This window comes from Pseudochaenichthys georgianus, chromosome 3 (assembly GCF_902827115.2).
Source record: "Pseudochaenichthys georgianus chromosome 3, fPseGeo1.2, whole genome shotgun sequence".
Classification (NCBI taxonomy): domain Eukaryota; kingdom Metazoa; phylum Chordata; class Actinopteri; order Perciformes; family Channichthyidae; genus Pseudochaenichthys; species Pseudochaenichthys georgianus.
This window is the reverse complement of record NC_047505.1, coordinates 42,106,882-42,176,763: the sequence shown is the minus strand read 5'-3', so window position 1 is coordinate 42,176,763 and position 69,882 is coordinate 42,106,882. Positions and strand designations below refer to the sequence as shown.

Here is a 69,882-nt window from a genome sequence, read left to right as displayed (position 1 = left end):
AAATGTAGTAGTAATAGAAGTGTAAATGAAAAGACTTGGCTGGGTAAAGTACAAGTACCTGAGAATTTGAGTAATGTACTTAGTTACTCCACCACTACTATTAGGGCAGCCTTTTGCATTGTTATAGAAAGCCCTACTCAATCGTTAATGAGGATGTTATCAAGTTTACCATTAGAAAGAACTAGAGTACTTGAGAATATATGGAGGCCCTTTGATAATTTTGTTACGGATTTTTTATTTAACAGATAAAGTATACAACCAATTTCTTTGGTCTCCGACTTGTGGAACTATTTTGATTAGTTTGTAATCAAAATAGTTATATTCTTTAAACTAATATATTATTACAAATAATATTGCCTTCTAGAGAAGCGAACCGGAACCCATCAGGTCCTGTTTGAGGAATCATTCCTTCACAACTCTGTGGCAAAAATAATAAAAATTGTTTGCAAGTAGTTTACTTGAACATCCAATGACCATTAACGGCTCAACCAGAGCAGCCAGCTGCCGTTTTGTATCACTGCTCGAGAACTTTGTCGAATAAATTGAAAGTACCAGATAAAACTGTGTTTTCATGACGCAAAGACAGAAACATCAATCTTTTCAGCACACTAAAGATTCTGTTGCTCCTTTGAAGATTCAATTTAACACAGTACACAATTAGCAAGGAGATTAATATGAGTCGGTTTTAAGTAGCTTTTATTAAAAATACACTTCATAATTCAGTGACTACGACATTATTAGCAACACATGTTTCTTAAGCAAACTACCTACTGAGTGACAATACAAAAAAAGAGTAAATTAAATACAAAACAATACAAAATAATCTTTCAAGCTGACTGCAAAAATATCAGTTGGCTAATCATTGCTAATGGATGTTTATGTTCAATGTAATTACAGTGAGTGGTTACAATTTCTGTTAGGGTTGAAAACTAAATGAATAATGTGAAGACTCAAAAACCTACTGCAGCCATGAGGTCTAGCAGAGCCAATGTCTGTTACATCCGATTAAGCAGAATCACTAGCACCATGTCATAATTCAAAACATTTGTTTAAATAGGATTGCTCTTTATTGACCTGCCTCGTAAAATACATGGTAGTAAAAAATACAAAAACATAAAAAATGTGTTTTGAAAGTCAAAGAATAACATAGTTGAGCTCGATTGTCTCAGTAGCACCACTTGTTCCCCTGAAACACATTTCTCACTGTAGAAATGTTGAGACAGTAACCACAAGATGTATCAGTTTGAATGAATTAAGAATGCCCTTATACCGTTAGTGGTTAGCAGATCACAGGATTTAGTGCAGTGCTGGATGGAGTATGAGGTCTTATACCGAACAGAGTTTACTTTCTCAAGCCAATTCATCTTGATGTTTCTGAGCACGTACACATGAGGTATAATCACACACGACGTTTGGTGATGGAAAGAGAGTTTTCTAAGCTGATGCCTTACAGATGTCATTAAAGCTGTCACAGGAAAGATAAATACATTTGTTTTTTCTAGTGTCAGCCTGTGTATTTACAGATGGAAACAATTACTTGATTTACATTTCAGAAGAATTTGGTCGAGGTATCATTCTTACGGAGGCTGTCGATCATTTTTGAGCTGACTTGGACTTCTTAGGTGTTTTGGCTGATCCTTTTTTCTTGGGTGTAGTGAAATCTTTGTCGCAAACCTCACACACCCAAAGGCCTGAGGAAACAGACAGAACTTATTAATATCCATACAAGAAACACATTTTTTTTAAAAGCAGACAAACTAAGTGAATCACTTTTAAAAAGTGTGTGGTAAAAGAGAGTTACAAATTAAAAGATGTAGACACTCTGACACAGTTCTCCAACCATGTAGTTGTATTTATATAACACTACATATTTCTAAGACATTATACATTGTGCTAAAAGAAACAAATTATACTTAAATATATAAAAAATCAAACTTTCCAAAAAAACCTAAGCTACTCAATAACTAGTAGCTGCAGTCTGAACATTTAACTACATTTTTGTTTTAACTAAACAAATTAAATGAAATAAATCCACATTCATAACTGTTATAACCTTGTTCTGTCTGAATGCATGTGTGTGTGTGTGTGTGTGTGTGTGTCTGAATGCGTGCGTGCGTGCGTTTCTGCCTGTCTGAATGCATATGTGTGTCTGTCTGTCTGAATGCGTGCAGGCCTGCCTGTCTGAATGCATATGTGTGTGTGTGTGTGTGTGTGTGTGTGTGTGTCTGTCTGTCTGTCTGTCTGTCTGTCTGTCTGTCTGAATGCGTATGTGTGTGTGTGTCTGTCTGTCTGAATGCGTATGTGTGTGTGTCTGTCTGAATGCGTATGTGTGTGTGTGTCTGTCTGTCTGAATGCGTATGTGTGTGTGTCTGCATGTGTGTGTCTGTCTGAATGCGTATGTGTGTGTCTGTCTGTCTGTCTGAATGTGTGTGTGTGTGTGTGTGTGTGTGTCTGAATGCATGCATGCGTGTGTCTGTCTGTGTGCGTGTCTGTCTGAATGCGTGCCTGTCTGTGTGTGTGTGTCTCTGTCTGTCTGTCTGTCTGTCTGTCTGTCTGTCTGTCTGTCTGTGTGTGTGTGTGTGTGTGTGTGCGCTCATCCACTCACCAGTGGGGATGGAGTCCATGCCGACGCAGAACGTGTGGTATCCTCGGTCACATTTGTCGCAGAACATCATCTCGTCCTCATGGTGGGGCTGCTGGCACACGATGCACGTCTTACACTCCATGCACTGCCAGCGGTACGTGTGGATCACACTCACCAGATCCTTGCTCATGTCTAGGCAGGACGGGTGGCCTAAGGTTTACAGACACGTGCACAGAAACAAGCGTGCACACACAGAGGCAAACACACAGAGATATAAACAAGAGGCATGTGCACCGACAAACATAAGAAGGCAAGTGTAACGTGTAAACCATTTGAAGTTAATTTTACAAATTAATTGAAGCTTAACTGTCTAAAAGTAAACACTTCCAGCTTTTTAAACAAGACAATAAAGACACTTTCGACTAAATATTTGTAATCTTTTTTATGCACAATGCAATAAAGTTTTCCTTTCAATGATGATAAGAAATGATGCATTACTCAATGAGGGCTATATAAAAATAACCAAAAAGAAATGTAAAAGTAAGTGAACTGTCTTTTGAAATGAGCAGTGTGAACTTACCGCTGTTATCGCATTGGGAGCAGTGAATGAGAGCCTCTGGCCGGCCCCTCTTGTTGGCCTCTTTACCCTTCTGGCAAATGCCACATATAGCATTGGGAATGACCTTAGGCTGCAAGGGTAGAATAATGCTATAAAAACAATGTTTGTCCTGTAGTCATCGACAATGTAGTATTTACAATGATGTTTAATGCCAAAGAAAAAGACAAAAACAGCATATTTATCTTGACTAACATGAGAAACATGGCTCTCCGTTTGTTTTTGTGGGAAGGAGCATCCCCATGAAAATATCTCAGGGTACAAATGTGCTCTTGTATGCTCTTGGCATCTGAGATCTACAACAAATCCAAGTTTTTGTTTATTTGATAGCAGATTGATTGGTTTAGAGATCCATCAAGCGCCTCTACAGGAAGCCACACCCATAAAAACATGGAAGATGGCATTATATCTGCCACTGCCCTAGCTAAAAGGGTTATTGGCATTGTAACCCGCCAGCAGGCTGCAGCGGTCTCTTTAAATACTGGACCAATTAAAAACATGTTTATCTCTATTGTTCACTTAGAAAGATAATGTGGGAAAACAGCGGGGAAATAAACGACATTAACTTCTTCATTCAAATGTCCCCTGACAGGAAATGAGCTGGGAGTAAACAGCCATGTAAAGGCATACAACGTTTGATCAATAAAGATAAGGATTCATTTTTAAGACAGAAAACACAGCGAAGGATTAATCTAAGACAGACAGCAGCAAGAAAAGAGAGGTAAGAAGAAGGTAGAGCTGGACACGGCGCCTTATCTACATTCTCAGTATGCATAGATATACACTTTTAAAGTCTACTACATACTTTTGACCTTGCTGCATAAGTACATGGTTAGTGAAAACAAAACCTCTTTTGCTATTGCTCTTCACAATTGTAAAATGTTTGGCCACATGCAATGCTTACATTACAAGACAAATGTCACATGGCCTTTATAGTACTAAACATCTCTTCAGTGGAAACAACCACACGTAAAAATAACCCATGATCACTTCACAAGGTTGGTTGCTGTTTTATTCTAAATGTACTGAATTAGGATCAACACAAGAAATGCTGTATTGTATGCACATAAAAGAAAGAAACTCAAAGAACTCACTTTCAGGCATGTTTGCTTTTATATAATAATATACTGTGGAGTCATATAGCTATAAAAACATTACGTATAATTCAGACAGAGGCATTCATACTGAGACACAACACCTTGGGAACCGTCCATCTGACCACAGAGACGTTAGACAATCTATTTCAAACATTGTTGTTACTGTAGATGGTCGCTAGACCACTGAGGGTAACATTTATCAGCTAGCTGCCCGCTACACTGACTTTCTCGCTTTTAAATAAGAAGTATAAGAAATAAGTAAACCTTTGACCTAATTCTGAAAAGGGGGAAATAGATGAAGAATCTACCATTGAAAAGGGCACTGGTGCATTTGAACTTTTCAGGCATATAACTTTGGCAAATTTACCAGAGCTACAAAACCATGAATAATACTTGACTTCTATATACGACATATCTTTAGATATAGAAATGTCTGAAAGCTATCACATCTCTAGGTCTGTACACTGTCACTGGTCTGATCGAATAAACTCTTAATAGCAACATGCCATGCCATGTTTTTGGAACCAAAAGCACACAGAAAAGGATCTGATGAATAAAAGGTCAGTCAAAGTGAATCAAACTTAAACACACTGACGGTTTTAAATAGACACTAGAAAAGGACCATGCCCACACCACAAAGCTGAGCTGACTACACTAGCATTAAGGGTAACATACCAGCATGTTTTAAGTGTTGGAAATGAAAAGAAATGGGCACGCTGACATTATACTATTTTCCCATAAATAAAAGCATTTTTCCAAATAAAAATCAAAGCGGTGCCATGACTGGTTTAAAGAAAGGGAAGCTGGTGTGGGAGAAACCAACGACTTGTAGCTCAGCTCAGCAACAGTGTGAACAAGGTCAGCATGTCCCCATCTCTCCAAGAGGACATGATAAAGGACAGGTAAACCTCATGTCAAACAAATCTCCATACCTATTAACAGCACATCACATGGAGTATAAACAAAGCATATTACCAATAAACACTTAAAACATTGGGGTTAAGTGCAATCTACACTTCAGATATAAATGTTAAAATCTTCTAGTGTTAACGTCAACTACTTTTTTTAAAAGCAACCACAAATTCTATGTGGTTAATATTTGATATATCAGAATAACAAAAAGTATTTTCTCCATCCACTTACTTGTCTAGGAAGTATCTTTTTTGACAAGTGAGGACAGACCAGAGGTATATTGAAGACATTCAAAAGGAACAACTTTTAAAGTTCAAATTTGTCTTTGCTGAAAAACTCAAAAAGTGAAAGTGCATTGAAAAAGAAACAAGTGAACTGTTCCTTTAAAATGTTCTTATTGCTCACAGTCTGGTATGAAGAGAAAAAAAAAGTCACGTGGCAACCATTAAAACAAAAACTAAAGGCAGGACCCCCAGTGTGTATGTGTTTTTGTGAGTGTGTATGTGTTTTTGTGAGTGTGTATGTGTTTTTGTGAGTGTGTATGTGTGGGTCAGGTTTTCCCAGCCTAATAGCTGACCAACCGTAGAAGCCGGAGAACAAAGTGAAGAAAGCTAGGTAGAAGTGGCGGGATGGATGGAGTAAGGGAGTGGTAGTAGTAGAAAGAGGAGAGGGGGTAGAAAAGTGCTGCTGCTGTTGTTGGAGAAGAGTTCAGGTGCTTTTGTCCTCTACCTTGTACCCTGGGGTGGCTTTGTGGGAGGTAGAATGACGCTGGCTGCCATCTTTGCCCGGAGTGGACGTCCTGTCTTTGGCCTTGGACTTGCTGCCCGGTTTACCTCCGGCGTCCTGGCTCTCCACGTCTGATGCGTTGCCTGAAGAACTGTCCTGTAGCAAAATAGACGAGGGTGAAAGAGTGGAAGACAAGTTGGTTTAAATGATTCTGATCAAAAACCAATCATTAGGTTACTTTCATAGTTGAATGATAAACTTTTATCTTCACCCGTGTACCTCACTATATAATAATAGTAATATAAGTTGTTCTAATGGCAAATACGTCTTTGTCTGAAAATCTCTACCACTAATCCAGGATGGGCATATGATTTGTTGTACACACTCATGTCTTACAGATAAGTTCTTTTTCTTTTTGTCCTTGCCATCCTCTGCATCGTCTGAGTCTGGTTCTGAGTCCAGTGCAGGCAGCTCTGGGTCCAGTGGAGGCTCAAACAGAGCTGTGTTCATCGGCAGGTATCGCAGCTCATTGGGAGAGTACCTGTGGTGGAAAACACAATGATGCATCATAGAATAGAATAGAATCGGAGGGATGAAACCCACGCAGGGCAGGAGGTGAACTGGGACCTCTCCAAGTAGCAGTCCACACTCCATTTTTTAGGTCTGGTCGGGGACTCGACCCGGCGACCCTACAGCTCCCAGTCCAAGCCCCTACTGACTGAGCCAACATTAACAACAGCAATAAATAATACAGGCTGACAAACTAACTAGAACATAGTTCCACTTAGGAAGGTAACATGTGGGTTATATTGAATACAAAAGAGGTCAATTATAAAGCATCAAGTGTGTACCTTTTGTAGTATTCTTGGAACTGTCCTGGTATGAGAGCCACGGGATAAGGCCCCGCCTTGGTCATTTCTGGAGCCAGCACCTTGAACCTGCCCTGGGGAACCTGAATGATCTGTGAAAACCCACACAAAAAAACAATGTATGTAAAAAATGACACAAAACTATTTTCTAAAACCCTCTACAAAAAAACTTCAAAAAAGATGATCTAGCATTTGAAATAACAGATGATAATTGGCAATCCATCTTTCAAAGAGTTCACTCTTCCTCAATTTGTGCCAGACATGGCCTTCTCCAATTCAAGGTATTACACCGCCTTCATTTATCAAAGGAAAAGCTAGCAAAGATGTATCCAGGGGTAGATCCCTTATGCAACAGATGTAAGTCAGTAACAGGGTCCCTCATCCAAATCTTCATAATTATTGGACATCTATATTTGATACGTTTTCTAAGATCTTTAAAGTAAAATGTACCCCTTCTCCTCTTACTGCAATGTTTGGAGTCGTCCCGGACGACATTGTCCTTTCCAGACATTATTCAAACACTGTTGCTTTTGCTTCCCTAATTGCGAGGCGACTTATACTTGCGTCTCCCACTCATGTCCATTGGGTGACAGAACTTATGATGTTTCTATACATGGAGAAAATAAAGTGTACTTTGGGTGGCTCCACTTGTAAATTCTATAGGACATGGCAACCATTTTTAACATACATGGAAAGTTTGAAACTGCCTACTCTTCCCTAACTGATTTATATCTCTTTTTTTTTTAAACTGAATTAGAACAGATTTTCTATAGTCAACCATGATGAACATGTATCTCGACCTTGTCATGTTTTTTTTGTGTGCTGTGCTTTGTTTATTATTTTAAAAATGTTTTTGTACTATTAATCTCGTCTTATTCTGTAGGGGGGGGTTAACAAAAAATGGACAACATGCACTTTTTCTTTTTGTCACTGAAACTGTATGTGTTGTTTAAGAAAAAGGGAAATAAAGTTTATTAAAAAAAAAAAGACTTCAAAACATGTATCCGTCTTCTGTGGTTGGACTTACATGTGTCTGGAGGTCAAAGTAGGCTCTCCTCTCTTCCATACGCTCCCTGTTGAAGTTACTGTTGAACTCCGCAGCTTTTTTAGCTGCCTTCTTAATGTATTCAGGAACCTTGCTGGCCTCCACCTTCTGAGGATTCTGTGTCTGCATTTGCTAGAAATAAAACAGACAAAGACTGTAAGAGACATTTACATGAAGGACTTTTTTTAAATGCATTACTTTCTAAATAAATGTCACAGTAATGATGAGCCCTGGGTTACTTATTTTAGTTTATAAACTTACAGAGTACTCTTTAGCTATTCTCTGCCGCTCCCTCTCCTGCAGTATGACTGAATACTCAGCGTGTTTGGTGGGATACTCCTTTATCATCAGATCTATCACCTCGTCACTCCGCAGAGCTGTCAGACCTGGAAACAAACGAAAGTTACACTTTTATCTCTTGGAGAAAATTGTAGAAATGATGAAGAGAAAGAGGAGGTTCCTACCCAGAGTGCACTGTGTCTCAGTGATGACGTTCTGTTCCCGCAGATAAAGCTTCTCTTTATGGGTCAAGTCTCTTCTCTCCATATCTACAGAGCGAAAAATAGAAACAACATAACTGGTCAATTAATAGCTTACTATCCATCAGATCAGAACATGAGTACAGAAGAGTCATTAGAGGCAGACTAAATAAATAAATATGCATAGCTACTACTAGTGAAGGCAGTGTGCTCGTTCTCGATGCCTTTTACTTCTATCGTCATTCCATTATTACATTTATATTACTTTGAAATAAAAAATAGCAAATCAATAAGTTTAAAATATAGAATCAATGTTATTATTTTTTAAAGAAAAGAGTATCACGTATCAGATGTTTGCTTCAGTCTTACCAGGGTACTTCCTCTTGAAGGATGTGACTCCCAGATACTCGCTGACCTGCTCCTGCAGCATGTAATACTCTCCTGCATCATCTGATGGCCACTTGTACTCTGTCAGATTCTCTGCTGGGAAATATGTCGGCCTGAAACAGGAATACAAGGGGCAAGAAAAGTAGAGGATTGAAGCTTTATTGAATGCTTTTTGTGAGTTGATATAATATCATCATGGCAGGCCTCTGAATTGAATCAAATCAATCGTAATAGTATTGTGAAATACACTGAGATTCACGGGATAACGGTTTCCAAAGAATAAATGTATATCTTATTGGTATAAAACTTGTAAATTACAATGCCACAAATGCATTTTACAAATACCAACTAATGTTACACTGCAAAGTATCAGGCAAACCTACCCCAGGTCTTGACTGGAGGTGTCGCAGCTTCGAGAGCTGTCACCCGAACCAATCCTCCTTCTCTTCGGTACCTGGCTGCCATCAATTGACTCCTCTTCAATGACATCCTCCTACAGAGGAAAATGTAAACATATTTTTATTAATAATAAACTGTAATGTAATGTTGGTCAACTCCATTCCTGCATTTACAAACTGTTTTTATCTGTGTCCATCACAGCCATGATCACAGCTGGTAAAGGTGGAGCTCATTTTAATTCCGTTGTATGCTGCAGGGTAGGTTGTGAGATGTAATCCAGGTGTAACTAAAATGTTATAAGTGTTGATTAAATGTCATATTAATCAAAATCTCTAACTAAAAAGGTATAAAGTACACTTAACCTCTGAATTGTAATGGGGTAGAAGTACAACGTAGAACAAAATGTAAACAGTCAAGTAAAGTACAAGTATCTCAAAACTGTACCTAAGTAAAGTATTTGAGTAAATGTACTTAGTTACTTTACACCACTGCGAGCAAAGGCACAGCTAAACGTTTTCGCTGTGAAAGCACTCATAAAAACACAATTTGTCGTTTCTTATGGGGACATAAATCATGTAAACAAATGTCATTAGATACGAAACAGAGAAAACAAACCACCCCTAACATTCAGCACACAGTTGAAAACAAAGGGGTGATGCTAACGACGCCATTAGTTTGTCATTCATGGACGCAGGTAGCCGTTAGTTAGCCAACTAGCCGTTAGCTGAGCAAGCAACCGTGCAGAGCTCCGTGAAGAGAAGTATAGTTGTTACTATATGCGGGAATAAACGTCACCTTCATGGATTGTGCTCCAGGGGTAGCGGGGTTGCTGTCGCAGGGCAGTCTCACGGGGAGCACAGCAGCCATATTCCCCTAAATAAAGCCTGCAGCTAGGCTAGCTCATTAGCCACTTATTCTTCTTCTTCGTTTCCTTGTGAGGGTTTGTGGCGGTGGACAAACTCTAAGGTACATAACCGCCGCCTTCTGGCCTGGAGTGTAGGGGGATAAATCATTATTATTGATTATTATAATAATAATAATAATAATAATAATAATAATAATAATAATAATAATAATGTAAGCATAATAATACAATAATACATAATAATAAATAATAATACATTTTAAACTATACTTTTAACTATTTATATAGCATAAATTAAAACATAGTTACAAAGTGCTTTCACATAAAACAGAACACCTGTTAAATTACACATAGAGCAAGTGAGCTAAACAACAGCATCTAAACATAAAACACACGTAAAACAGATGGAAAATAATCAATGAAAAATGAAATAAAAATCACACAAAGCATTTGTTACTAAAAGTAAAACAAAATGAGTTTTAAAAGTTCTGTCTGCTGCCGTCTGGCAGGCGGTACCGCAGCATCCGGACTAACACCGGGGGGGTATACTGCGAAGCAGGATTTTCGCTTAGCCGGCTAAATTCAGGGAAAACTCCGGCTTTCCGGTCATCCGAAGCTGGTTCTCTTTTTAGCAGGCTAGATCTCCATGGTAATATATGCTAAGCAGCTAACCTGGTCGGGACCAGGGGGGTATACTGCGAAGCAGGATTTTCACTTAGCCGGCTAAATTCAGGGAAAACTCCGGCTTTCCGGTCATCCGAAGCTGGTTCTCTTTTTAGCAGGCTAGATCTCCATGGTAATATATGCTAAGCAGCTAACCTGGTCGGGACCAGGGGCCTATATTACGAACCTGGTTCAACCTAACCTGGATATGTTTGAGTTAGCCGGTTGGCCTAATCCAAAACATACGCGCTCTCGCTAAACTGTTCTACGACGCTGGTTATCAAGTGGATCGCTCAAGCCAGCCGTGTCCTATCTAGTTAGGTGCGCGTTCACATGAAAGGGGTGGGATCTGGAGCATTCGACCAATCACAAACATGGAGAAGCGCACTGACAGCGCAGCGTCATACTTCCTGAATGAAAAGTGAACTTTAATACTAGTCAAAAATGAAGAAGTTAAACTTTAAACATCCATGACTTAAACACTTTATCCAGGATAAAAGCCACATAGCTGCACCTGTAAGGTGAATACAGCTGGCAAAAGAAAAAGTGTTTGAATGCGTACATTAACAGGTTTATGATATCACTGCCCCGTCTAAAACACGATCTGACTTTAATTACATTTGTCTCGAGTGTTTCCTCAACTTATGTGTTGCTTAAAATAATACTTCTGCATACAGTATGTGACACTGTGAGTGTTGCACGGCCAGATACGGCTCAGCTGACTCAGATAAGGAGATATATGATACATTATGAAGTGATATGCCGCGGACTGTACTTAATGTTACTCTGATCCGGTTACTTATGTTGTGGCCGATATTTAAGTAAGCTTTCTTAACGCTAATGTTATAATAGTCAGATTGCTCTGAAGATGGAGGTGATATTCTATTCATGTTCACGTTCACACAGTCGGTGATTTTTGCCGGCCGTCTTTCCTGCGACGGCAGTTTTTCTGTATTTCCTTTCTCCTGTAATATGACTTGATCGCTTTAAACTCCGCACACTGAGCTCTGATTGGTCAGCAGGCGGTGCTTTCACTGAGTTGAGCTCTTAGCCTGCAACCTAACCAGGGGGGTATACTACGAAGCAGGATTTTCGCTTAGCCGGCTAAATTCAGGGGAAACTCCGGCTTTCCGGTCCTACGAAGCTGGTTCTCTTTTTAGCAGGCTAGATCTCCATGGTAATATATGCTAAGCAGCTAACCTGGTCGGGACCAGGGGCCTATACTGCGAACCTGGTTCAACCTAACCTGGTTATGTTTGAGTTAGCCGGTTGGCTTAATCCAAAACATACGCGCTCTCGCTAAACTGTCCTACGACGCTGGTTATCAAGTGGATCGCTCAAGCCAGCCGTGTCCTATCTAGTTAGGTGCGAGTTCACATGAAAGGGGTGGTATCTGGAGCATTCGACCAATCACAAACATGGAGTAGCATACTGACAGCGCAGCGTCATACTTCCTGAATGAAAAGTGAACTTTAATACTAGTCAAAAATGAAGAAGTTAAACTTTAAACATCCATGACTTAAACACTTTATCCAGGATAAAAGCCACATAGCTGCACCTGCAAGGTGAATACAGCTGGTAACAGAACAAGTGTTTGAATGCGTACATTAACAGGTTTATGATATCACTGCCCCGTCTAAAACACGATCTGACTTCAATTACATTTGTCTCGAGTGTTTCGTCAACTTAATGTGTTGCTTAAAATAATACTTCTGCATACAGTATGTGACACTGTGAGTGTTGCACGGCCAGATACGGCTCAGCTGACTCAGATAATAAAATATATGATACATTATGAAGTGATATGCCGCGGACTGTACTTAATGTACTCTGATCCGGTTACTTATGTTGTGGCCGATATTTAAGAGCTTTCTTAACGCTAATGTTATAATAGTCAGATTACTCTGAAGATGGGAGGTGATATTCTATTAATGTTCACGTTCACACAGTCGGTGATTTTTGCCGGCCGTCTTTCCTGCGACGGCAGCTTTTCTGTATTTCCTTTCTCCTGTAATATGACTTGATCGCTTTAAACTCCGCACACTGAGCTCTGATTGGTCAGCAGGCAGTGCTTTCACTGAGTTGAGCTCTTAGCCTGCAACCTAACCTGGTCCCGACCAGGTTAGCTGCTTAGCATATATTACCATGGAGATCTAGCCTGCTAAAAAGAGAACCAGCTTCGTAGGACCGGAAAGCCGGAGTTTTCCCTGAATTTAGCCGGCTAAGCGAAAATCCTGCTTCGCAGTATACCCCCCTGGTTAGGTTGCAGGCTAAGAGCTCAATTCAGTGAAAGCACTGCCTGCTGACCAATCAGAGCTCAGTGTGCGGAGTTTAAAGCGATCAAGTCATATTACAGGAGAAAGGAAATACAGAAAAGCTGCCGTCGCAGGAAAGACGGCCGGGAAAAATCACCGACTGTGTGAACGTGAACATTAATAGAATATCACCTCCCACCTTCAGAGCAATCTGACTATTATAACATTAGCGTTAAGAAAGCTTACTTACATATCGGCCACAACGGAAGTAACCGGATCAGAGTACATTAAGTACAGTCCGCGGCCGGCATATCATTTCATAATGTATCATATATCTCCTTATCTGAGTCAGCTGAGCCGTATCTGGCCGTGCAACACTCACTGTGTCACATACTGTATGCAGAAGTATTATTTTAAGCAACACATAAGTTGACGAAACACTCGAGACAAATGTAATTGAAGTCAGATCGTGTTTTAGACGGGGCAGTGATATCATAAACCTGTTAATGTACGCATTCAAACACTTTTTCTTTTGCCAGCTGTATTCACCTTGCAGGTGCAGCTCTGAGGCTTTGATCCTGGATAAAGTGTTTAAGTCATGGATGTTTAAAGTTTAACTTCTTCATTTTTGACTAGTATTAAAGTTAACTTTTCATTCAGGAAGTATGACGCTCTGCTGTCGTGCGCTTCTCCATGTTTGTGATTGGTCGAATGCTCCAGATACCACCCATTTCATGTGAACTCGCACCTAACTCGATAGGACACGGCTGGCTTGAGCGATCCACTTGATAACCAGCGTCGTAGTACAGTTTAGCGAGAGCGCGTATGTTTTGGATTAGGCCAACCGGCTAACTCAAACATATCCAGGTTAGGTTGAACCAGCTTCGTAGCATAGGCCCCGGGACAGTTTCATCCCACAGTCAATAAGACTATTAAACACCTGAACTTGAAACAACATCATAACATTAATCTGGCTGCTACTTAGGAATTATTTATCTAATATATGATTCCAATCACTTGCACTATTTCACTATTTCACTTTTTTACAATGTTTCCTTTTGTATTTACTATTTACTTGCACTATTTTGTTCTGTGTATCTGTGTTATTGTGTTGCACTGTTGGAGGAGCCTGTGAACTAAGATTTTCATCGTCATCATAACTACACTGTAGCTATTCACGTATGACCAATAAAAGCCTTGAACTTTGAAAAGTTCAAAAAGCTGACAGATTGTGCAGCCCTGATCTCCTCAGGTGGTAATCAAATTATACACGAAATATATGATAAAGATATAATTATTTGGCAATTGAATAATTATTTTAGAATATGTTTATACTTTCGAAAACTGGTTTTGAAATAAGGCTGTTTCAAAAACATCAAAACACTATTGGTTAAACAGCAGCACCCTGCGGCGGTCTGAAGTCATCACAAAGCTCTGCCCGGCTTTTATTTTGAAGAAAAAAAACGCTTACGGGAAGTCGGAGGGGAATCGGCTGGAATCCGCGGAAATCATCCACAGGACTATTTTCCTTTACTTAGCTAGCTACCCATCTGTCAACTACTATCTCTCTTTTCCTTCGTGTTGCGATCAACACGCCACACTGGCGATGTCGGAGTCATACGGTAAGGATGCAGTGTTTACTAGTGGCCACTGTGTTAACATCTCACAGAGAGGGGATGAGGCAGGTGTGCCGAGAGATTTGTTCTCATCGTAAACAGATAGCTGACAGGCTAACCGAGGGCTGCTGGCCTTAAAACGTCCTGTCAGCGCAAATAATACCTCAGCGGTTACACAGTAGCTTTTACTCTGCCTGTGCGGAAAAAATTATCCGTTTTGTAAGGTTGAAAATCTCAATAGAAGTTAGCGGAATGGACAGGAAGCTGACACCAGGAGACAGGGCTGAGGATGAAGATCTGCCTGAGCTGTGTGTCCTGCTCAAAACACATAATACAAGGGGGTATAGGAATACATTTTATAACCATTTCATCACCATCTGATATAAGGATGATCAGGATGTTGAAGCATCCTTATTTATGAGAGCTTTTAAGTGTGTAAAGCATAGCTGATTATAATTGTGCATTTTGAAGCTGAATGCCACTGTGCTGTATTCGGTTTCTGTGTATTCTATGGAATTTAAAAGGGCATTAGTGTGTTTTACTTCAGAGTTAGAAAATCAAATAAGGGCTTTTGCACACTATTTTTTATTATCACCCAGAATTAAATGTGGTTATGAAATAATGGTATTGAGCATAGTATTTTACAACTACAAATAACTGGTCTCTCTACAAACTATATAATAGTGACATTGTTTCTACATTGTCACAAACATCAGTCAGGCTTCAGAAAGCAACACAGCACCATCACTGCCACGATGAAAGTGGTGAATGACATTACGAGTATTTTAGATAATAAGCAGAGTTGTGCAGCTCTGTTTATTGACCTTTCCAAAGCGTTTGACACCGTTGATCGTCGCATCTTAAAGCAGAGGCTAACCAGTATTGGCATATCCAGCAATGCAGTGGGGTGGTTTGTGAACTACCTCTCTGAAAGGTCCCAATGTGTTCATTTTGATGGACTGTCTTCTGAGTGGTTAAACATTTCTAATGGTGTACCACTTTTATTCTCCATATATATTAACAGTGTAGGTGATAATGTGGATGAAGCTACTTTACATTTTTATACTGTGATGTATTGTGCAGGTCCCACCATTAAAGAGGCTGTTGTTAAATTACAGGCTGTTTTTAACATTATTCAGACTCAGTTCTCTGAATTAAAGCTTCTTTTAAATGTGGATAAAACCAAGGTAATGCTCTTTTCAAAAGCAAAAAAGACACCAGAGCCTGTTTTAGATATTGTAACTATGCAAGGAACAAAACTTGAAGTTGTTGCCTGTTACAAATACCTTGGTATCTGGCTTGATGATTGTCTCTCTTTTAAACTTCATGTCAATAACCTGCTAAAAAAGCTGAGGGTTAGGCTAGGGTTCTTTTTCAGAAACAAGTCCTGTTTCTCGCTTGAGGCCAGGAAAAGGCTAGTCACTGTGACCTTTTTACCTGTGCTGGACTATGGGGATCTGGTCTATATGAATGCACCTGCCCATTGCCTGGTCAAGTTAGATGCTGCGTATCACAGCACACTGAGATTTGTGACAAACTGTAAAGCATTAACCCATCATCACTGTACCCTGTATGCAAGGGCTGGTTTGCTTTCACTAACTGTACGGAGGCTCAGTCACTGGTACATTTTTATATACAAAGCCATGCTAGGGAAACTTCCATCTTATATCTGCCCCTGATCTCACGGAGAATTGTAAGTGGCTACTGCCTGAGATCGAATGCTGTGGTTTTATTAAATGTGCCAACTGCTAGGACTGTCTTAGGGAAGACAGCTTTTAGATGCGCAGCTCCTCTGTCTTGGAATAGTCTGCAAATTAAATGGAAACTGAACAATCTGGTGCCACTAAATGTTTTTAAAGCTTGGTTGGATGCTAGTCAATCGGAAGCTATTGGTACCCGTTTATGTGGATCATTTTGTAAATGATGCTGGATGATGTCCTTTTGTTGTTCTGTTGATGCTTTTATGTTTCATGTGGAACTACTTGAACAGGTCTCCCTTGGAAAAGAGATCAATGATCTCAATGGGATTTTATCTGTATAAATAAAGGTTTGAAATGAAATGAAAACATATATTTTACATGTCCTTACTGCAATTGATTAATACATAACTGTGTTTAGCTACTGTCAAATAATATTGGCAAATCTCAAGATCTAGTTATGGAAATCATGATCGCTGTGTCTTAAGGGACGAATGTTGTCTTGGGTTGAATGTTAACACCAATATTTCTGTGTTTTCTCTCTTCAGATTTCCTGTTTAAATTCCTGGTGATTGGGAATGCTGGAACCGGCAAGTCCTGTCTGCTGCACCAGTTCATAGAGAAGAGATGTAAGTCAGGAAGATGCAACAACACACTGTTCATTATCTACTGTTAACAGACAGTTGCTCTGACCTCCAGTTTACAGTACTGTAGTGTTGAGTAATCAACCCATATAAACATGAAATGTAGGTTATGTGTTAGGTACACATAATGGTATTCATTGTCTCTTCCAGGGCACCAGTTATCTAAAAATAAACCTTGTTTTATTGTGTTTTCCAGTTAAGGATGAATCCAACCACACAATTGGAGTCGAGTTTGGCTCTAAGATTATTAGTGTGGTCAACAAAATGGTCAAACTGCAGATTTGGGACACTGCAGGACAAGAAAGGTTCAGGTATGGAAACATCCTAATATTACCTTTTCACGTTCAAAGGCATATTTATTTCTCTCACCCTCTATCTCAACACATTTTGTACCCTGTGCATGTCATTCCTATTCCACTCATACTGATATTTACTTGATCACTGTTGAAAGACAGAGGTCACAGAGATAAATGTTTCAGTTAAAATGTTGAGAGGAACAGGTGTAAACATTGACATTTATTCAACAACGTAAGACAACGGTCTCTTATGTCTTAGTTCCACCTTTGCTTTTAATGTTAAGCTAAAATGTTATGCTTGAAAAGGGGAGTGACATAAAAGAAGATAAAGATTAAAAAAAAGTGTAGGAATCACTGGGTCCCCTGAGGCCCTATCATATACCGTATCATCTGACCACCTGCTGATGTAGACTATGAATTTATTTGTGTGTTTGTTTGTTTATTGTTTTTTGGTTTGTGCGGGTCAGGTCCGTGACCAGGAGTTACTACAGAGGAGCAGCAGGAGCTCTGCTAGTCTATGATATCACCAGGTAAAATCCTTGGACACCTTTTCAGATTGCCTTTGTGTAAAGTACCCTTTTTCTTTTTAAAATGTCTCCCTTCTTTCTCTTTAAACTGCAGTCGAGAGACGTACAACGCCCTGACCACGTGGCTGAGCGATGCCAGGATGCTGGCCAGTCAGAACATCGTCATCATCCTCTGTGGAAACAAGAAGGACCTGGATGCAGACAGAGAGGTCACGTTCCTGGAGGCTTCACGCTTCGCTCAGGAGAACGGTAGGCTCAGAACTCTGTGATCAAAGGGGCATGCTTTGACAGATCCTGTCACAAACTCTAATAATAGCCAGGGAACTAGTATCTCTGAAATTGTTACAGTTTGCTTCTGTTCTGTAAAGATGATGCTGCTCAAAGTGATTGTATTGTGTGTGTGTGTCAGAGCTGATGTTTCTGGAGACCAGCGCTCTAACAGGGGAAAACGTCGAAGAGGCCTTTGTCCAGTGTGCTCGGAAAATCCTTAACAAGATAGAGTCAGGTAGGAACTGAGATCCTCACCTTTAGCCCAAACCCCAGACTCTAAATCCCCTCTTATCCCGACACGATCAACAAGGCGGGCTTAGGTATTATCACTCCAGACCCTGAACTGAAGCAGAGTTATAGCCCTAAACAACTTCACTTAATTACTCAAAAATAAGTATTTAAGAAAAATACCATCTTCTAGAGTTGGTGAAGATCCTTACACGAGGAACACTTTTCTCACATCTCTGTCTCTTCCTGTCTCTCATTTCCAGGGGAGCTGGATCCAGAGAGGATGGGGTCAGGAATCCAGTACGGCGACGCTGCGTTACGACAGCTTCGTTCTCCTCGTCGCGCTCAGCCTCAGGGCACCCAGGAGTGTGGCTGCTAGTGCCCAGTAACACACTCAGAAAAGGCCAGTGTGTCTGGACTGTGTGTGCATGAAATTAGGTATTTTCTTTCAGATTTATGATATTTATCCAGAGTTTATTAGCTGGTTGTGGTGACTTGACATTCAGCTCACTGCTCTCAGCGCTGTGTGTTTCTGCTGCACACAGCCGCTCCTCGCCTTCTGCTTACACCTATGTGATAATGTCTCTTGTGTGTGTGATCAGTGTGTTTCAGACGGGTTTTTGAAGACCAGGAGAAGAACAGCCACAGGGGACCCAGGGTTCAGGTTGTTATGCTGGTGATTCATCTCTGCCCTTTGACCTTTTGTTTTGTTGTCATGGCTGCACCTCCCAGCCACATCCCCCTCAGTGGTAACAAGAGACCGCCCCCCATCCAACATACTGCTCTACTATTGGACCAATCTTTTCCCAACTCTCCAATCAGGACCTGAATTACTGACTATCTTTCAATCTGCCCTCACACCTGCTTACCTCCAAATCTAAATTGAAGTTTTCTCCCTTAACACCAATCCCATCGACATTCAATCTGGAGTACTTAAGGGGAAGTTTACATTTTGGGAAGTTTATTTTTTTTAGCATTAGAGTTTAACAAACAAGATATAACGTGATTGAGGACAGTGTGTAGGATTTAAGGGTATTAATGGCATACAAGGAATATAATATTATTTTTAGGTGAAACAACTTTCCAGTACAAACACTTAAACAGCCCCTATGTCTTAAAACTTTTAAAAAAAATCACTGATGGCCAAATCCAGGGTTATTTCCGTGCTGCTGTTCAGTGTTCATACAGAAGAGTTATTTTTATACCAATTCGTATAACCTTTATCATGCGCCACTGAACCACTTTTATATGAATCAGTAGGGCCCTGCCTCAAAAGATGTTACTATTTCTCATAATACATCCATGTTTTACAGTGGCACAGATCCGACAAACCCAACATTGGCTCTAAGGAGGTGTTTTACTTGAAAGTGGCAACTTAAATTGTGTTGCGAGTATGCACCTGAAGGCCTCTGTAGTCTCTTTTACATACTAGTAAAAATCGGGAGGAGTAGAGGTGAACATTTCTCACCACAATATCGCACTAAATCCTACACACTGCTCCTTTTTAAGGGAAGTTCCTTTCTTTGTGCATTCAAGTTAAACAAACAATAAATACCATGTACATTGCTCTGCTTCAGATTGATATTTGATGAATGGACATGAATTATGGATTTCATCATCTAACTGTTGCCAAGAAAACCATTGTAAACTATTCCTTTAACCATGTATATTATATATATATATATATATATATATATATATATATACACACATGGTATATAGCACTGTGTATTTCTATATATATATATATATATATATACACATACATGGTATATAGCACTGTGTATTTATATATTTATATATATTTAAAATCCTTCCCTACCTAATTTCTCTCCCTCCACCCAGCTGCTCTGATTGCCTTCCTGCTCACACTTTTTAAACACTCCACTAACAGTGTACTGTTTCTGCCTGTACATTTTGCACTCCCTGTGTTCCTCCTACACACTCTCTCTCCTGTACAGTGCCCCGGGCGATGCAGCTGCTGAATGACACTTCATCCCCCTGCCTACCTTACCCACTGTTTACACCCCATCTGTCTCTCTGATACCTCCTCACACCTCTTCCCCGACTGCATCTTGTACACTGTACAGTGTTTCTGTATATAGAGACTGACGCATGTTTTCTCCAACAGAATATCAGATTATTTGATTATGAAGAGATATTATATGTATATTAAAGTAGATATCATATCTAGCATCTGTTTAATGCTCCACTGTCTTATTATCATGTAAAGCTACATACACTGGCAACTAGTAAGCAGTATAGCTGGGCAGTACTGTTTGGAGAATATGTTTATTTGTGAATGAGACAAGCTCATGTGAGTTATGTTAAGTACTAACAGTTTTTTATTATCGTTCAAGCTCACACATAAAGAAAAAAATTCTGATCATACATTTAACTTTTATGGCAGATGTATGTAATTTTTAAACGTCATCTTTTGAATTTACTCTGTCACACTCAGAGGTGTTACACACTCCTTTACCCAAAGGTTTGAAATAATGACTGATCTCTCTCTTTTAAAAATGATGCCTGTTTAAATAAATACCTCTCTTACTGCTGCCAGCTGTTAGGAAATACTAACTGAATGCATTTCAAGTTTTAGCAATGGTATAAAACTGCCTGATGTGTGTTTGATTTGTATTTGTCTCCAAAGATTCTTAATGTTAAGTTCAGCCACATTAAACTCAACAAAAGTCTTAATTTGAAGATCTAGATTTAAAAAGGTGTGTTTTGCATTGGTCTGTTCAAGCATTACAACATTTGTTGGTTTTTTCTTTGTATTTGTTTACATTTTTACCCCTTGACAATTATGCATTTCATTTTTTAAATCAATCACTTCAAACTGGAGAAATATTTAGTTAGAGTTCATCTGATTGTGACTTTGGATTTTCCACGTCACGTTGCCGTCTTGTGTGTATCACATTAGGTCCTTTGTTTATTTATGGACGTCTGTTTTTCTTGTGTCATTATTAATATCATGGATTTTTTATTTATTGTGTATAATAAAAACATATGTTTTTAAAATAAAAAAATACAACAAATGAGGAATCGTCCTTGAAAAGCAGTTTTTGTTGGTTTGAACCAATTTTTTGAGAATATTCCATTACATTATTGATATCTTACTTTAAAGGGAGTATGTTTTCTGAATAATAGTGTAACATGGTAGAGATAACGAGACAACACTGAACACTCGTATGGAAAAGTGATTTATTAAAGCTTTGCACCACGTAATTAAGTCTACCTGTAAAACAAATACAGCATGTACACAGTATTTTAAAAGCCTTAAATCTAGGGATCATTACGTTTTACAGTATTTTGGAACTCTGAAATACTGCCATCAGTAGATTATTAAGTATTAAGAAGATCTTTCTTATAAAGTTACCGTAACTAACTATTGGAGAGAAAATCAGTAACTAACTATCTTGTTCCAGTTCCACTGTTTGTGACAGTCAAAGTTCACCACATGTAAAAAACAACTGGTTTATCATAGTATTGCACAACATCTCACATCTTTTCTCTGAACTACATTGCAGTTAAACCTTAAAAGACTGAACATCTACATCATTACAAAAGTAAATAAAGTAATACTGAACTCAGAGTTTCAACAACAAAACATTAAGATAAATGTGTAAATGGATCGAATTTGAAGCACAAACCCCTTTTTGCAGCAAAATGTCCACATTTGAAACTATATTTGTTCAAAGGAGAAAATACTTTTCTCAAGATTGTATGGCACAGATTTTTGTTGAATGGATCAGATCATTTACACAAAATGACTTTTGTACAAGTAAAAATAACGTTTTGCTCTTGTTAACAAACATACAAACATATTTACATATTCTACTTTTGGTCTTAAAGAATAATCTGTTACAGTAATGATAAAATACATTTGGTCTCAAAAATCGATTGTTATGTTTTCAAATGACCTACATTAGCTGTGTGTGTTTTTTATTACATTGCACCACATAGAAACACACTGATCAGTCCCCCAATGGCTTTAAGTGTCACATCTATTTTCTTGCTGCAACAGCACCATGTAGATTCACTACTGTACACTCACATCAATTCAACAGCAAAAAACTGCACATGTTGTTGTCAACCTATTGTTCGTCAACAACATTGTGATATTTAAAAAGCTCGTGAGAAAATGTGCCACATCACAAAACTTTGAGTACAGTGTGATTTACTCTTTATCTAAACCAAGTCAGGGAGGATCAATCCATGAAGTGTAACAACAAATATTAAATCTACAAGAACAATTTCACACCGCTAGGGGATCTATCTCCTAAAACTGAATGGACATATTTGTGTGAGTGAATACAAATACAAAATGCCTATCCACATCCAAATCTGCATACATTTGAGAACACTTCCAGTTATTAAGCCATCTTGCTGTGCTTAGTAAACTTTTGAAATACAAACAGTGTGACTTTGTGTTTGGTTTTGTCTTTATGTTTGAGGTCTCAGAAAAACGTGGCTGAATCTTAGCATACATGCTGTCACACGCCTGCATTACTCCTGTGTGAGAACACTGTATTTTGATATCCCGGTATAACAATCACATTTTATATAGCCTGTGTTTAAAGGGAGTGCACCAAAGTATGTCAAATGCATGTAAGACTTTCTAATCAAAACATCTGTACATGGTAAATACCATGACTCAAACTAATATTAAAAGTCTCTCATACCCTTTGAATGGTTCTTATCGTATAGATTAAAACGGACTATTATACAAAAAACTTGATTGTACACATCTGGGGTGATAAGCCACACAGTGAAGTTACGTCCAGAATGTGATGCGCTCTACTCTACATCCATGGGCGTTTATACTTCAGGGGTGGTAGGCAATAATGGCTTGATTTATGTATGTCTGTCTAGAACCACCCTGACGTCAGTATTTCTGCTGAGAATATGTGTGTGTGTGTGTGTCTTATCGGGAGCGAGCAGAGAAGCAGCGCATGTACTCTGTGAGCCAGGGGTTGAATTCCGGTTGAACCGACTTCACGGTCTTGTCCACATTGGCAGACTTGGCTCTCCAGCGCTCGGTCCCCTGAGCCTGGACCTGACGCTCCACCTTCCGCCTGGTCTTGGCCCGCAGAGCCGACTCATGGATCTACAAAAAAACATCATAATTGTCAGTTCCTGCAATATTACTTGTTTACTTGTAAAACCCCAGAAGGACAGTCAGAAACATTACCTCTGTAGTCGAAGCTGCAGGGCCAACATTGTGTGTTTTTCTGTTCGCCATGTCTGCATCCTTCTCCCCTGAAGCGTACAGAGCGAAGGGATGTCTGCTCTCCTTACTGTCGTCATTGGGCAGCTTGGTTGGTGCTGGTCTGACCCGATGGGAGCGCCATGGTTGCTTTGAGGATTTGATGGGTTTACTCTGCTGTTGTCGAGCTCCTCCAGTGACCCCTGTTTCAAACAGAAAATAAAAAAACAAGATAAAGCAACAGAAAGATCTCTGATAATACTGAATTCAGATGTTCATACATTCAATTCCTCGGGGGAACATCATCAGCAAGAAAATATGCACTGCAGAGATAACGTTGCTGTGAACACTTATGAATCCATCTCAGGACTTGTGCAAGGCACTGAGGAATGCACACTGACTATGGATAGTGGTTTTCTGTTTTGAGTTACCTCCGTTTTGTTCCCTGTGAGTCTGCTGCTCTCTCTCCTCCTCTGGTGCTCCTGTCTCTCTGACACCTTCAGGCTGTGAGTCTGAGAGGAGACAATAACACCAGTACAGTTGTGTAACATGCACAATCCATTTTATTGTACAGTCATTAAAACATATGCATGTTTTGGTTTCATCGAATTACATAACTACAATGTAATGTACAAAACAAATGTAAAACATTTTAATGAATTCAAACATATATATATAACTATATAGGCAAACTCTCAAGAATTACCTGATAATATGTTTTTTTTCTTTAAAATATGGCACATTTTAAGTTATAGGAATATAGAAAAAAGGTTATCAGAGTGAGTTACACCTCTCAGGGCAGGAAGTGCGTCTGATGTTTACTGCTGAATCTGCAAAATGCATTTGGTTTTGCATAATTTTTTTTTTGCGAGACACCTACACTAATGTATTACATTGCTAAAAAATATGTTATTAATATGAATTTGAATATCTGAGTCTGACCATACCCTGATCATTTAGCAGATGTTTACCTTGTTGTGCTGCAGACTCATCCTCCTCTTGAAGAGGCAGCCTGGGCACAGTCCCCGGGACTCTGCTCTGCTGCCCGGGCTGTCTGTCCACCCTCGCCCCGTCACACTCCTCCAGCTCCGCCGCCTCCGGAGCGTCTCCGACCTGGTTCTTCCCGGGAGGAGCAGGACTTCTTGCCCCGGAGTCTGGTTCACTGTCGGGGCCTCCGCTCCAGAACCAGGGCTTGTGAGTTTGCTCCAGCAGCCTGCGGGTCAGCCTGTACTGCAGCATCTCCTCGTAACACCTGCTGTAGCTCTCCCATTTGGGGTCTTTGAATTTCTTCATGTACTCCGAGCGCATCCTCTTGGTCACCATCTTGAACTCAAATACGACAAAGCTACACAACGAAAGGAAAAATATGAAAAGCTAGCATCGTGAAACACTCATGAAACGTTTATGAGATATATAACACATTAAAAAATGTGTTTGAATCGTAAACAAAGCCCTTGTAAAAAATTGGCTGCGTTGTTTTCATACGCAGTTAGTATCACCGCCAGACATTTAAACCATAATGCGGACACTGTATGCACCAATGGCAGAGCAGCTAGAGGCTTGAACCCGCCTACTTCCTCCTCTACCCGGGGCTAATTTGCCTCTTTTAGAAGCTGGGGTGAATACAAGTACAGGTTTCATTAGATTACCAGCTATATAATGTCTTTCGCATGCTATATTGAAGTTTAACTGTTACAATGGGCTGCATTTCGAATTTTATCGTCAGTAACTTTAACAGTTGAAACGTCTTCAACGCGATGACGTAGGTCGCGACTTGTCTTCTGATTGCCTGCTGCGATCTAAACAATATCCCAATTAAATGTTCATTCATAATCACTGCATGAAAACAACCCCGGCTTTACTGGGATACAAACCATACAAACACTAACACGTTATTTCCCAATTGCTTGAAAACGTTTTATTTTCTTTCCGGAGGTTTTAAAATATGCTTGTATAAAATGATAGTCATCTTTGACTGTAGCCTTTCATATCAACACCGTAACAGTGTACAGATGATTAATGCATTGCTTGTTGTTCTATAATAGCTGCTGAAGAGTCAAGACACATGTATGCTTGTTATTTAAAGACGTCTGTTAATCATATGTGAATACGGAGCAAGGATAATCGCCTGTCAGCGCTCGCACATAATAGCCCAACACGTCAAATCTCATTGACAATTCATCGACTCGCTCATCTATAACAGTGCCTGGCTTGACAGCAGAAATGCAGGGCTGTAATAGTCTAAATGTGTACAGTACATATACTTACACTGAGGTCGGATTTCACGGAAGCAAAGCAGAACAGATGGCGTCCATGGTGCTGCTGTAATAGCCTAATAACAGGCTGTCTCTAAGCTCCGCCCGCTTGAGGACGTTTTTAAAAAGCCAAACACACGCGCAACAGGTGGCCCGGGCCGGGGTGACAGGAATAAGGTCGGTGAGGGAGGTTTTCAGCGATTTTATTGGTGATGATTTCTATCAGATAGAGAAGAGGTTAAAAAGGCAAAATTATGCACTGGTATAGTGTTTTATTTTCTACTCTAGGGTAGGCCTACCTGTTTGTTGATGTTGGTAGGCCTACCTATTGTTTAATTTTTCATTTATTTTTCACTTTTCAGTTTGCATATACACCAAAGCAACATTCATTGAAAGTGCCAACCACTTGGCAGTAACCGAATTCTGATTCTGATAAAGAGCATTATTGAGTAACTTGTTCAATTTACTTTACACAAATGGCTTCAAAAAGTACTAAGTAGCCTAAGTCTTGTTTAGGTATATGGGCAACATTGACCTGTAGTCGAGAGGCTAAGAAATTAAAATGCTGTCAAGGAAGAAGCGTGAAGGGTGTCTTATAATAGGCTGGGCTGGTGTCTGAGACGCGTCCAGCACACTCCATTGTGCTTAAAGTCCACACCCACCCAGATAACCTGATGAACTTCTATGCATATAAGGTAGGGCTGCAGGGTCCAGTTTTGTCTAAAGATGGTCTGGGGGCTAGGCCTATGGTCGTGCAGGGCAGGCAGCTCAACGGGACTCTGAGCCGGGTGTCGGATGTCCCACTGATCCGCCTGGTCTAAAGTGGAGCTGCTGCTGCCCAGGCACATTCCTGGCAAGTCAAACTCCGACTGTCGGAGCTTTCAGGTATCGACTTTCCTCTGTCACCCAGCAGCCCCCTGCCAGCAGTGTCTGATGGGAGACAGAGTCTCCCTCCCTCTCACCCTTCCAATTATTCAGGGGGCTGTGCCACACTGTCGACCTCTATGAACTTCCCCTGGTGGCTGATCAGCGAACTGGATCAGCTGCTGCTTTAAGGTGTAGTGGGTGTCATAAGCGTTATCTTGAGTCAATAAAGCCAGGGTATAATTATTTTTGGTGATTTTGGTTAACTCTCCCAATCCCCCCAATTCTTGCTGATATTTGTTGATATTGAATCTTTAAATGATTTTCAGAAGGCATTAATTCCCCCCAAATGGTACCTTTATGATTTAAATCGTCCAGTATTTATTTTTAAGTTTATCTCAAAGCTTCTGTTTTTCAGCTTCACCCACTATTTTCCAGTATTCCCTTTTTTTTGTTTCCCTCAAAGTTTTTGTTTTTGAGCTTCTCCCACTCTCCCCTCTTATAGAAAAACAAGGCCAGGGTCGAAAATACCAAATAATGGACTTTAATAAATTATTAATATGTATATACACTTACATTCACATGTGTTGGTCAACATGTTGTTATATTTTTTTATTAAAGGTTTCTTTGGGTGGATGCATGGTTCAGGGTTGGATTTCCCAGCCTTTCTCCGTGCAACACATACAACAAACAGCTACAAAATATGCACATTTTAAAATAATAAAACAATGCATATAATTGCCAACATGGCAGACAACAAGTCCATTGACAGCAGAGTGTTGAGGTGCCGCAGAGATTGATCCTCCTTTGCTCCAGATATCTTGAGGTGTAAAGGATGGAGAAGCTGCGAAGGTTGAGGATTTAGAAGCACTTCCTGTGGACAATGCTGGGTCCTGCCTCGTCGTATTCCTGCTTGGAGATCCACATCTGCTGGAAGGTGGACAGGGAAGCCAGGATGGAGCCACCGATCCAGACGGAGTACTTCCTCTCGGGAGGGGCAATGATCTAGAGAAGAGGGAGGGAGAGAAAGTGCATCAGTAAAGTGCCAGTGTTTCATAGATTCCTCTCAATGTATGCGTAAACGTATTAAGTTTAGGGATTCATTATAATATGTTTGTTGTTATAATATTTACCTTGATCTTCATGGTGCTGGGGGCCAGGGCAGTGATTTCCTTCTGCATACGGTCAGCAATACCAGGGTACATGGTGGTACCACCGGAAAGCACATTGTTGGCGTACAGATCCTTACGGATATCAATGTCGCACTTCATGATGCTGTTGTAGGCAGTCTCATGAATACCAGCAGACTCCATACCTAGTCAGATGAGAGCGAGAAGTGTTAGGAGGAGGAGGGGTGGATATAGTTTGGCACAGTATATCCAGTGATGTGCGTAATACGAGTAAAAGAAGGATTATCTAACATACCAATGAAGGAAGGCTGGAAGAGGGTCTCAGGGCAACGGAAACGCTCGTTTCCGATGGTGATGACCTGACCGTCGGGAAGCTCGTAGCTCTTCTCCAGAGAGGAGGAGGAGGCAGCGGTGGCCATCTCGTTCTCGAAGTCCAGAGCCACATAGCAAAGCTTCTCCTTGATGTCGCGCACGATCTCACGCTCAGCTGCAGGGAGACAAGTTGATGAGTTTTTGTCCAGAGTGACAAACAGCTGAGATCACAGCTGAACTACGAGAGTTACCGAAAAGTCTGGAGCTGAAAATGATCAATTCCCCTATCACAGCTACATATGATTTTCTCTGTCTATTAATACTTATTTAGAATTCAAAGTAGTGTGCCAATTTTAGCAGCACATTCGGCAGTAACACAATCGGTGTCCACACAATCTGAACTACACAAGTTTTTAATCTTTGTCTTTGTGCAACACTGTGGGTGAATCTTTGTTTAAATTGCTGATCAAGTTTCTGTCAAGTTAAGTTGTTATGTATAGCAAACTGTTCCAAAACAGTATACAAATTAAACCATGATAATCTAGATTCGACTTCTGTCTCTTTGAGCTTGTATAGGAATGGTTTGCTTCTTTTTATTTCTTCCTTTTTCCTTTCTTGTAGGTGTTTTGTTATTGTCTAAGTTGCTCACCGGTGGTCACGAAAGAGTAGCCGCGCTCAGTCAGGATCTTCATCAGGTAGTCGGTAAGATCGCGACCAGCCAGGTCAAGACGCATGATGGCGTGGGGCAGGGCGTAACCCTCATAGACTGGGACGTTGTGGGTGACACCATCACCAGCATCCAGCACAATACCTAAAGAGAGGCAAGCGAGTGTTTTAGTAAAGTATTGAATACTCGGGTGACAATAATCATCCAACAGTTCAGTGTTGTGTGCGTAAAAGTGTGGTTATAAATAATGTGTAAAGAGGATTTACAAACATACACAGAGGGCGTAAGGCATAAGGACAGTCCCAGAAACGCTGGCCGACTCTCTGTAATAGTTGTGCGCAAAATGGGCACAGTGTGGAATAACTCAGTTAGTTGTATGTGTTGCAATTGTAATATTATTTTATCAGTTACATTATATTTTGTTTTGTATTGTGTATGTTTATGGTGTTGAGTAGCAGCTGTTTGTTGGTGTCAGTCTCACCGGTGGTACGACCGGAAGCGTACAGGGACAGCACAGCCTGGATGGCCACATACATGGCTGGGACGTTGAAGGTCTCAAACATGATCTGGGTCATCTTCTCTCTGTTAGCCTTGGGGTTCAGGGGGGCTTCTGTGAGCAGGGTGGGGTGCTCCTCGGGTGCCACTCTCAGCTCATTGTAGAAGGTGTGATGCCAGATCTTCTCCATATCATCCCAGTTAGTGATGATACCGTGCTCGATGGGGTACTTCAGAGTCAGGATACCTCTCTTGCTCTGTGCCTCGTCACCGACGTAGGAGTCCTTCTGACCCATACCGACCATGACACCCTAAGGGGGAGGAGAGGGCAAGATGATGGAAAGGTTACTTCAAATAATACAAACAGAGACATGACCTTCTTATGGCCAGATTAAAGTATTTACTGTGCGATGCAAAAGGCACGTTGGCCATTGCGTAAATGTGCCAAATAACAGCGTGGGTCACAGAGACATAAGACACAGAGCAATTGTTTGACTGTCAGTTCTTCTGTGACTAATTTAGTCTCAATGTGTCAAAGGCCACATTGCTGGTGGTACAGCTGGTGGTATGAGCCACATTTACATGACTCAAGATACATAATGCCACGCTCTTGGCTTCACAGTTGTTAACTGGACAAAAGGGCTAAATTATAACTCAGAAATATGATAATTTCTGGCAAATAGTTGTTATTAAATCCAGATTATTTGCCGAAATAGTGCCTGAAAGAAAGGCTAACTTGTTTTTATTTATTATATTAGTATTAACCGAATTAATTGTACTTTTTACTACGAATTATTTTTACTTATTCTCCTATTATTGTTTGGGATATCCCCGGCTCTTTACCTGGTGACGGGGGCGGCCAACGATGGAGGGGAATACAGCCCTGGGGGCATCATCTCCGGCGAAGCCAGCCTTCACAAGGCCGGAGCCGTTGTCGCACACAAGGGCGGTTGTTTCTTCGTCGTCACACATGTTGGCTGCTGTAAGAGGAGAGGGGGAAAAACAGTTGAGCTCACTCAATCAAATCCACATGGCGATGTTTACTATGTGACAGTAATAAAACAACAAAACGAACTCCTTGGTTCACCCTTTTGTTTCCTGCAAGCTTAGGCTATATGTAATTATAAAGGCTATATTTTTTTACTGGAGAAATATGTTTTACTGGAAAGTAATTGGAATAGACACTAGCATGAACATGATCAGGCCCATGCTTTGCGCTAAATGTGTCAATGGCACACTGACACCAGGCCATTACGCATGGTGCTTACGACTGCAGAAAGCTAGAAAATCACATTAAAGTGATACAGACTACTGTTTTCCTTCAGTCATGCATCTCAATTTGATAAGTATCTCTACGCATCTAGTATCCTCTGTATCTATTATATTCCCAATTTGCTGTAAGGTAAAACGAATCAAATTTGTGCTGAAATTCAGATTAATTTACAAACATTCTCACTGTTTAATTATCACCTGTCCCAGGTAAAATATATTCAGTTAATTTAATTAATATAAAGGCACATTGTGTCTTGCTGCATCAGCACATTTTTGTGTTACACTTATAAAGATGCTGACGTCAATAATTATTTATCTTTTCAATAAATCTATCAATTTCCAGACCTAACAGCTTCTCCTATCCAGCACTGTCTTTCTATGAAAGTTTTCAGCCTTACAACTATTTAAAATTATTTGTTTCCCTTCTCCTTCAGCATCAAGTCTGTCCTACAGTGGAGTTGCCCATGTTCCTGCAGTAATATCTAGTCCTAAGCGTCCTAACTGCTCCAGTAGATGCTCCAGTATTAAGTCCTACTCTTGAGTCCCAACCTTTGGCTTCAGGAGTCCCAGCAGGGTCTTACCTTAGGTGAGTGTCTGAGGCTCGAGTGAAAGGATAACCCAACCAATACTGTTGCTGAACCAGATACAATCTTTCCTTCTAGCTGTCCAGCTTATATACCCAACCTCCACCATTCACAAACCTTAGGACTGGCCCCCTTCCCGGCCCTCTGCCATATTAGGATACTGACAGGCCGTCGGTGAGGCGTGCGAGGGGGGCGCGCCCCGAAGAGGAAAGGAGGGACCTCCATCCATTAGGATTGAGGAGTGGGTCCCGTATTACGCTGCGCGCCCCCGAGAAGGAGAGAGCGCGCGCCATATATGGAACTGTCGCTTTGACCTCCCATCGAGACTCGCGGTCCCACCTCGAGGGCCGTAAAAGGAGCGCCCGGTTCAGTGGGGGTTTTCTCGGGGAGACGCCAGTTGCTACCAACCAGAGTTATAGATTTGCTGCTAGTAGTCCTCATCCAGCCTTAAAATGGGAAAATGCTGCACTCATCTGAACAGATTTAGACCCCAGAGAGAGCCAGGACCCGGCTCCTGACTGACAGCTCGACCAGGAGCCGAGCCGCAGCATCGGAGTGCCAATTATGAGTTAAATTCCCATTATGGTGATCAATACAATATAACACCTAATTACTTAAAGAAAAAACAAAACCTGAGGATGAACAATTGGTCTATAATGAGAAAAAATATTTGCTGATTCACCATTACAATCATATCATTTGAGTAGTAATATTTTAAGTACATTATTTGTATTTGTAATGTATTGCATTAAATGCTGCAGCCTGATAAACTCTGGTTGCATTGCTTTGAGACAATTATGGAGCCATAAACAAAACACATTTGTTTTATTAAAAAATGGTGAGTGTTGTCTCTATTTTATTGTGACATAACATGTTATGATCAAAAGAGAATAATAATGTTTATGATTGTGCACAGAAGAGTTTGCTCATCAAGAGATTGCAAGCTGGAATTCCTATCTTAAATATCTAACACTTGCACAGCCAAAAGAAGAATTTTAACAATGAATTCAAATGTTGTTATTCTGTTGAGCACATGGTCTGATATCCACATCGGCCTAAATCTTATTCAATAAATATGGAGGTTAGCAGGGAAACAGCCAACAGCTGAAACGTTATCTGCAGGGGCTACTCTGCTCTGTCACTGGAGCAGTTAGATTAATTATAACTCTACATGGAGGAAGGGAGCTAGTTCACGTGCGCATGTGTGAATGTTTGGTGTACATGTGAGGAATGGAGTGTGTGTACAGTACATGCATGCACATATATGATTGTGTGTGTTGTGGCATGACACACAGAAGGATTGGAAGAGGAAGTAGAGCTTTTAATAAACTCAAAGAAAAGTGAGGAATGGTGGGAACATGGGGGAGTGAATTTAAAGAAAAAAAGGCCTGATTTGGTAAATTAAATAGGAACAAACAGGAGAGGCAACTCTAATCATAATAATAATAATGACACATAGGTACAACTGGGGACTCCTTGTCACAAGCAGATAATGTTGCCATGAGGTGAGATAAAATGGAAAATAAAATAAAATCAACATCTTTGGAACTTTATGTTCATTAAAAGAGATATTTTTATAGTCTTTTATTCAACAATGTTTGTCATTTAATGTTCCATGTTCTAAAAAGACAATTAAGCAATTAAAAAAATGTGAATGAAAAACTGCCAGTCCTAATTATTGGTACAAACACTGACATGACTTATTTTTATTCTACAAATGTTAACATGGGACCTTCCAAGAACTGGATTCTCTCTATGGCAGCAACAGAAAGCGCCAGTATGAATTGAGAGTGTTTGATCAGACTTGTAAACACAGATTTAAGGAGATAGAAGATAATGATAGGCAAACATATTAAAGTCTTCATGCATTCTCTACCTATTTTATTGGGGCATATATGGTGGGCAGTCATGTACAATTGCCTTAATTGGCCCCGCAAGTTTACCATGAATATTGTTTCTGTGCATGAAGGGGTGTGTACGTACGTATGTGTGTGTTGTGGGAGGGGGTTAGGGAGTGTAGGGGCTGCCGAGCAAGGTAGAGCTACTTTTATGTACTTGTTGTGAGCCATTTCGGCTCCTGGGGCATGCGAAACGCCTAAAATGTAAAGGGGTTGGCAGTTGTCAGGGAGTGAGAGACAGACGGGCATGGTGGGGAGGTGTGGGGGGGGTTCAGAGGGGCCGAGGGGGAGGAGAGTCCTGGGAGTCTCCAGGAAAGTCTACTAGTGGAAGAGGAGGAGATAGAGTGAGGTGAAAGGGCATGAGCACGCAGCAGGTGGCAGAACAAATGAGTTAAGTTTGTCAGAAGATAATCCTGCCAGCTGAACGAGAGACTTTGGACAAGGAGAGGAATTTTTGGTGGTATTTCCTAGACGTATTTTTTTTAATGTATGACTTATAATGGTAGTATTAAGCCAGTGAAATGGGGGCGAGAAGGGAGAAAAGTTGAGAGGGTGAGATAAACTGATTTTCTTGTAGCATGCTCAGACTCTACCTTGATGCCTACTCAGTTAGACTTTCCTTTCAGTCGACCCTGTCTCCCTCAGGAGAGCACAGAGGGTCAGCGTGACAGACCAAGTGTAAGAATAGCACAAGCCTCTCAATCGCTGGGACCAATACACTTGCTGCACACGAGTGTCCTACCTTTTTAAGTGTGTCAGCGTGCTCAACGACAGAGGCTCCTGTGATGGATGTCGAGAACAGACAGGAGGAGGATGGTTGGAGATTAGTTTTCTATCTCAGGTGTTACAGTGAAGACAGTCTGAGGATACTGGTACTGGAGATATTGTTAATGGACAGGTACAAATTGCTCTTGGGATAGTTTTATCAAGTTTGTTTTCAGTCTGGTGTCCATTCCATTCACACTGTTGTTGTTTGAGACAAACTTGCGGAAATGTGTACTAATTATGTGATTTGATCCCATCCAGTTTCAGGACACATTCCTCTTCCTGTTTAGCCTCATCATGTCAGTGATATGCTGCACAAATCAGTAATTGCTGAGTGAGCACTGCTTTCTAATGCTGCTTTCTCCGGCTCCTGATGAGGTAAACAAGAAAGTTGGAACATCTAAAAAACAGGAATCCATTTGAATTAATTTGTGGTAGAAGGCCTTCTGCTTAATGGTGGACAGGAACAACAAGAGGTGGACATTTCTTTCTTTTTAAAGGAAAACTAAATATACCGTTGTGCCTGTGCAGTGCATTTGCATTTAACAAAGTTGTGCGTCTCAGATTGACAGTGATTTCAGCGGGACTGAAGACTCGGCACCAGTAAACCTCTGCATGATCTTCAACAAACCATGCTGCTGTGGCACAGTTGAGCTTCACCAAATTGACTTATACTTTAGAATACTTTTTCTAGTTGTATGTATTATTTTGGGTATCTTAACTTTGGAGAAATAAGGCTTTGAATGTGAGTTTCTTTAAAGGGACAAGCCAACAACAGTCCCTGTAGTTCCTCAAATAGCTCGGGCAGATACAGAGAAAGCGAGTGGAGCTGGCAGCACATGGAGCTGGAACTGGAGACCCTCGCTGGGCCGAGCAGCACCTGGTGGGCTGCAGTCGGAGCACAACTGCTGCCTCTGCTGGAGCCTGTTGGTCCTGTTGTCACTTTAAGAATGAGGAGACATTAGTTGGGGTTTACAGAGAGAGATCACGCGGTCTAAAAGGGTTGTGGAGAAAATAATCTAACCAATAAGGCTAACATTACGTTATTTTTACCGTATACTGTCACCTTAGGGCTTTGGATGGAACCCATGAACAAATCTATAGATACAAGATATTTGTGAGCAGTATTTTACAGCATGGCTTTGCCTCTGCTGCCTGAACTGTTTGGATCTCACAAACAGCATTGCATTTAATTATTCACATTGGTGGATTTGCTGGAGTTACCCCGATCAATCCTAAGTAAAAGATTGCATAAAAAACCAAAGTACAAAGTAAAAGTACTCATAATGCAGAATTGCCCATTTCATACTTGTAATATATATTAACATCATTCATTAAAATTATTGATGCATTACAAGTGTAAGTCTCCCTAATGTTGCAGCTGCTAAGGGTATTAGTAAGGACTATTTTATAGTCTGCAAGGTAGCTTAATACATCATAAATGATGAGTTTGTAAATCCTTTGTAATACTATCGCAACATACAGACAAAAATACCAGTACCATGCTTTTTGAGAGAAATGTGGTGGATTAAAAAAGGACAATATTTGCATATGGATTAAAGTTTAGTAGAAGTACAAGGTAGAAAATTAAAACCTTAGTCTTGAGTAAATATAGTAGGTTACTTTCCACCACTGCTCTGACGTTACCACATAAGGGCAACACACACTCACATGGAAGATAAATCAATAGATTGCATTGTGTATGGTTTAGCAGGTGGAACAATGTGCAGAGTCTATTTGCATGACGAGCTCAGCGTGCTGTCAACACAACCTGACAACAGCTGCACACACATACCTCACATCGGTACCAGGACGTTTTATTTTGGTATGATGGATTGAATGAACATTGATCTCACCAAGCTGAGCAGCAGCAGTGATCTGAGCCAGGCTGCAGCTCATTGGTGGAGCAGCAGCGCCACCTGCTGGACACAGTTAGCTGTGAGACAAAGGCACAGTGTTGAAGGAACATGTCAGTACGGTTAGTTGAAACAACTTAATGGGATATGGAACAAGTCGTACAATGTAATGTACAACGAAGGAGAAATAGTAGTGTTGAACTATGATCCATATCTATCCATCTATCCATCTATCTATCTATCCATCTATCCATCTATCCATCTATCTATCTATCCATCTATCCATCTATCTATCTATCCATCTATCCATCTATCCATCTATGGAGATGGTTGTTATAGTGTCTCCTGTTTCCATAACAAGTGGCTAACTAAGGGAGTGATGATTTCAGTTGATTATATTACTGCTTTTTTAAAGACAATACAAACTATTATATGGGTATAGCCAATCCCCTAGAACATTTTTTATAGAATATAATATTCAATAAATTAAATATACATGTTAAACGCTTTTAAAATGTGCTTTACAACAGTAGTCGTGTATTCAGAATGAGTCTAAACAGATGGATTACAAACAAACACCCACATAAACAACACAGATCTCTCCATTAATAAAACTATTAATATCTCACTTTATTTACCTTTACATAGAGGTAGAATAATTTACAAACACAATAATAAAAAAAACCTTTCATACATCATTTCGGACATATTATTTATAACTTATTCAAGTTGAAAAAACAACCTTTCAGTCTGAAAGGTTGCGACTGATTTTTAACAAAGCATGATTTCTTTTTTATTTAATTCGAATGTTCAGGGTATGGTGATATAACAAACACATTTCCACAAGAACCACAACACAAGTCTGGACCTGTTTTGTTCACACACAATGATAAAGGCATCATATCAAAATATAATTTAATTTAAAGAAGACTAACATGATGGGAGTAAATCTATTGCAAGTCAAGTAAATAAGAAATACTTTACTTTGAGGCGAAATAATAAGCGTCATGGCCAAAAGAAAAAACATGAAAACTGTCCATAGTTAACAGAGAGCACATGTTGCTGCCATACAGTGTAATAAATATATAAAACTCTACATGTATACATCCAGAGAGCGATTACTATCACACGTTAGTAAGCATGTATAATTGTATCGTTACCAATGATCAATGTATTCATGTATCCATTATTTGAATATTACACATCACTGCCTTCAAATCTTGAAAATGAAGAAACGTTCACAATGATTCAAGTTTCTAACCCCCGTCAAACAAAAGAACGGAAAATCACACAGGTTGCAGTCTTGTCATTTGAGAAGAAAATAAAAACGTTTGAGCCATGGAATAAATGCAGTTAACCCAAACCAGTAAACACTGTCTGTAACTGAAGGAAGTTTTGCAGATTGGATGGTTTCTGAGCAAATGTTTTCCTTTGAATGTGGAATCAGAGATGAGTTTCCTCTTGGATTTTGGAATGATTAACAATAACACACACTTAACAGGAGTTTGTGTTGGCAAATAAGTGTTTTTTCTGATTTTCAGGCTGATGCAAACAATCCGAGGGAAGACTCTGTAGAAAAGCAGCTTGTATTCACTGTGCCTTATCCCTTGAGATAATAATCCGATCCAAAATAACAATTTCATTTAGTTTTCATCACAGAAATGAATTCAATCGTTGGATAACGGGGTTCGTGGTCTTCAAAACACCATTCCACAGTCACTTTAAAAACTGTTGGGAACTTTAAGCACTCGGCCAGACTCCCCCTGAGCGGTGAAGTGGGCTGTTAACATACACATATTTACTGAGGAGAATCATTACTTCTGAGTCAAGCCCTTAAAGCCAGCTAAATATTACAGCTGGCTCCACAGCGCTGTGGCTAACGTGTGCATGGTTAGAGGGCTGTTTACATAACATCTAATGCCGGCCAAGTGCACATCCTGTAAACACCGAGCAGCGGACAGAGTGGAGTCTAATGTTTTTATTACGTTGGTTTCTGTTTTTCCACCATTAATATATTCGACAGAGAAAGCTGACTAGGATTACTGGAGACAATAAAAGATGAAGGGATTAGGGGCTTTAGATAATGAGATAATTGTTAAGAGAGGAGTGATTATGGCACATAGACCACCTCTGATTTGAATGACATGTCTCTTATGTGCTCACCCTTCGTCCCCAAGAACAGCAACACCTCTACCAGAAAAGAGGCGGTTTAACAGACTTCTGTGACCTTCCCAAAGTACCTGTACACATTTGATCTTGACATCTAAAGACGGTTAAGTTTAGCAGTTTCAGGGCTGTCACTGAAAAGGGATTGTTTAGCTTTTTTTAAGAGCGGTTGTTGAGGTACTTATCCAAAGTCAGTGGATGACCCACAGTAGATGGTAGACGACAGGCAACCAGTTTAAAGAGCCAAACAGCGCTCGAGTGATGGGAGACACTGCTTTGGACGGAGGGCAACAGCAAAACACACAGTATCATAGCCACTCAGAAAGGCCCAGCTAAAAAAACAATATTTGTTTAAGTGTGCGTTATATATAGAATACGTCACGGCTTTACTTTTGTCAGACAGCCCCCTGTTATCTATGTTCTCTGATAGGCTACCTAGTGCTTTGAAAAAGACCATGTGGGTTGGACTACTGCTGCCTGGACCAGTAAGTGAGTTCATGTTATTGTGTGAAATACATTTAGCTGCTGCCCCTGTCAGCACTACATACCTTTGCTTCCAAGTCTGTGTCTGATTCTCCAAACTATGAGTGTGCCGCCCACAATCTACTGTAGGTAATAACCTGACAATGGACAAGTACCAACAACACTTTAAGCAATGCGAATTATCCCTTTAAAACAAAGCAAGAAAAATGTTTAATCCAAACATATTGTCAAACAAATCCTAACATATGATTAAATGAGACAAAATCCTTGATTTGGATGTACGCCACTTAGCTGGAATTTAAGCACAATCCTTAATAATCTTTTCATGGTGAATGTGCATACATTTATACATGTCCTTATAGTGTTCACATAGGTGCTTCATTTAGTTCGTTTACACAAAGAAATGACTACAAAAAGGCTCTGCGTGTAAGCTTCAAGTTTTAAAATCCATAATATGTAGACACATAAAAACATTTAGCAGTTATGTAAGGATGATACTGAACTGTTTTTGGTTTGAAAATCATGAAGTGATAACAGACTAGTGTCCCAAAGCAGAGAGAGTGAAAGTCAGATCTGTCACATTAACATTCAGCAACTATATGCATGTCCCAAAACTATGGTGAAAGTGATGAATTTGTGAGGAGAGTCTGTCTTCATTATGTCTCCTCTCCTCTCTCATTTAGACCTCAGTGTAGTATTATATATATTCAAAATAAAGCATCTGTATAAGCTCGCTGATCCATGTTTCAGTTCTTAGGTCTTCGCTGTGAATTACCCTGTCCGATTCCTTTCCTCCTGTGGCGCTTTGTAGTTTCTTCAGCAGTGAAAAGACTCTTGCAGCATTTAAGAAATCCCTTAAATGTTTCTTAGTGGTTTTCCATCTTTGTCTCTAGTGTTCATCTGAAGTCCTTTTCTTCATTTCTTTTCTCCATCTCTATTAATTCCAGGCAATATCCTTTTTTTCCCCTCTACCCCATCGCCTCTGGGGCAAAGCCACTTATTTCCCCAGGCACTGACCTCACCTGAGGATTTTCCCTCTTCCTCGTCTCCTGCTACTCACTGTCCTCTCAGCGGAGGGCACGTTTCTGCTTCACCTGTAGAAACGCCTGCTTCTCCATCAGCTTTCTGAACAGTCCTTGCCTGTTGCCTAGCAGCTCTGTGTGCTGGCCACACTCTGCGATACGCCGCTGGTCCAGAACAGCCACGGCGTTAGCGTTCTGGATGGTGGACAGACGGTGAGCGATGATCACGACCGTCCTCCCTGTTGATTGGGCGAGAGGGCCAGGAACAAAATAAGTCAAGAGAGACACAAAGTGGCTTTAGTGTGCCAGTAGACAGAGGATTCAGGGTATATGCAGGAATCCTGAAGTCCGATGTAATCCCTTTTACGACCGTTTTTAAGACCCTTTACATACATTTTAAGACCCCATCGCCACTTCAAGTTACCTTGGCGACACACTTTACCTCACATTGACTATATACAGTATTGATTGTCCTTCCTCCTTATCTTCCAACCATTTGGACGCAGACTTGCATTTCCCCATAACGATGTTGTTTAACAACCGGCGTAAACGGACCTTCGTACGGTATCAAGCAGTGAGCGTGCGATGTCCTGTTCAGATGACGTCAAACCCAACGGGATGCCATCAATAAACTACACAGGATCACACCACACACCTACGCAATGATTACCTTCAGGCACACTGTAGAATACAACCTCTTTGGACAATTTATATACTTATTGAAAACAAGCTACAAAATGTAATACCTTGGAAAATGCCGTTTAATACTTTTTAATAGCATTCATTTTCGCTAAATTGATTGATCAACTTGTAATACTTTTTAAGACCCCGCGAACACCCTGGGATTGTAACTTTATTCTGAAATGAAAACAATTGAACAGGAGAGAGATCTACCTGTCATCAGACGCTCCAACGCCTCCTGGACCAGGAACTCATTCTCAGCATCCAATGCACTAAAGAAAGATGGTCGTTTAGGGTTGTCTTCAACAAATTAAACTAAGATGTATTTGTAACAAGCAAAAATAAAAAACTGTTTCTAAAGGCAGGAACATTATCATATAAAAGGTAAACTAATGCAAGAGTTATAACGATAGTGAAAGTATTGTTTGTTTATTGTCTTTCTTACCTGGTAGCCTCATCTAACAGCAGGATCTTAGGATTCTGTAAAAAGAGAACACAAATGGGAGAAAGGATTAAGGATGCACACAACAACAGGAAGTGTGTAGATCCTGGTTCAACTTGACATTTTAAAAAGTGAAAGCTCACTTCAAAATTAACCACACACATTTCCCCCTTATTCGTGCTGCTATTCATCAATTTAAATAGTTTTAGATCTAAAAATAGAACCACGGGTCCCTTGTGGATGATAACAGTCAGTGAGCACTGACGGTAACAATCAGGCCGGGTTAAAGGATAACGAATGTTAAGTGCATGTGACTGGTTGTATGACGGGAGTAGTGTCTTTCTTCAGATGTGGTTAAATGTTGTTGTACTCACTTTGAGCAGAGCCCTGGCTATGGCTATCCTCTGCTTCTGACCACCTGAGAAACAAACACAAGTTAACCTTGTACACACACACAAATGCTGTAGATGTATAGGTGCTCTGTGTCGAATGTATGCGAAAAGCCTCGACTAAAACATGTTTTTTCTAAAAATGTTTTGAAGTTGGAGAACAACTTTTATGACAAAAAAAAAAAGAACTTAAAAAGGTAGGGTAGGGTAAGAAGTGAATTACCTACCCCACCTTTAACTTGGGGTTAAAAAAACTTGCTAAATACCTTTTAGACTTTAGAAACATTAAATGGACCAGTCTTTCTAAAATGTAAAACAACTACAAATATTGCAAATTAAATTACAGTTAATATAAAGCAGTATTGAATTGAAATAACCCTTTGAAAAAAAGGAATAAAGAACCCTTACCATAATTGAACATGTACACATTTGCAATTTTATGTACAATGGCAGCCAGGTAAAGCCTCTTTAGGGAAGGTGGTATGTTATCGTTGGTATCATTAACCCAGCTGCCTGCTTTCAACATCTTCAGTTGTGTCGTTGTTGTGATCACACCTCTGTGTTGTTTCTCACCTGACAGCAGCACCCCCTTCTCCCCCACCACAGTGTTGAAGCCGTTGGGGAAATCCTGGATGAAGTTGAAGGCGTTGGCGGCTCTTGCTGCCCCGTAGATTTGCTCTGTGGTCACAGCTTCTGGGTCCACTGCACCGTAAGCTATATTATCTCTTATAGAGTAGGAAAACAGCACGGGCTCCTGGGAGACAAGCAGGGAGACAAACTTCACTCAATATTTGATTGACTTGAAGTTAATAGAAATGCACATTATGCTCAGATTATGCGTGAGCTGTCAGATCTGTTGTATAGGAACTGGCTGGAAGTGATTTTCTGTTGATAGGGGACTCTTAATCACAACAATAACAAAAGAGGAAGCTCGTAAAGTCATGAAGTAGCGTGGGATCATTTACTGGGAGCGGCTTTCACCTCTCTAAAACAATTGGTGAACAAAACAGGTTAAAAAATAAAAATAAAGTTATTAAATTGAAAAGATCTCAGTTTCTCTCACCCTGTTGGACTCCGGGCCGGCTAAAGCCTTCTTTTCTGATATTTTAAGATCTAGATAGTTTGATGACTAAAGTATTTGATTAAGGAATCACATAATTAGCTAAATCCCAGATCTAATAACTGTATTGCAAAAATATGACTTAAAACTGGACAAAAAGTCAACGGCCGCTTCTACCTGACAACCACAACGCTTCCATACACAAAAGGGATACAATACGAGCATTACAAAAATTATATAGCTTTGGAAATTGTTGTAGACATTTAGGATAATGTAAGTTCGCAGCTCTAATAAATATATAACATTTTAGTTTAGTCATTTTTAGACTTTTTAATGAAGAAACGTTAAATTTTATACCTTTAAAGTTTAGCTTATTACCTGGCTGACAGTTCCAATGTGACTCCTGAGCCAATAGGGATTCAGATCTCTGATGTCGTGACCATCGATTGTTATAGTACCTGGAGAAAATGGGTTATTTTATAAAAGTTTAAACAGCCATCTGACAGAGGTTTGTACTTTAAGTTTGTCATCAACAGATTTTTCAAGACGTCTGATTACATATTAGACAGACCAATAATTCTCACCAGAGTTGCAGTCGTACAGCCGGAGCAGCAGGGACACCAGGGTGGATTTCCCCGAGCCGCTGGGTCCCACCACGGCCATGACGGTGCCCGCGGGGACCAGCAGGCTGAGGTCCTGGAAGATAGGGGCCTCAGTGCGGGTCGGGTAGGCAAAGGAGACCTCAGAGAACTCCAACCGCCCTTTCAGCTGGTCTGCAGAGAGCATGAGACCCTCTGAGGAGGAGCACAGACACAAAGAGAGAACCAATATGTATCTTACTCCACTGGTTTAATACAGGCATACAATAAAAGGGGGAAATGAGGAGAAAATAAATAAAATCAAACGGGCAGAAAAGTTGATTATTATTATTTAGTTAACTATTATTATCGTGATTTAAAGAACATCGGAAATAGACATTAGTTAGATTGATCACACTATATTGATTTTAACCTATAAACTTTTAGATTTTTTTTTATTCTATACATTTAATTTTCTTGAAACTGAATTGCAAAACAATCTTTCTAATTAGTTTTTTCTTTTTAAAAGGTAAAGGATGGTTATTGATGTTAAGGTCCTTTTGCTTCTTACTTCTTCTGCACAATGTTTAAACTACAATTCTAACGCTCGTCATTCACCGACGTGTGCAATGTGGGAACAAACTAAACCAAAACCCTCCAGTCTGTCGTGTGTGTGTGTGTGTGTGTGTGTGTGTGTGTGTGTGTGTGTGTGTGTGTGTGTGTGTGTGTGTGCTAACCATTAAGAGGAAACTCTGGTTTTCGGTCCAGCAGCTCCCACAGTCTAGATCCTGCTCCGAATCCTTTCATCAGCTCAGAGTAGAAGGAACTCAGACCTGTAGATGAAGCAGAAGAACAATGAGACACAAGCCCGCCCGCCCACGCACGCGCGCGCACGCGCACGCACGCACGCACGCACGCACGCACGCACGCACGCACACACACACACACACACACACACACACACACACACACACACACACACACACACACACACACACACACACACACACACACACCACACACACACACACACACACACACACACACACACACACACACACACACACACACACACACACACACACACACACACACACACACACACACACACACACACACACACACACACACACACACACACACACACACACACACACACACACACACACACACACACACACACACACACACACACACACACACACACACACACACACACACACACACACACGCACGCACACGCTGTATGTGTGTATTACCTGCAATACTGATGCCCACCCAGAAGGTGTACATGAGGAAGGCTGACAGCTCCCCCACAGTCATGTGCTGGCTGGCCATCAGCAGGCCTCCCTTGTAGAGCACTGACAGGATCATGATGTTCCCACTGAGCCCGGTCTGAAACACACACACCCCCTCTGGTTATTTGATTACTCCAACATCTGGCATCACTACTACTTCCTGACACAGCGCTGATCAAACTGATTGCTGCCCATTAGGGAAACTGCTGTTGAACTACAGTTCACTGAGCCTGGAGATTAGTATGTACCTGATAACTGAACTAGAGAAACAGGAAATGCAGGGAGAATTATATCATTCACAAAGAGCTTATTTCTTTATCAGATTGAATTGCCAGTTTATTAGAGATGCCTAACTAAACCTTGTCCAATACAAAAGCCCACAATTGGTACCTTATCATACTGTATCGTTCTCAGTGTTTAGATGATTTAGTGATTATTACATTCATTGGACATTTTGATTTGTAGTGGAGTGCGGAGGATGATTCGCACAGCATGAGGAAAGAAGCTGCTCTGTAGTCAGGCGGTGCGACAGCAGACACTCTGACCGTGTACGGAGGATTGGATGATGCTTCTTGGTGGTTTAACATCTGTCATTAACACAAGTGTCAGGTACTGTGGTGTCGTGACGAAACAGGTGCAAAAAAGCAGAAGCCCCTGTGCAATATTTCACATCCTAACTGTGGATTTGGTTTGCTTCACTGACAGGAAACACACAGATGCACACACACACACTTACCACTCCAAAGAAGCCAGCCCGCAGCACAGCTTCCTTCCTGGCCAGCTTGAGGACCTGGTCTGTCTTCTCTGTGTATGTGTTGACCTCAGACAGCTCTTTGCCAAAAGCCCTGACTGTCCGCATGTTGCTGATACGCTCCTCTGCCAACTACACACACGGGCAAAACATTTATTACAACTTTATCTGTTAGAACTCGGATCATTTTCAGAGAATCTGCACATTTAATTAAGATGCCCCAGGCAGTGCAACATTAATCAGATGGACATAAAAGTCAAGAATAGAAAAACAGTATAGCTTCACTAACCAATAATATGAAGCCATGTTTACAGAATAGAACTTCACTGAACTTATACAAAAGGTAGATGAACTTGGTTTATTGACAACACATTTGCAATCACATTTTGTCACAGCTTCCTTGTTTTTATTTACCACATCCTCAAATAATGTCTTATTTTTTAGCGCTGTAGAACATCTGACAACAACGAACACCAAACATTTCATTATGAAACTGTTAAATACAAAGAAAGAAATAACAAATGTGCTCTGTGTTCCTGTGCACTGTACCTCTGTGGCTTGTGCGAGTGCGTCCTGTGTGCTTTTGGAGATGGAGCGAAGGTATCTGCCATAAACCACAGCAAGAGCAGCCAGAGGAGGAACAATCAGCAACACGAAACTTGCAAGACTGGGAGAGACATAAAACTATAGGAGGAGAAAGAAGAAAAAACAGAAGTTAATGTAAAGGATGGGTAAGGTAAGACAGAAGTGGGAGGGAGGAGGGGAGGAGGGAAGCAGAGGAGGAAGACAGAAGGAACATGTTGCACCAAACTATCCTAATCAGTAATTACAGCAAATACCTTCATTCATTTCCTTGAACGTTCGTTATACCAGCAAATCATTTTACTTCCTTGTGATTGACTGTTAGTCGTGAGCTTGCATTGTTATATCGTTGTTATATAATTTTCTGTTCTGGAAAGTACAGATAGAAGGAAGTTAACGGACCTGTTGAACAACAAATCTCACATCACATCACCAGTCGGGTGACAGAACATCGTCACATGGGCGTCATTTAGATGAAAGCCCAGGAAATATCATCAGTTGAACTGGGTGAGTTTACAGGCAAGTGACCTTTTACACAATGCCTTGTGCCTCTGGGTGTGGCCGTCAGTCAATAGAATGTATCCTTTTCTTTGAAAATAAGTAAATCTGTAAAGATGTTTCCCAACAGCTCAGAACAGAAAGGAAGACATGGAAAAAGACACCAAAGACATAGCAACTATTTCTTTGTACTGAACAACATAGCTCTACATTCAGACACCTTACTCTGCAGTAGAGCTGAGACTAAGGGTTATTTTGATGATGGATTAGTCTGCCGGTTGTGTTTCAGTGAATGGTTATGTCTATAAACTGTCAGTGAATAGTGAAAAATCACATATTCCAGAAGTCCAGATTTCAGTCAAAACCCCAAAGAAATGCATTTGAAGTCCCTTATGTCCCTGTACTGAAAAACAACTACCATATATACCATTCGCACTAATCAGATAATTTAATTGTGCGCTCCTCAGCAAAACATATTATTAAATAAATGTAACCTTTGTTTTATATATATTTTCTAAATGTAATATTTATGGCATTATAACTGTATTATACTCAACTCAAGGCATATTTGAATTATTCCTAATTGTAGCCATAATTGTGCTGTTTCCATAGGTGTCAACAACTCGTTAAAGGTCCCCATATTATACTGTTTTTCATCAAGATATTACAGGTCTCAGATATATACAAAACATGTCTCTGAAGTGTTTGGCTCCAAATACCAAACAGATCATTGCAGCATTACCCATAATCCCCTCTGTTTCAGCCCTGTTTTAAAAGTGCTGATTCTCTGTCTGTTACTTTAGATGAAAATAAGGAGCCCCTCCCCACGCCCCTCTGAGAGAGATTTGGTTTATTTATTTATTTCAAACGATCAATGTATCATAAAGGAAACATATTCATTCCTTATTCAAATCTGTCCTGCCCGCCCACAGCAGACCCCCGGAGGGTTACACTCACCATCATACTGACTCCAGCGGCGGCCTGGGCGACGGCTCTCAGCCCGTCGGACAGGTTGTCTGTGATGGAGCGGCCCACCACGGCCGTGTCAGCAGAGAGGCGGTTGATAAGCTCTCCGGTCCTATTCCTGTCAAAAAAAGCCACTTCCTGTCTGAGGATGGAGGAGAAGAGGGAGGCACGGAGATTACGAACAATCTGTTGGCCTGAAAAGAGAAGACAATAGACATTAGTGAGGAAGATAAAGATAGGAGACTGTTGCAAAGAGACACCTCACTGTCACTTGATTCACTAATACTCCAGGCAGTCATTCAGTCAAAAATAATAATTGTGTTACTCACAGCTTAAAGGTGGGGTAGGTAAGTTTGAGAAACCGGCTCGAGATACACTTTTTGTTATATTCCATGGAATGCTCTTAACATCCCGATATCAATGAATATCTGAAGTGCTTTGACAAAAAATCCATAAAAAAAACTTCATCTGTGGAAGCCGTAGTACTGTAAAAAGCACGACCAATCATTTGAGCCGGCCCGGCTAAAGTAACTGGATGGCCTACCTGCCTGTCAGCCTTCCATCTGTGCACAAACTTATCTCGTGCCCTCATTGGTCATGTGTGCCTTCGTGTGTTATTACATTACATGTTACTTGTTAGACGCTTTTATCCAAAGCGACTTACATACTGTGTTGGAGGAGGGGCTCTGTGAGGAAGTGGCAGATTTGTTCCGGCTGTGTATTTTCAAATTCTAGCGCACTCGAGCCGGTTTCTCCAAAATTACCTACCCGGCCTTTAATAAATGTGGATAGTTGCCATAGGCGGCGCGTGAGGCTCAGGTTTGAGAAGGCTAAATAACTTCTTTTACCTGACGCTGCCCGCCTCCGGCGTCTATAGAAAAGAGATCAACTCAGTGTGCGGAGTTTAAATCTCTCAAGTCATATTACAGGGTAAAGGAAATACAGTTTAAACTGCCGTATGCAGAGAAGACACCGACGTATCGCACTTATCATTCATATTACATCATCAATCAGATCATCGATCATATAATATCCTAATATATCATATTTCCTTATCTGAGTCAGCTTCTCCAGTCGTATCTGGCCGTGCAACACTCACACAGTGTCACAGACTGTATGCAGAAGTATTATTTTAAGCAACACATTATGTTGACGAAACACTCGAGTCACATGTAATTAAAGTCAGATCCACTCGTGTCTTAGATGGGGCAGTGATATCATAAAACTATAGCTTTCAAACACTCGGTAGGCCTAGTTATTTTTTAACCAGTTGTTCTGTATTCTCCTTGCAGATGCAACTCCGTGGCTTGTATCCTGGATTATGTGTTTAAGTCATGGATGTTTAAAGCTCATATTTGTCTAATATTAGTTTACTTTTCATTAATGAAGTATGACGCTGCGCTGTCAGTACACTTGTCCCTTTTAACACGTGAAGTGGCATTTTTCATTGCCAGAACAACTATAGGAACTGGGACATGTTCATAAAAACTGATGACACAAGAACCAGACACATTGTTTGTGATGGTTTAGACCCTATACTATACTATATAGCCCCTGAAGCAACAATACACATTTATTAGAGTCATTCATAACAAATGCAATAACTGCTACATTTGTAACCAGCATTCACATTGACACCATGTCCATGTTATTGTCGTCTGTGCATGTTGTGTTATTTATTGTATGTGTTCTGATTCACTATGATGTGTTCAACCAACCATTGAAGCAGAAGGCATATTTCCACATTTGAGGGCCATAAATATTCTTCTTCTTCTTATTCCTGACATCAGCTCATTGATGCGGACATCAGTGAGTTTTCATTTAGTGCTGGCTGGATGAACCCTGTAGTGATCTTGTGAGTGAACTTGTGTCTCTGTAGAGTATGTGGCTCTCTTTCTCACCTGATGTCTGCATGAGGTAGACTCTGGCAGCGTTGGCAGCCCCTCCACAGAGGAACACCCCCGTCATCATGATACATAATGATGTGAGGGAGGCGGTCATTGTCTCTGTGTCTGCTCCAGCAGTATAAATGGTGTCAATCACTTTACCCAGGAGGAATGGGGCTGACATGGTAACGCCACTGGACACAGTCAGGAAGCCAAGAGCAGCTGAGGTGGGAACAGGAAAAGACAGTATGACAGATAAATGAAATGAAAATAAATGATTGTAGAAAGCAAAACCCAGGGCTACAATGTATAATAGGAAGGTTTATCTTCATGTTTTAAAAGGGTTACCATGTAAAACCCGATGAAAGATACTTGAGAGTATGATAGATGATACTAGCAGCCTGTGCCAGGTGATGAATACAGTTTGACTTAATGTAGACATTTCTTATCTGGGAAAACCTTTCTCTTAAGGTCAGGTCAGGATACAATGCATCTCGCAAATATGGCAGGGAGGCTTCCTCATAGGGACACAGCAAGGTTTTCTGAAGTGACTGCCATTTTTGTTTTTGTTTAATATTGCTGTACCTCCGGTGTCAACAAAACAAAGTGTATATTTCTCATATGGTTATACTTTGATCTTGTACTGCTTTGGTTTTTACATTTCCTTAAAAATATGAAAACAACAACAATATTTGTAAACAAAACCAGGTGGAACAAGAAGAAATAATTAGTTATTCCTATGCGGATTAAAAACAAATATTTCTCCTGCATGGTCATATAAATTATGTTTAAAAAAATGTAGCCTTGCACACATTCCCTCCTATATATTTAGGCGAGGCACATCCAGATAACAAATACAAGAATGGAAACACTGAAGAGTTTCACTGTGTATTCACACTGGATTTAAGCTCCAAAATCTGTATTGTGAACAGTGAATAGATTTTTTAGTAAATACTAAAAGTTTAGTTTTAACCAAATGTGCAGACACTCTCCACTTATTCTTAACCATTGTTAACATTTTAAAACTATTAACATTAAGTACAGTACTTAAGTAAATGTACTTTATGACATTCCAGCACTGCTTGTAACTGAGTATTTCTACAGTGTGGTAGTGCTAGTTTTACAGGTAAGTATAAGTGGATTCTCAGTATACCGACCTGCCAGTTTCCATCTCTCCGGGTGAGCTAGTTTCAAAATCCTTTTCACATCCTCCAGAGGGACCGTGGTGGAGGTCTGTTCGCCCTCTGTGTCCGCCTGGGTCTTCACTTGTCCGGCTGGTGTCGGTGTGGAGGCGGCCGAAGAGCTGGCAAAGGCAACATGTGTGTGTGTGACTGTCCGTGTGTGTGGACAGAGAATGGAGAGACCTCTGAGGGGACTGCAGGGCAGGACGGACACGAAGAGCCCCGGGGAGCAGAGAGGGAAGGCCGGGTGGGCTGAGGACTTGACCCCGGTAAACTGCCTCTTCCTCCGGGGGGCGGCTGAGAGAGTTAGCCGGTGATCCAGCCACAACATCCTCGGCTGTGTTAGCTTGAATTTGGATACTCCATGAGAGTACCTTGACATGCGGTTTAAAAGCCGCATCGTCCGAGTTTAACTGTTAATACAAGCTCAAAAAAAAAAAAGACAAGTCTTTTCCTAGTTAGTAAATAAGTGATAAATGGAGTCCAGGTGTTTGTTGTTGAGTAAGTCCACTTGTAGAAGCATGGTTAGTCCCCAAGACGGTAGGTCAACGCACCGTATCCATAGTGTTCAGTTGTAGCGCCTCTCCCCGCTACATCCTCGAGTTTTAACCGTTATTGTGCGTTTTATCTGCGCCTGACAGACCCGGGTTATCTCTTATTATCACCGAGCAGCTAACAACACCCTGCTGTCACTCTCATATGTCGCTCAATATGTAGCTTGACAGGCGGGCCAAGTGGAAACAGAAGCTACCGAAGAACGACTAGCACCACCTCCACTCTGAGTAACACAGCTTGTTTTCCTAGAAAGAGTCTAATAGGGTAAAAACCAGAAAGGTGACCCTGGTTTGGTTCTCATGTATTCACGATTCCTCCTCCTCGACCGACGGTTGAATTCAATGGCTGACGATACAAGCAAACTTTCCCAGGCATAACCAAGCGATCACAGATCACCAATGCCGAGTGTTTAGGGAACTTCTCTTTTTGTTTTACTTGGTTGAGCAAATTCCACCTACTCACACATTTTTACAATAGAAATACAGCAAAACATGCATTCAATCATGCCAGAGGGAAAACCACAGACACACTTGTTTATAGTAAATATTCGGTGTTTTTTCCCCTATAATTTAGAAGCAGTTTAAGGAGTTTAACTCCATGTTGCACGAGTGTCTAAGTAGTTATCAATCTAATATAATAAATTAGATTAGATATTGATATTTATAGTTATTGATCACAATTTGGGAATTCATTTTGTCACAGCAGCATATAGATAAAAATAGATCAACAGTAGAAAAGTTTATCTATTGAATAAACAATATACATTTACAGAATTAATAATGATATATTGACATTTATGTAGTGAAATTACTATTTTAAACCTTTTTTATATGTATTTTTCGTTGTTTGGATTACTTTTTCTAAGTAGCTTTAGTTGATCAAACTACACATCTCTCCTTTGGGTAACTTTTCTGTAGTTCATCTTCTTCCAGTGTGAAGTAAATGGTACTGTATCTGGAAAACAATAAGAAAGAAACAAATAAAAGACGTCACTTAATTAATTATAAAAAGAAAAGGGAGTCACATTTAATCTACTTTTCATTCTTGAATTACTTTTTAATACTGCCTCTTTAAATCGTCTATCGATTGCTCGTGCCTAGCCTGCAGGGTGAAAGTTGAAAGTTCGTCTACATCTGAAAACAGGAGACACGTGCGGGTTGAAAAGTCGTAAGTCTGATAAACTCAGTCACCACAAATGCATTTAACTATCCTTAAACAATGTTTAATTAAAGCTCATTGATTGTTTGCGTGCGTGTTGACGAGAAGCAGCTCCAGTTGCTTACTTTGACTTTAGCAGGAAGATGCTAATGTCAGATGTCTTAGCTATAACCACGCATGTCGGTGTTAAAGCTTGTTTTCATTATGCTATCTGATGAAATGACACATATTTGCCTTTGCGTTTAACTCTTAACGATATATTTTTGAAAATGTGTGTCTGTGTATGCTTACCTGGCTGAAGTTGTATTTGCCATCAGTTTAAGGTGTTTTTTTTTATTTTATGTTTAAAACACCGCTTTCCATGGTCTTTTTATTATAGATTTCATACACTCTTCTCTTGTCTCTTACCCAAGTTGTGTATGACTGCTAGAGAGTGGTGGAGGAGGTACTTCGATCTTTTAATGGCCCATTTCAGATGTAGGTTTATTATGTTATTGAATTGTAATGATTGATGCATACATTTCACTTAGTTATGCATATTGTAAAGGTAGGGCTCATATTAACTATTTACTTTATATCCTGGTTAGCTTGTGAATTTCCTCAAAGGAATAACACTTCTAAAACTCGTCTTCTCCCTCCCCTCTCTTCAGACCTGTGCAGCAGTAGCACCATCTGAAGAGATGGCTGCCATCTACTCAGGTATCCATCTGAAACTGAAGAGTCCTCATACTCAATGGGAGGACAAGTTAAAGCTGGCACGTTTTGCCTGGATCTCCACTCAGTGCCTGCTCCCCAACAAGGAACAGGTAACCACTGTTAAGTTATGTTACAGGTGTTTGTGTCTTCACAGAATGACAATGGTTGCTGTTGTTTTTTAGATGTTCTGTGTTTGCTGTGAGAAGTGCCTACTGTAGTTTATTATCTGAGACAAAACCCATAATGTACAGTATAATCAATAAAGACCGGTACCAATTGTCTACACTTAAATAGCAGCACATCGTTTTGTTAATTATGTCATTTACATTATCTGCAGATTATATGTGTCCTACAGTACACCTTTATTCCAATAAAGCCTTTTTTGAAATGTATTAATCTTAGCAGTGCTGTAGTCTTTTTTTCTTTTGGATTGCTTTTGGAGGTACTTTTAAGACTTTGGCATGAATCTTAGTGCATGTTTTTCGACCAAATGTACCCTTAAGGTATTGTACAGTGCTATATTTTCTATTTCCATTCATTAATTGGATAAGTTTATGATAAATAATCTCTGTCATTTCAGATATACATGAGTAATTCATATTGTCTGTTTTGAATGATTTGAAAGCAGCATATACATGTCCACCATGTACTCTGTCTTGATTCTCTTCACATGTAGGTGCTGTTGGACTGGTGCACCCACGCTCTGACGGGCCGGTACAACCAGAAGGTGGAGTTTTCTGACGATGTTCTTGAAGGACTGTGGTGTTACCTTGACGATCTTCTTCACAGCAAGAAGCTCCACTCTCTTCTGAAGCAGGGCAAGACCGTCAGCCTGAGGCTCAACATGGCACAGGTGTGCTGCAGAAACTTTCATAAGAACACCAGCACACATGTACACCCTTTTTGCCTCACCTTAAAAATAAATGACTGATGTGTATCTCGCACATACGATTAGATGCTTTGGCTGCAGAGCATTCCTACTCTACAAACATGGTGTGTTGAGATTGAAATATGAGGATGTTACTGACAACCCTTTTTTCTTTTTATCTCTAGCTGCTGCTTGACCGTCTCCAGGAATGTGCACGTGTTGGCTCTAAGTCTCCGGTGTGTGTGTCCACCATCCTCAGTGTGTGTCAGGGCCTCCTTTCTTCCCCTGTGCTCTCGTCTGTCTTCACCACAAAGTATGAACTCATAGTTGATCTCCTGGCTAAGCTCTGCTCTCTGGCCTGCTGTGAACTTCAACAGCCATTGCTCACAGAGCCCTTAGTGACAGCATCTGTCACATGTGGGGATGAAGTGATGACTGAGAGTCATCAAATCGATTTGGACCATTCCCAAATTGATCCGATAACTGAAAATCCTCCTGGTGAGCCTGAGTTAGACGCTAATAAACCCCCTGCCAAGCCAAAGGAAAATGTCCGCTCAGCTAATTTGTTTGATGTCTTGCTTCAAGTGCTGTCATGTTATTTGTCGGTCCAGCGACAACAAGCCAATCCCAACAGAGTCTCTACCATGGTAACCAACCAGCTGATCCAACCTTTAGTATTACTCCGACACCTGCTTACCTCTGGGGAATTTGCTGCTGCTCACACACACCTGCGCCTCCGTCAGCAGCTGTCCAGAGACGTCCGCATCAAGATTGACTCCATTCTCCAGTTAGCTCTGTTCCCCTCTGAGCACCTGGCCGCTTACAAGGACGAGCTCCTTCCATCTAAAGAAGAGTCTGGGAAACGCGGTCCTGGAGGCGCAAAAGGCCCCTTAAAGCCAGTCAGTGCAATACTCTCCAAACTGAGTGCTCCAGGATACTGTGAGCCGGCCCTCCACTACACTGTGAAGTCCAACACAATGTCTCTGCTGTTTAAGTTCTTTGTGGAAAGCTACGGAAAAGGGAGAGGAGAAAGTGAGGAAACACACAGGATGCTGTGTTTTTATTTCCTCGCCAGATTGGTCCCAACCTTGGATATGCATCTCGATGAAAACTCCCCTGCCAAAGCAGACCAGCCAGTTCCTGTTACCCCGGGGCAGAAGTCTCCCCCATCCTCCCCCGGTCCCCCAGAGAGCTGGAGCCTGGCTCTGCTGGCGGTGGAGTCCCTGCTGAACCAGACTCTGTCAGCTGATATTTACAATGTAGCAGCAGACCGGATCAGACATGCAGAGGTCCAACTCAAGTTTTACGGAGCTCTGGGACAAATGCTCTTCAACCACGCCCAGCCAAGGTAAACCAAAACTCCTTGATGTATTCAGTTAAAGGTGGAGTCTGTGATTCTGGAGAAAGACTGTAGATATTTGAACAACAGTTTGCTCTCCTTTTGGCCGGCAAGCAAATCAAGGCACACTCCTGTATTAGCAGGAGCCTTTAAAAAAACAGCAATTTAACGGCACCATCATTTATATTTAAAAAAAAACCTCATTTATTTACGACATTAAGTCAAGCTTTATTCAAAAAGTTAAAACAAAGCTTTGAATGTAAAATAAAAAGTGTAAACCTTTGAAGTGTAACCTTTTTCTTTGTTGAATTGTTATCTTTTCCTTTTATCCTTCAGCATCCCGGCATGGTACCGCTGTTTAAAAGCGCTGTTGAGTCTCAACCATCTGATTATTGAACCAGACCTGGACCAGCTGTTATCTTCAGCCTGGGTTGACTCTGAATGCATGGAAGCACGAGTGCAACGGGCCAGACAGGTTTTTACATTTAATCCTAAATGTGTATTTCAGAAAAGAAAACTCAACTTGCGAATGCAGGATTACAAATGTGTGAGGGATTAGTTTTGACTGAGACCAAATGTTTGTTTCCCAACAGCTCCTGGTGTGCAGTCTCCTCCAGACGTACACTAAGCTCCGTCAGCTGCCTCGCTTCTTCTCCGAGCTCTTGACTGTGATCTGTCAGCCAGCATCAGACAACCTCCGACCTCCTCTGCTCTCTGAGGGCGCCTCCGTCTCGCTCAGGACTTGTCTGCTGGACACTCCTTCTTCCCAGGGGCTGGAGATCTGCTCATTGGTGTTGGAGAGCATCAGGACACATATACTACCTGACATGGTGCAGGAGGAAAGAGAGGCAGAGAAGATGGAGATTGATGGTGAAGGAGATGACAATGGAGCGAAAAAAGATCAGAGTAGAAAAGATGCATCTCAGAAGCTGTTCTCCCTCAGTCAGCTGCTACATGTCGTTTTGTTTAGTCTGAAGACTCTAGACAATGCCTCTCCTCTTCCCATAGTCAGGCAGAGTCAGGCTTTGATTGTGGAGATGCAACAGGTTGTCAAGGAGCTACTGAATCTGTTGTCAACAGAAGAAAAAGCTGTAAAAACAAGTTCAGTTCAAAGTACCCCACGGAAACGCAAAAATAATTTGGACCAGAAAGAGTCGGAGCAGATGTCGGAGTATAACATGGGAGCACTGTGGGAACAGAAGACCCTTGATGCCACTCTGCTTCTCCGATACACCCTGGTGGAGGTCGACACGCTGTTTGATATCCACTGCAGCAAATACACAGCGCTGACAGCCGCTGCAAGCGAGACTGAAGACCGTGCTCCGGTCCTAACACAGATAGAAAGCCTCCTCTCTAGTGAGATTGTTCCGTCACATCTGCAGCCGTCCTGCAACCCCTTGAGCCGTCTGCTGCTCAAACTCCTCACTTTGCAACAGATGAAAAAAGTTCTCTTAGATACCCCCTTACTCTCTGAACCCAGCACAGCAGCTCTTCTAAACAGCGCGGCACAGTTTATTTTAGCTAAATTAGAGTTGAGTCTGGATGGAGAGCAGGTATGGGACGGGCAGATAGCGAGTGTGACCTCCAGCTCTTACCCCGCAGCTCACTGGTATCTCATCACATCCAACTTGCCTCTGATTGCTCCTTACCTGACCGGAGAAGATGTGGGTTGTGTGGCTGATATGCTTGTTGGTTCACTTCTCAGCAGACAAACCAACGGAGGAAAAGGCTGTCCCCCCGGCTCTCTCAGCGTGTCTCTTGTATCATCACAACTTGTCCAAAGCCCCGTTCTTGCTGAGTTGCCTTCCTTGTTCTCTGCTACCGTTTGTTCCCTTTCAGACAGGATTGTTAGTGTTCTCAAGGCAGCTCATATACCCAAGGTTTGTCCTACACTGTTGAAGATTCAGGAGAAAGGAACTGGAGCTTGTGAGAGACTGCCTCTGTCCACACTTGTGAATAAAGAGACTATAGTTGAGGATATATTGGCATCCTCAAAGGCTGGAGAGGTGTCTGTGTTGCTGACTGACACACAAAGCAAGGAGCTGGTAGACTTACTCCAAATCTTAACCAATCTAAACCCAGATGGGATGAACTCTGAGGATATCTCCTCTGTTTTCCTCCTGCTCTTCTTCATGCTCACCTCCACCTCCAGTCAGAAAGCCGTGGAGCCTCCTGAATCTGGAGATGAAGCTCTCTTCCTGGTGAAGCTGCTCAGGATTCTCACCTGTTTCCTGGAGGGTAGAAACTTCCAAAGTGTTTTGAAGCTCACCCACGGTGGGACCCTGCTGCAGGCCTCTGTTTCCTCTCTCCTCTGGCGCAGCAACAATGGAGCATTCGGAGTCACAAGCAGCTCCGATTGGTTGGATTTAATCAAAGAAGCGCAGGGCTTCATCAGGGCCTTAGTCCAGTTGATCATAATCAGAAACAGCAGCGTTCGTCTCAACCTGGACCAGTTTGCCTCATATCTTACCACTGAGGAGATGTCAAACATGAATATAGTGGCCCCCAGTTCAACAGCTGTGTCAGGTAAACCAGGAGCATCCATTTTGTCTGTTCATCTCCTGCTGGCATCGCTGACCTCCTTCTCCCAGGCAATGACCTCTAACTTGGGGAAGAGTAAACAAATGGATCAAACTCTGACTCGGATGCTCACAAGAACGACCGCTTCATTAGGACCGGCTGTTGAGTCCATCCTTAAACCCCAAACTCTCAGCGAGTCACCCATCCAACCTGCCAGCGTCCTCGGCCAGGCCTTTGTAGTAGAAGTCGTGACGGTCATGCTGCACTGCGAGCTGTCCTCACTGTCAGTGGAGGACGAGAACAAGCAGAAACAAATGAGACACATGGCTCTCTATCAGGGCTGCTGCCAGCAGATCCTCAAAGAAATCAGTTGTGCCCACAGGCCGTTGGACTTCCTTGTTTCTTCTCTCCATTTCCTGTCCACTTTCTACAAAGCAGTGGAGAAGACCAGAGGAGAGAGGGAGGAGAAGGAAGGAGAGGAGAAGAAGGAAGGGAAGGAGTTGGATGAGCTGTACATGCAGATACTGCAGAATGTGCACAAACTGCTGACGGGTACGTGAAGCAAACAATATCCTTCAGCCAGTGTTTGTCTTTCATTTTGCTCCTCTGCATATTGTACATATTGACACAAGTTTACAAGTGATTTAATTGAGATAACTCTATGTATCATGTCTTAAAAAAGCAGTAATTTAACAGCGCCATAAATTATATTGATATAACCTCATGTTCCAGATGTTCATTTTGATACATTTGTAGTTTCTAGGAGACAGATTATTAAAAGAAAAGCAGGAAAAGGATATAAAAAGCAATACATCTAAAAATGTGGCATCATTAATCAAAATGCTTAATTATATAGACCAGCGGTTCCCAACCTTTTTCAACTCAGGGCCCACTTAAGAATCAAAAAATGTTACGTGGCCCACATTCAACCATAAACAATACGGAGGCTAAATAAAGTTCTCAGAGTACTTTAGATTTTAATTAGAAAAGGAGCTGGCTATCAGTAACAAACAGACATTTGTATTACACGGTTTAGTTGAATACTCGATTCTGATTGGTCAATTCAGAACATGTAACACGTTGTTAATCCAGTAGTACTGACCGCTTTCAAGGACTGTAATAACCGTTGCTAAGGAGGATCAAAAAAGGAAAAGAGGCTAAAATAAAAACAAATCTTAATAATGAAATGTTTACACACAAATCATAAGGTTTTGCAAATTATTTGGCGGCCCACTTGCAATGCCTTTGCGGACGACTAGGGGGCCGCGGCACACAGATTGGGAACCCCTGATATAGACGATAAACATTAGAAACACTTATATTGCCGTTTTTAGTGCAACATCACTGCTCATTTCACTCATTGGTAAATGAACTCTGACAGTGTCAATCAAAACTGTTTTGTTTTTCAGTAATGCATCAATATCCTGATTGTGACACATTTTCACTTCTGCTATTCAGCTTCTTGGCTCTCTGCGAGTGATGTGTGTGAGCTGGAGCCGGCTGTGCAGGAGCTGCTGCGCCACCTGCTGGAGAAAAGCACCACAGGTCGGTTTAACCTGCTGCTGCTGCTGATCCGAGAGGGGCTGGACACAGGCAAACTGAGGGCAGGAAACTACAGGGTGAGGGTCAACCCTGATCACTTTCATACATTTAGATATCCCTTGTTTGAATAGAGTCCATTTATTTTTTCTGTGCAGTTTTTACAATGTGTCATATGAACAGCTCTCTTACTTGATGGGAGGGAGATTCTGCTTTGTTTTGCCCCCACAATGAATCATGTAGGCTGTCGCATTGAATGAAAATCAAATGATCAGATTTCTCCCTCTCTGTCTCTGTTCTCCAGGAGGTGCTATCTGCAGTGATCATCATTAAGCTGCTTTCCTGCTGTCAGTTACCTGAGCCCTGCTCTAAAGCTCTGTGGCTCATTGCACCACAGATTATATCTGCCATGGTGGTGAGAAAAACACACACACACACACACGCACGCACGCACGCACGCACACACACACACACACAAGTCTCATGCTGCAAACACATCCAATAATTTGTCTCAGTGGGCCTGTTTGTTACTCATAGAAAGAAAACACAGATTTGTGGATTTTGTTTTTAGTATCAGGAGTTGTTTGGGTTAATCCTTTTATTTTTTAATTGGCATTACGCTCGTCGTATCAGCAGGGGAGAGACCAAGTAATTGCTTTGCAAGTCACACAAGTAATCTTCAAATCAAGTCCCAAGTACTAAACTGTGATTTGCAATTATAACAACAGAGTAAAAGTATAATTAAATTATCAATGCATATTAAAATGTGTTTTTGTTTGTTCAAGAAAAAGTGTTAAAAATGCGACTAAACCTAGTTATATAAAGTTATGCTGCACTTTCTAAGCATTTAATTAGGTTTCTTAAAAACATAAGTTCTAATCTTTTGGCTTGGTGGACTGGATCAAGTATTTGTAAAGTCAAAGTGCTCAGGTCCAAGTTAAGTCATATGTCATTGGTTTTAATGTCCAAGTTGAAATGTATGTTTTTGGCCATTCGGTTGAGTCTAAAGTCATTAAATGTCTGAACTAAATGTCAGACCTTGTACTGAATAATTAACATTTTGTTACATGTCGTTGAAAATGACCTTCAGGAGTGGTGAACAGTATTTCAGGATGAAAAGACAATTGCACAGTTTTCTGAAAGCCTGACATGAGGCCTTAACATTATTTTAACGGTACATAAGTACATGTTTGTGAATCAGAGAAAATGGATTGAATTGATATCATAGTGCACTTGCTGGATAGAGGTATACATTTCTAACATTCGGAAAATCATAAAGAAGGAACTCTCAGTGTAACATGCCCAGATACAGAAACTCAAGCAGGGCACAGTGACACATGTTTTCCTTCGACCTTACATCAGTAATCATTGTAGGGACTAGAAGCACATGTGACAGACGTCTTGAGTGACTCGGCAGCCAAAATGACAATCACAATCACAGTCTGCTGGTTTCTGTCGGAGAGCCTGTTATCTGTAATTTCCTCTAAGGCTCCTTTAGGTCAATGTGGTTTCCATCAGAGCTGCTGGGAGGAGCAGACAGACAACACAGCAATCTGCTTAAAATATACTGTACACACACAGTTACACACACAGCACTTTCTTAGTATGCTAACCATGCTGCTGTGTCATCTGTCTGATCTATTGATTATATAATTTCTTCACCTTCTTCTTAATAGGCGGTGTAAGAGAAGGCTAGTTTAAAAGTTCTAAATCATTCAAATTGAATGCCAGTAAAATAATAATATCTTTAATAGCAGTAGAATAGATATAAAAAGTCCTATTTTCTGGGGAGCAACACACAGATCTTGAACAGCATGCAATTCGGCAAAAAAGGGTAACATCCGAAATAGGTTTTATGGTAACATAATAGGCATTTCTCACGGAGGACATGTTGACTTGTCACAGCAGAAATGGCACAGGTGGAGATAATAAAATAAATGATGGCTGAATTTGAGCTGCTTCGGTTTAAGCTCCCTAAAATGAACAGAGCCATTGTTTGTTATTAGTAACACCTGTGCTCTTCCTGCTATGATGAAGCAATATTTCCTGCTGTCGAAAAGGCCTGCTGCTGTTGCCAGGATCTTGATTTTCATATTGAATTCTCTAACAAATACTTTTAGAGAGCCGTAAAAGGTCATTTAAAACTTGTCCCTGAAATGTCAAATGTATGTGCCTTTGTTCATTTGCAACTAGGGATGGGTTGATATATAGAACTTCAATAACTGGATGGTACATTTCCACAAATATGCACTCAAGACTTGACAATTCTTTCTAGCTTACTATCATGGCAGATATGTCAAAAGAGACCCTGATTTAAAATAATACTGAAAGTATCATGATTCACACTGTGTTGCTGTTTTTAATATGCCATTTAAAATGCCATTTTAATCATCCCATACCGTATTTTGAGGACTATATCAATTATATCATGAACTGCAATGTTATTGAACAGGTTAATCTTCACATAAAAGTATTCATGAACTGTTTGCACCTACCTGCTTGCATATCCTTCCTCTAACTCTTCTGTGTGCGTATCCCTGTTGTTACAGTTTTTGGTAAAATCCTCCACGCAGGACGTCTCTCTGACCGTTCCTTTCACGGTTCCCACGGTGACGTCCATGACATCACTGCTGCGTCAGGGCGAGGGGCTCCTCACCAACCCTCATCATGTCCTCCTCATCCTCGGGGCGCTGCAGTCGGTGCCCCTCGACCACCTGACCCCGCCCGTCTACCACTCGGTGTTTCTGACCATTCATGAGGCGCTGTTTGCCATCATCCAGCGTCATCCACAGGTAAGAAGAGGGTTTATCGAAGGAGGAATCTAACTTGAAGATGATTTAAAGAAACGTTTTTTGTATGAAAACACTGTCAAAGGTTTATAGGCGTAGATTTAATAGGGGATTACATTGGAATCTAGGGTTTGACTTTGCCTCTGCAACAAGATGTGATAATATTAAAAATACAGTTATTAATGCATGTGGTGTAACCTTACACACAGCTACCAACAAGTGCAGCAGAAATGTGTGAGTGAGACAAAAACATAAAATAGGCCAATAAGTGTATTAGATTTTCCCAGAAGATTTGAATTATGGTTCATATAAACTGAATCACTGGTTCATTTTGCTAAAACTAATGCAGCGTAAAACTAATTGCTAAAACTAATGCAGCGTAAAACAATCGATACTGAGATAAATCCTACCTGCTAGAAGGTTATATTGTTGAGTGTATCTTGAAACTGTTTTACAAATGTGTTGATTTAACTTGATGGTTTTTCTAGGTGGTCCTAGTATTATATCCAACCCATTTCCATTTGTATCATTGAAGGTTGGCTCTTTCCTCTGTGATTTTGTCTCAATCACAGAACATGCAGGATAAGACTTTCCTCTGCTCTTTGTGATGTTAAAAAGAAAACATTATTTATCAGGCACTTACCCGATTGTGGCCTTTATATGAACCAAACCTGACCTTTATGTAATAAGGTCATTACAGCTCAAGGCTGCTGGTTTGAATACCTTATTTAAAGAATATGCGGTATGTGTTTTAAACTCTGCAACCCAGGATGCCCCAGAGGAATGTGTCTTTTTAAAGAAAGGATATTGCAGCTACCAGAGTCATGCTGCAGCCGCACCAAACCACAAACATCCCAATTCTCAGCTTTTACTGGAACTGCTTGCAATGCACCCTAAGAATACAAAAAATACATTTTCCCAAGAGAGAGACATTTTTACTACAAATATAAAATATTCAAATGATAGTCCACATTCCAGCCCACAGACAACCGTTTGCATTTTTGTTGTGGTGGTGTTAATGTGATAATTTCTTTGTTGTACACTTCCCGAAATGTTGACTACTTTTTTTGTTGAGAAAAAGTGACTGGTACAACTGAAATGGTGCAGCTGCTTTGAATCAAACAAGGAAAGAACCAGCTAACTGATATCAGATGTTTGTTAGGGTAAAATACAGCCGGGTAGGAGGGAGGTAAAGGGGGGGGGGAAATAAAACTGAGAGGAGAGTGGAGGCAAGAACAAAACAACAGGGTTGAAATGAGAGAAGAGGCAGAGAACTTGGGATTTGAATGCGATGCACGAGGGAAGTTTCAGGAAAAAGTATAAAAGAAGGGAGCGAGCTGGAGAAAGGAGGTGTGATAGGGGGGAGGTAGGGTAGCTGGCATGCAGTGGTGGTTGGCATGGAGCAGGTATAAGTTGATGGAAACCATTACTAAGCCCCAATTAGAGCTGCTGACATCATCTGCTCCTCGTTTATATTCTCTCTCTTCATCCCTCCTTGGTCCACTTCAGGCCTTGAAAAGGGAACAAAGATAGAGGTGTGGATGGAAAATGCAAACGTAGCTTTAATGGAAATCCATTTTACTTCTGTACTTTTTGGAGTGTAGCTTTATAGCTGCTCTGTTATGACTTAATTAGTGAAAACGATGTGATGGACAGATATTGCAGGACAGTTCTGTCAAAATAAAAAAGATGTTTCTCTGGTTAACTTCTAACATCCTAATTTCCCCCTTTTAATCTTCCCATAAATCTTCTTAGAATGTACACAAAAAAGAAAGATTTTATCAAACTGGCAATATCACTTGTGTTTGATCTATTCTTCTAATTGTCTACATATTTCCGTGTTATCTGGCCTACATATTTGCTGTTCATGTTGAACAATCACAAGTGTGTAAAGCACTCGGGAGCTACAGTATTTAAAATATGGAGGATGGAAAGTTTGTCTTGGATTCAAGTAAAAGTCTGTCATAAACTGTTAAATCAGTTGGATTAACCTCAAGAATATATGTACCATCCCACCGCATCATTGAAAATAGAGGTTTTCCAACATAAACAATGGTTAGATTATTTGGGGGGAGGGACTAGAGGGATACGTCATGAAGCACAGGTCCTGAAACTGAACCAAGATGATATGGCATGCACTGTAACCATTCAGCAACCAAAGTGCTTCGGTGGTTTGCTTGTCCTCCACTCTTTGTGGCTGTGGAAAAACCAACATAGCAGATTTAAACAACACTGAGTGTCCACACCTATAATATAGGTTAAGTCTACACAATTCTGCTACAAAACAAATGACGTTTTATGACTGTGAACGTCTCTTGTGTCCAGGTGATGCTGAACGCCGCTCCGTCCTTCTTGAATGTCTTCTATCGTCTGGTGGCATCCATTATGCAGGAGGGTCGGCAGCGAGGGGACAGTGACACAGGTAACGTACAACCACTCTAACCAAAGGACTTGTTATATTACCATATATAATGTGGAGGTAAATACTGGTTTAAGGAAGAAGCACTCCACTTTCTGTACGAATACCTGTTTCATTTACCTACTTTGAAAAGCATAGGAGTTGAGTTTTCTCTTAGAGAGAGTAATAAGAGAAGTTTATAACAGTCCTGAAACCCTGATGTTCCACACATGCAAAAAAGATTGTTAAAGACGACATCATCTGCTAATTTTCAGGTTCATATTTGTATTTTGTGCCTCTATTGTGACACGTTTGCACGCTTTAATATAAAATAAGTAAACAAAAGTGTCCAATGGATGTGTTCCAGGGGGGGGGAGGGGGGAGTGTGTGGGAGAGAAACTCCCTCTGTAGGGAATTTGGGGATTTCAGCCTTTTAAGACCATTTACATGCATTAAAACCTATGTACCACACTACAGGAAAGGGAAACCCCCAAAAGCATTATAGGGCCACTTTAATACATTATAAGCAAGACAGAAATATTCCTGTTACTGGATCTGGTATTTGCCCAAACACAAACACTTGGCAGTTTTTTGATTTCCCCTCAACATCAGTAGCCCTCCAGAAAAGACAAATGTTGATACACTTTTCTAAATCCATTGTAAACTGCAGACATCTGTTGCATACATCTCTACCTCCTCAACGCATGAATGATTGTGTACCAGCCAATCAGTGTGCTCTTTTACCAAGTTGGAGAGGATTTCTGTTTGTTTTATTCTGTGCTGCTCACCACATCGCTTCAATTTTTAAGAAATACAAACATTTCATCCTTAATGTGTTTTTAAGTTGTATAGCAACATTGTTTATAACGGTAGGATCAATTTAAGCTCAAAAGGTACAGTAGAAGTTTGCCAATGTTCTCACTTCTCTCAGCAATAAATCCAAACTATATTGCACAGTGTATACTTTGGGATGATATCTCAATAGGACTTTTTTTATCACATGCAAACTCTTTTATAATTTAATATTGATCTTTGTTGTTTTTCTTAATTTCCAGACGGTGACGTGTATCTCCAGTGCTCCAGATTAATAGAGAGGATGTACTCTCACATTGCTGCTACAGCCGAGAGCTTCACCACACTGTCGGCCTTCATGGTGGCTCAGTACGTCACAGAGCTGCAGAAGGTACACACTCACGCACACACACACACACACACACTCAGAAGTCATAGTATCATACAGAGTCAACACAATTCCTCATCCAAACCCAGCTGTCATCCCCACTGATTTTCCACAGCTGTGGGTTACAAACACACACAAATACACACACACACCGACACACACACACACTGTCACCAGGATCTTATCTGATCCTTTGATCCAGCAGTTTGTCTGGTGGTGTGTGTTGAGCTGGCCAGATTCAGTTGAGCATGGTGACGGAGAAGCTGTCGCTCAGATTCAGAGATGGGAAGTATTTTCATTGGCCTGAATGTGAATGTGCTCAAATCTGTGTGAACGGGTCCCGAATGACTGTAACTCCATGTGCTGGAAAAAAGCTTAAAGCTGGACGGAGCAGTGAGTAACGTCTAGCCTGTGAACGCGGCTCCTCTCTGTCAACACACTGTATTTAACATGACGCCAATCTGACTCTGCAGTTTCCACATGGAGAGAAGGAAAAGAAAACAGACAGACAGACAGACAGACAGACAGACAGACAGACAGACAGACAGACAAAGGGGTGTTTGGGATCCTTTGAGCTCTGGGTGACTCATCAAATAATCCAAACATTGGATTTTTAATGGGGCTTTTCAAAGAGATGGACCTCTTTTTAAATCATAGCTAGCCGTCTCTCTGTCAGAACAGCTTCTAATGGCTTTTAGCCTCAGCTGAACTTTCTGAGTGGCAGCCAGGTGTTATTAGACCTGAGTGCAGTGCAGTTAGAACAACTTTTTTTAATGTGGGAGAAGTTTGTGGATTTGGGCATGTGTCTCGAGTTAGACTTGGTATTCTATTAACCCTTAAATGGTTTCTGTATTCTGGGGGATACAGTCATTTTAAAGGCTGTGTCCATGTGGAGTAACGATGTAATATATGGGTGTACTATTGGCGCTACATTGGTTCAATATGGGCCTAATAACAATCTTGTATGGGTGCAATAACAAGTGTAACATTGGTATAATGGGCGGTGGTGGCGAAGTCTATAGGGACTTGGCTTGGCAACTGGAAGGTCACCAGTTCAAGTCCCGGCAAGACCAAGTGCTACCGAGGTGTCCCTGAGCAAGGCACCGTTCCCTACACTGCTCCCCGGGCGCTGTTCAAAATGGCTGCCCACTGCTCCTAACACTAGGATGGGTCAAATGCAGAGAAACAATTTCCCCACGGGGATTAATAAAGTATATCAATCAATCAATCAATCAATCAATCAATCAATCAATCAATCAATCAATCAATCAATAATACAGGTGTCATAATGGTTTAATAGGGGTGTATTAATGTGTGATATGGGTTTAATCATATATTTGTATGTGATTGCCCATTTTACGGTTAATAAATCCTAATAAAAGAGTACTCTACTAGTTTGGAATTGTACTCGTATTATATTGTTGGACTCATACGGGATCAGAGTCAATGCACACAAGAAACAGAAACAGAGATATCTTGCTTGCTTCTTCACCGAAACACAACTTTGTCTAGCAGCGTTATGTTCTATTGAGTTTTCCCAGAATCCAGATCCAAGTATTCGGACAGCCAGCGAAGCACTAATTGTAATTTTGGCAAACTACAGCTCCTCATGACATTTGATCAGTTGTTTTCACGAAACCCATAATAGGCTCTCCTGTAATCAGATGAGCGAGGTCTTATCTAATCATTTAACAGTCCGCAGCAGAGAGCGGCTGTCAATCTTATGAGTGGTATCAAAGGTCTGAAGACTGAGGTCCAGCCAACTCTGTGTGTGTGTGTGTGTGTGTGTGTGTGTGTGTGTGTGTGTGTGTGTGTGTGTGTGTGTGTGTGTGTGTGTGTGTGTGTGTGTGTGTGTGTGTGTGTGTGTGTGTGTGTGTGTGTGTGTGTGTGTGTGTGTGTGTGTGTGTGTGTGTGTGTGTGTGTGTGTGTTCAGATCCTCATGTTTAAAAATGATGCGTTCCACTTTTACGGTCAGGCTGAAACATATACTTGAGTTGGCAATGGTGACGTTCAGAAAAATAAAATATTGATGTTGGTATGTTGATGATACAGAGCATAATATTGTGTTTATTATTTAGTGCCTCTTAAATCTTTTACGATGTTCAATAGACAGTTCTCCAAAAAATCATCGATACCCTGATATGACTAGATACCAGAGATGTTCACAAGTCTTTTTTTGCAAGTCCAAGTCCAAGTCTCAAGTCTTTGGTCACGAGTCCAAGTCAAGTCTCAAGTCTTTGTGGGGTGAGACTTGATCAAGTCTCAAGTCTTTGGTCACGAGTCCAAGTCAAGTCTCAAGTCTCTAAAAAAATAAAAGTCTCATGTCTCTTCTGGTTGTAATAAGCCTTCTATTGTCTGCTGCTATCCAGTCTGTTCAGAATACTGCACGGCTATATCTAAGAAATTCAAAGCATTTACTGTGTTATTATCACTCTATTAGCATACAGTATCAGTACTGATTAGTTGTTTGTTATATGATCACTTTAAACAGGCTATTGCAATGCAATATGAGGAAAAACATCACACTTTAGCTAAATGCAAACAACTTATAAGCAAAACACTTCAGAATCAGAAATCAGTATCACAAATACTTTATTAATCCCCCGCAGGGAAACTGTTAAAAGTACTTAAAAGCGGGTAATGATTAACGTTACCGACCTTTTGTATGTCATGTCAAGAGTTGGATGTCAACGCCACTCAACTCAAACAAGTGTGACAAGCAATTCACTAATCTTTTCAAATATTCAGTTACAAAGCTACTAGCAAGCTAAGTCAACATTACATAGCTGATGCTGAGCTAAACATGTTTGCTAACTGTCCATATGCGTTAATGTGACTGACCTCTCCGGGTGAGTTTTCAAGTGCCTGATGAAATTCGACGTTGTTGTTGATTTTGATATTGCAGACTTTGCAGTGTGCGCTCCTTTTGTTGGTGCCGCCAGCGTTTTGTTCGAAGTTGTTGTAGTTGAACCTAATTACAAGCGGTACAGCCGCAGGTGTGCCGCCGGTCGCTATTGTGTTACTACGAGGTAGTAACAGAGGCGCGCACGTCTGCGTAATGAGCCCGGCTAAAGTAACTGGATGGCCTGCCTGCCTGTCAGCCTTCCATCTGGGCACAAACTGATCTCGTGCCCTCATTGGTCATGTGCGCGTTCGTGTGTGTTGGAGGAGGCGGGCTCTATAAGGAAGTAGCAGCCTCTAGCAGATTATCTCCGGTTGTGTATTTTCAAATTCTAGCGATCTCGAGCAGGTTTCTCTCAAATGTACCTACCCCACCTTTAATACGCCAAACATAGAAAACACAATGATTGTTCACGAGTCCCAACACACGAGTCCAAGTCGAGTCTGAAGTCTTTTGGTCACGAGTCCAAGTCAAGTCTGAAGTCTCTGTGTGTGCGACTTAAGTGCGACTCGAGTCCGAGTCGCAGACTCGAGTCCCCATCTCTGCTAGATACATATTTTTAAGGCAGTGTTTAGATAAAATGATGTAATCTTGTAACTTATAAGATTGTTATCGCTGTATTTGCCTTTACCCACTCATTATATTCCATCGTAGTTATATATTTAATTGTATTTGTTATAATCAAGAAATAATTGTATATTTAGTAAAAGCACCAATAGTCAACCTTACAACATCTCAAAATTGAGTACAATCAATATTAAGGTCAAAGATATCATAAGCAATCCTAGTTGAGACTAACTGTTGCAACAGAAGAGTAACTGATTACTATGGAGTTAATACACATCTACAGAAGGCTGAAAATAATAATCTTATGATATTTTATACCTCCTTAAAATCAGCCGTCCTTCTGAAGCCCCTGTGGGCTTTGAATCCAGATTGATAGACCAGCTCCATTTGGCTCTTTAAATATTTGATGTGTCTTTTCCAAACAGGAGTAATTAATTGATCATCCTTCCCCTCTCTTTGGAGTCCTGCTCTTTACATTTGTATTAACATTAGCCAGGATAGAGGATGTTTTCTGTCATTTGATGTCACTCAATTTGAGTTTCATGGTTATGAAGCTGGATGTGAGACTGGGATGAATGTTCAACTATTGTGGCACATAATGTGTGACCAGCAGGTGTGCCTCAGGCTGTATGAAGCCGCACAGTATTCTGTTGCCAGTCAACTAACAAAGAGAAAGACGTGATTTTTATTTTAAGTGCATGAGGAACATTTGGAAGCAGAAAATTGCAGTATGTGACACAGAAAGGATAATCGCTGACTGATGTTACTAAGCCTATGGATGGTGAAACAAAGATAGGATTTATGAAATAGATAAGAACATTGTTTTGACCTCAGATTCATATATGTTCTCCTTCCCTCTTATCTTCCTCTCCAGGTTACTCTGCGTCCAGACGTAAAGCTGCATCTAACGGAGGGGATCTATCGGATACTGGACCTGTGTATGGAGCAGGATATCAAGTTTCTGACGGCCGGGCTGCAGATGGGAGTCCGAGAGGTTTTCAACGAGCTGTACGGCAGCTACACGCACTACCACAAAGCTCAGAGGCAAGGGGAGGAGAAGTACACTGTGTGAACTGTGCCATGCATTCCCAACCACAGATCAGATTTCAATTGAATAAATAATGGAAAGCTATTTGTAATTTATGCTTGAGAATGGGAACAGCTTGTGGATACCATGTGATGTATTCAGAGTGTAAACATAGTAGTCAATAAGAAAGTAGATTTGTTTTTTCTTTAGAAATTATATTCTGCATATAAACACAATACAATACACAGAGGAAAGCAGCCAGCAACACGCCTGCAAAAAAAAAGAGTTTACCAGGTTAGTTGTGAAGAAATCAGAAACATTATAATTTCATTGTATTGTTTTTCGCTTGTCCAATGGAATTACTGCTAAGAGGACCTACACTCTGATGGAGTCAATACAAATAATGGATTAAATGCCGTGTTTGGGTTCAAATGTAAAGATGGTTTTCAGTGAGAAATGATTACACATTCATTGAATTAATGAAGAGAACATATACATTTCTGTTTGAATTATTCCTGTTTCTGTTCTGTTTTTTTACTGAAACTTAATTACTTAATAGATACTTTTGAAAACAATTCTGTCTGTGTATTTGCTTCATTTTTTAAGAGATACATACATTTAGCCGGGCTGTAACGCTTTGGATTTAATCTGAACATTTTATTTGAAAAACACTGAACACAAACCTTAATCAATAATCGTCAGAAGAACTACATTTAAATTAACTTTCTGTAAATCTGTCATTGTGCAACGCCCCTTGTAAAAACACTGTCGTTGTGGTTGCTTCATATTTAGATAAACTGAAATGACAGTCATTTTGTTATACTATCAATTGGTCAACTGAGCTGTTCATACAACACTTCAGGCTTTCATTCTGCA

At 40.7% G+C, this 69,882-nt stretch overlaps 6 protein-coding genes across 6 annotated transcripts; 2 read left to right on the top strand and 4 right to left on the bottom strand.

The window, feature by feature from the left end:
• Positions 1–685: 685 nt before the first annotated feature.
• On the bottom strand, positions 686–10,053 carry phf10 (PHD finger protein 10). Its single transcript, XM_034075550.1, has 12 exons — positions 9,910–10,053; positions 9,099–9,208; positions 8,698–8,828; positions 8,314–8,397; positions 8,111–8,235; positions 7,832–7,981; positions 6,787–6,896; positions 6,332–6,476; positions 5,939–6,091; positions 3,165–3,273; positions 2,606–2,794; positions 686–1,691 (listed from the first exon to the last, which is right to left on the bottom strand). The coding sequence occupies exons 1-12, from the start codon at positions 9,979–9,981 to the stop codon at positions 1,594–1,596; spliced, it is 1,476 nt and encodes a 491-aa protein (XP_033931441.1). The 5' UTR covers positions 9,982–10,053; the 3' UTR covers positions 686–1,593.
• A 4,366-nt stretch (positions 10,054–14,419) lies between these two features.
• rab4a (RAB4a, member RAS oncogene family) lies at positions 14,420–19,834 on the top strand. Its single transcript, XM_034105865.2, has 8 exons — positions 14,420–14,519; positions 16,759–16,839; positions 17,051–17,165; positions 17,618–17,680; positions 17,772–17,926; positions 18,087–18,182; positions 18,439–18,613; positions 18,778–19,834. The coding sequence occupies exons 1-7, from the start codon at positions 14,504–14,506 to the stop codon at positions 18,552–18,554; spliced, it is 642 nt and encodes a 213-aa protein (XP_033961756.1). The 5' UTR covers positions 14,420–14,503; the 3' UTR covers positions 18,555–18,613; positions 18,778–19,834.
• A 1,531-nt stretch (positions 19,835–21,365) lies between these two features.
• Positions 21,366–25,740, bottom strand: ccsapb (centriole, cilia and spindle-associated protein b). Its single transcript, XM_034105107.1, has 5 exons — positions 25,656–25,740; positions 24,359–24,732; positions 23,819–23,899; positions 23,373–23,590; positions 21,366–23,288 (listed from the first exon to the last, which is right to left on the bottom strand). Exons 2-5 carry the CDS (start codon positions 24,708–24,710, stop codon positions 23,106–23,108), a joined length of 834 nt encoding a protein of 277 aa, XP_033960998.1. The 5' UTR covers positions 24,711–24,732; positions 25,656–25,740; the 3' UTR covers positions 21,366–23,105.
• A 1,294-nt stretch (positions 25,741–27,034) lies between these two features.
• Positions 27,035–31,072, bottom strand: acta1b (actin alpha 1, skeletal muscle b). The gene is made up of 7 exons (XM_034075537.2): positions 30,964–31,072; positions 29,954–30,090; positions 29,097–29,421; positions 28,598–28,759; positions 27,932–28,123; positions 27,640–27,821; positions 27,035–27,511 (listed from the first exon to the last, which is right to left on the bottom strand). Exons 2-7 carry the CDS (start codon positions 30,080–30,082, stop codon positions 27,368–27,370), a joined length of 1,134 nt encoding a protein of 377 aa, XP_033931428.1. The 5' UTR covers positions 30,083–30,090; positions 30,964–31,072; the 3' UTR covers positions 27,035–27,367.
• A 5,022-nt stretch (positions 31,073–36,094) lies between these two features.
• Positions 36,095–50,358, bottom strand: abcb10 (ATP-binding cassette, sub-family B (MDR/TAP), member 10). The gene is made up of 14 exons (XM_034075522.2): positions 49,445–50,358; positions 48,303–48,509; positions 46,393–46,595; positions 44,905–45,039; positions 44,341–44,487; positions 43,566–43,701; positions 43,044–43,139; positions 42,313–42,522; positions 42,107–42,186; positions 41,242–41,422; positions 40,654–40,697; positions 40,283–40,317; positions 40,051–40,109; positions 36,095–39,395 (listed from the first exon to the last, which is right to left on the bottom strand). Exons 1-14 carry the CDS (start codon positions 49,866–49,868, stop codon positions 39,202–39,204), a joined length of 2,151 nt encoding a protein of 716 aa, XP_033931413.1. The 5' UTR covers positions 49,869–50,358; the 3' UTR covers positions 36,095–39,201.
• A 755-nt stretch (positions 50,359–51,113) lies between these two features.
• Positions 51,114–69,566, top strand: urb2 (URB2 ribosome biogenesis homolog). The gene is made up of 12 exons (XM_034075513.1): positions 51,114–51,190; positions 51,832–51,987; positions 52,554–52,730; positions 52,931–54,093; positions 54,421–54,559; positions 54,678–57,156; positions 58,063–58,223; positions 58,448–58,558; positions 60,693–60,935; positions 63,258–63,354; positions 64,386–64,513; positions 68,854–69,566. The coding sequence occupies exons 2-12, from the start codon at positions 51,862–51,864 to the stop codon at positions 69,049–69,051; spliced, it is 5,022 nt and encodes a 1,673-aa protein (XP_033931404.1). The 5' UTR covers positions 51,114–51,190; positions 51,832–51,861; the 3' UTR covers positions 69,052–69,566.
• The last annotated feature ends 316 nt before the right edge of the window (positions 69,567–69,882 follow it).

What these genes read in the sequence shown, in the direction of transcription:
- phf10 (XM_034075550.1), bottom strand. Translation starts at nt 9,981, where the DNA reads ATGGCTGCTGTGCTCCCCGTGAGACTGCCCTGCGACAGCAACCCCGCT. An exon ending in ACCTCCAGTCAAGACCTGGG is followed by an intron (nt 8,829 to 9,098) that starts GTAGGTTTGCCT and finishes TTCCTGTTTCAG; the next exon opens with GCCGACATATTTCCCAGCAG. An exon ending in TGAGACACAGTGCACTCTGG is followed by an intron (nt 8,236 to 8,313) that starts GTAGGAACCTCC and finishes GTTTGTTTCCAG; the next exon opens with GTCTGACAGCTCTGCGGAGT.
- rab4a (XM_034105865.2), top strand. An exon ending in CTAGTCTATGATATCACCAG is followed by an intron (nt 17,681 to 17,771) that starts GTAAAATCCTTG and finishes TTTAAACTGCAG; the next exon opens with TCGAGAGACGTACAACGCCC. An exon ending in CCTTAACAAGATAGAGTCAG is followed by an intron (nt 18,183 to 18,438) that starts GTAGGAACTGAG and finishes TCTCATTTCCAG; the next exon opens with GGGAGCTGGATCCAGAGAGG.
- ccsapb (XM_034105107.1), bottom strand. Translation starts at nt 24,710, where the DNA reads ATGGTGACCAAGAGGATGCGCTCGGAGTACATGAAGAAATTCAAAGAC. An exon ending in TGAGTCTGCAGCACAACAAG is followed by an intron (nt 23,900 to 24,358) that starts GTAAACATCTGC and finishes GTCTCCTCTCAG; the next exon opens with ACTCACAGCCTGAAGGTGTC. An exon ending in CTGCAGCTTCGACTACAGAG is followed by an intron (nt 23,289 to 23,372) that starts GTAATGTTTCTG and finishes GTTTTTTTGTAG; the next exon opens with ATCCATGAGTCGGCTCTGCG.
- acta1b (XM_034075537.2), bottom strand. Translation starts at nt 30,082, where the DNA reads ATGTGTGACGACGAAGAAACAACCGCCCTTGTGTGCGACAACGGCTCC. An exon ending in CTACTCTTTCGTGACCACCG is followed by an intron (nt 28,124 to 28,597) that starts GTGAGCAACTTA and finishes GTCTCCCTGCAG; the next exon opens with CTGAGCGTGAGATCGTGCGC. An exon ending in CCAGCACCATGAAGATCAAG is followed by an intron (nt 27,512 to 27,639) that starts GTAAATATTATA and finishes CCTCTTCTCTAG; the next exon opens with ATCATTGCCCCTCCCGAGAG.
- abcb10 (XM_034075522.2), bottom strand. Translation starts at nt 49,868, where the DNA reads ATGCGGCTTTTAAACCGCATGTCAAGGTACTCTCATGGAGTATCCAAA. An exon ending in ACATTGGAACTGTCAGCCAG is followed by an intron (nt 41,423 to 42,106) that starts GTAATAAGCTAA and finishes CTTGTCTCCCAG; the next exon opens with GAGCCCGTGCTGTTTTCCTA. An exon ending in GAAGGGGGTGCTGCTGTCAG is followed by an intron (nt 40,698 to 41,241) that starts GTGAGAAACAAC and finishes TTTGTTTCTCAG; the next exon opens with GTGGTCAGAAGCAGAGGATA.
- urb2 (XM_034075513.1), top strand. Translation starts at nt 51,862, where the DNA reads ATGGCTGCCATCTACTCAGGTATCCATCTGAAACTGAAGAGTCCTCAT. An exon ending in TTCAACCACGCCCAGCCAAG is followed by an intron (nt 54,094 to 54,420) that starts GTAAACCAAAAC and finishes TTTATCCTTCAG; the next exon opens with CATCCCGGCATGGTACCGCT. An exon ending in AGATTATATCTGCCATGGTG is followed by an intron (nt 58,559 to 60,692) that starts GTGAGAAAAACA and finishes CTGTTGTTACAG; the next exon opens with TTTTTGGTAAAATCCTCCAC.